Below are 72,089 nucleotides of genomic sequence, written 5' to 3'. Positions count from 1 at the left end.
CAATACAACAAAGTTTTTTTTTTTACAGTAACTCCCCCAAGACTTGAACAAACAAAAAAATCAGGTGAGTTCGCATTTTCTTCCAACATTTTCTCTCATTTTGTTTTTCCATAGCGCAGCCAGACAGGTTTGTTAGGATACTATTTTTTTTCATTTTTCAGGGGAGGACGATTTCCAGGCTGACCGAGTTGAGTTATTGTGTCTGCTCGGTGGACGCCGACTCCGACTGACCTCCTGCCCATCACGTCTCACAACAGACATCGGTGCTTCTCTCCTCTGCTCCCTTCCCTTCATTTCCACCCCGTCCGCCGTGTTTGTAGCCAGCAATAAACATGCTGCATAGTGCAACATTTTCTTTTATTATTCCAGATAGGGACGTGGGCTTGGGAGGGGGTTGGGGGCCTCGGGAAAAAAACAGGAGCATGTTTATGTTAACAGCGACACCTTATGTCATTATAAATGTGCATTTTGGGTTCATTAGGAAGGACTTGCTGGTATTCCACGGATGTGCTTGTTAAGGTTTAGAATCTCTGCAATTTGCAGTGAGAGCGGATGGACTGCTCGGTCTGTGTGTCCATTACATCCGTGCCCGTGCGAGTAAAGTCCTAGGTCTCGGCTGCTTTTCCAACCTTTAGCGCTGTGATGGCCGCAACAGGTCCAACGTTATTTAGCGGGAAAAGCATGTATCAGAAAGTGTGCAGAGTGCGTTGTTAGACTGTGCCTCTAAGCGAAAAAAAGAAAGAAACGCAGCGCGGCTCTTGGGTCAGCTTTTCTCCATTCCAAATCTTAGTCGGCATTAGAATCATTCTACGATATCCGCTATTCGGTTCCTACAGGTATATATCACCTGGGGCTCTGGTCCCCCGGGTCACAACCATCTGGTTCCTCGGGTCACAGCCATCTGGTTTCCAGGGTCACAGGCTCAGGTCCTCCGGGTCACAACCATCTGGTTCCCTGGGTCACAGGCTCTGGTCCCCCGGGTCACAACCATCTGGTTCCCTGGGTCACAGGCTCTGGTCCCCCGGGTCACAACCATCTGGTTCCCTGGGTCACAGGCTCTGGTCCCCCGGGTCACAACCATCTGGTTCCCAGGTCACAGGCTCTGGTCCTCCGGGTCACAGCCATCTGGTTCCCAGGTCACAGGCTCTGGTCCTCCGGGTCACAGCCATCTGGTTCCCAGGTCACAGGCTCTGGTCCTACTCACAGACCAAGTGAACCCTAAAGTCTGTGGCAATACTAGCATAGTCTGTGTTTATATTCAGATTTATGACTCTGAAATGGAGCTCATTCGAAGGAAAGAAAACAGGACAACCACCGGCATTTGGGCCAATTGAGATCGGCGACACAGTAAGGCCGAAATGACGGTGGACAGTGCTATGGGCAAGAACTGGAGCACACCAGACGCGGGGGGCGGGAGGGTTAGCGTCGGGTGCCCCAAAAAAACAGTTTGTCTCCCCCAACGGCCAGCCTCCGCAACTTCACAAATGAAATCACCCTGGAAACGTGGCGGATTAATATCATAATGAAGGCGAGAGTGGCCATTAGAGAGGCGTAATGTGGCTCCAGGGGTCTGTGATGGATGTCCGCGGGCGCTCAGCCCTTATCCGCACACAGTCACCTCTGTGGTGGACGGCCATTAGGCTCTGACATAGGAGGTTAGGGATGGAGCGGCCGAGCTGGACATCAGCACCGAGAATGCCAGTTATTGGCCAGATTGAACGCAGCGTGTGTGTATGTGTGCGTGTGCATGAGGGAATGGTGTTTCTGTGTGTGTGTGTGTGTACTCTCTAACAGACAGGATGTACTCTCACTGCCTGCTCTGTCTCGCTCTGTTTTGACGGGATCAGTACACTCGCATACACTGACTAAGACAAATTGGCCTTGAATGTGACGTCATGTTTTGAGCAACGTACTGTGGTATGTCGGTAAACATATCAACTCTAGGATAGAGGCATTTCCGTTATGCTTGTAACGTGTCTGTACATTTAGAATGTGAATAGAATTTTGTCACTTGAGTATTTTCTACATTCCATCTCTCGCTCTCCCTTTCCCGACTCTCTCACACACACACACACACACACACACAAACACTTCCTCTCTCTCAGCACATTTCAAAAGAATGAATAACTATCTTCTGTCACTAGGCCCAGGCCAAGAATTCGTTTTTGTGGGTCAAGTGTTTCAGAATGTCATTTTTGACAGGAACCATCGCATACAAGAAACACATGGACAGACCTTGACTTCAAGTGTTTCTTTTTCACTGTTATATGCATACTAAGATGATCCACTGCCATTGTGTGAATACAACAATCCTTCAGAAAAAAAAGGAGAGAAAATAAGGTGGGAAAATGACAGAGAGAGGGAGAAAGAAAAATCTATATCAAATTAAAACATCCACACAAAGCTACACGTGGAGACGGACGAAAAAGCCAGAGAGGGTCGAAGGACGGATGGACAGAGTGGATGGAATACCTGCATGGGTTCACTGTCCACCAGACTGGGGAACAGGCTCAGAGACAAACCGATTGTTAGCGCCAACCATTAGCCTGTCCCCCAAAATGAGCCGATAGGCTGACGGAAAACCCCTAATGTGGCCCTGTCCTCGGAGTCGTTTGCATACACCTGTGCATTGTGTTTGGCGTGTGTGTGTGTGTGTGTGTGTGCACATGTGTTCGGTGTGTTTGTTTGTGTGTGTTTGGCAACTGTTGTGGGGGCTGGAGATGGAGAGAGTGAAAGACGGAGGGGGGGGGGGGGGGGTTCTATTTACGGGGTGCTCAGGGGAGCTTCTAAACAAATGTTGAGTAATTCCAGCCAGCAGTAATTACCCTTGTCACTGACAAGGAGAGAGTGTCGGTATCTCCTTCACCCCCGGCCCCGGCCAGAAGGCACAGAGACAGAGGCAGTGTCCATGCCTCCGTATCTGGACGCCGGGCGAGTGTACGTGTGGCTGCAGTCCAGCAGTCGATACAACAGAGTAAACCCGAAAACCTCGCCCCCGCCTCTCTCTCTCTCTCTCTCTCTCTCTCTCTCTCGACGTGAACACGTTTCTCCCCGTCTTTTGCCCTTACTTCAGAAAATAAAGGGCAGCTTGGGATTCTCTAGGCTCCGCTTCAGGTTTTACTTGCCACATTGGTAGGAGAGAAAAGGTCTTCTATACATCTATCAGTATGGGCCAACATGGTGACAATGGTGCGCGTGAAGGGTGTTTTGGATGAACAGAAACAGCTTGGGTTCTTAACAGCATTGATTTATGAGTGAATTTGTGTAGTAGTAAACTTTCATTAGCATATGGATATACATTGTTTCAGAGACAAAAACAAACTAACCGAATAAGGGGAAATGTTCATCGCTTGCCCCCATGAGAGATGGACTGCAAGGTTCTGGGTGGAATCCAAGAGAAAGTGAGAAGTACTTAGTAAATACTGGACAACACAAACATCGTGTTCCGGCGTGGACACTTCCATGCTACTGAAATTCCATTGCTGATACTGTAAGTCAGTGAGGGAACAAGTATTTGGACAAATGTTGAGGAATGCTAGGTCTGCTTCTATTAACAACACTACAAAAGGAAAAAGGAAAGAAAAAATCACATTCGATTTACTTTAAATGTAAAGAAGTGATTTTGTAGAACTGTGTAAATCTCATGTGCTGTAGTTTCATGTTATCGCATGTTCCTTCATATTATCACATTCAGATCACATTTGGAGTTCTTCACATGCAGTAAAATGCATATTTTATTCCATAACAGTGCTATACTAAGTACTACTGTATATCCTTATTGATCCACAAAAACATTTATTGCTCATATAATGAAATAAAAACCAATAATCAAGTCATATCTCATTATTTTACCGTGTAAATTATTATATAAAGTGTGGCAAACAAACAAATTTATTTTCACCTCAACCTCTGAAAAGCATCCAGAGACGACTACACTTCAATCCCGGGCGATCGATCAGGATCTCTAAGCCGCCGTGGAACAGATCTCCATGCAAATGCGCCTCAATCAATCCCTCTGTTAGGTCAATCGATAGAACAGCTTTGTCCGCCCCTGCCGCTGCGATTTTATAATTACACAACGAAATAATAATTATGGCAGGAATGGGAAACAGATCACAAGGGTTACCAGGACGGGAGGGTGGAAAACAATAGAACCAAGATAGGCTGGGGGGGGGGGGGGGGGGACAACACAGCCAGCACATGGGACAGACAGGTACAGCTCTGGACATCAAGCTCTAAACCTGCTGCGTCCCCCACTTCTCCGAGACGAGCCCCCAACCCACGTTGACATTGGGCAATGAGGTGCAGAAAAATTGAGGTGGGGTGGGGGTTGGGTGGGGGGTTGACGGAGCGGTGAGTTGCCAAAGGATTTCAACATGCTGCAAATCGAAACTGGCCACAGTAGCTGGGCCAGCGCCTGATCACGGTCTCAAGCTCGACTCCGCGTCTCACCGCCGTCATCCAGCTCGTCCAGACGAGCTAGCTTGTAGCCTGTGGCGAATAGGGGTGAAGACAGTGAAGAGAGCGAGAGGGAGGCTGCGAGAAGACATGCGATTCCGAATCAAATACCACAGCTTAAATGCCACAGTGGAGGCCCTGGTCCTCCGTTTCCTCTCTGATTTCTTCATAGTGGGGTTGGGGGGGGGGGGGGTTGTGTGGCGGGGATCACTGGCGGCTCGGTGTTACCGCGGCAACAAAAATTAATCTGCAGTGTGGGAACGGGGGACGAGGGCCAGAGGAGGGGGAGGAATTTGGGAGGAGTGTTTTTTTGTTCTTGCGGCCGCACCTGTGGCCAGGAGGTGGCAAGGGTGGCACTGGGCGGGGCACGCTGTCACGGTTTACGCCTCCGTGGCCCGTAGGGCATCGGCTTGGCTGGGCGCCGGAGAGGACACAGGAGCACAGGAATGTAAAGACCCAAACACGTAACACACACACACACACACACACACACACTGATGTCTCTGTGCACCTTTCATCTGGGTTGGGATTCTGAGAGGCTTCACTCAGCCGATGCTCTTTAATTCTCCATTAATTCAGCGGCGCCGGACTGGGAATAACCTGCGAATGATAATGAAGAGAGCTGAGAGACAGAGCGAGGGGAAGAAAAAAATACAGAGGGGAGGGAAAGAGAGGCTGAGGGGAGAGAGAGGGGAGAGGGGCACAGGGTCCCCATGCCTTTGAATTTGCTCAGGATGGATTGAGGGCTTTTCGGGAAGTCTTTCAAGGGAAGATATATCTTATTAGCGCTGATTGCTAGTCATACCGTATCCTCCACTGAGAGTTCACCTGGGTTAACCCTTTCACTGGCACGTCCACACTAAACGGTTCAGTCACGGTTTGATCAGCCGATATAATGCTTACTCAGTGATAATGTGTCTACCTTGATATGCGCTGTATGCCTGTGTAAGCGTTGGAATCCAGAAAGTAGGCTGGAATGTTGTTTCCCCCACTGAATTTTGTTGTGAATCAATCCCCCATTGAGCATTGTAGGGGTTTGAAAAAAGTGACCAGCGTATTCCGTGGATAACGTACATGTAATTTACACCATACAAAGTAATGTAAAGGTTACTTCCTATAAAGTATTTAGTGTTCAAACACACCGTGTCCAGTAAAAAAGCACTGTAGCATACACTCCGTCCTAACAGAGCAATCAGCTCACCTGTACTGGAACAAAAAACGCTGAAGGGGTAACAAAAGACCCTGAAGGAGCAACCTGCGCTCCAGCCTTTAAAGCTTGAATTATAACCAGCTCAACGTACTGGAGGGCGAACATAAAATGTGGGCGAGGGATAATTTCTGCATTTCTGCATATCCATTTCAATGGACCAGGCTGGAAGCGAAAGGTCTCCGTGGCAAAACGAACGCTATAAATGTTTCAAACAAATGTTTCAGAGCTAGAGATGCCAGACTGCTAATCTGGACGGCCTCCTTTGAAATGCCTGACAAATGGCATAATGTAACAAGTGCGAAAATTCATTGTGAACGAGGAATTAGCCGCCTAGCTTTTTTCTAGGCTTGCTTGCCTCGCTACAAAGTTAAAGAAATTTGAGAATAAACAACCTAACAAAACATGTTTTATTTGGTTCTGTAAAAAAATGATATATTCTCCGTTGAATGCCACGTCTTGCAATCTCCATAAATATATGCCGTGTTCTCTCCTCCATGGGCTACAGACAGTACACTTGTCCAACCACTTGGCAAACGAGGTTGTGAGAGTAGGACGTATGTTGTATTGACACAGTTTAATGTGAATGAGGCTTTTAGGGTGCATTATTTTACTTACTGCTCAAGTTTCTTGACAGGCCCGAAAAATAAAAAGCAGTATTTCATCCTGTGGGGAAAAACTCCACGGGTGCACTCCAACAAAGAATGCGTGGAAGCGCAGAGTGGATCGATTTACGGAGCTTGACGCAACGTGATTTATTCACCGCGGCGGTACAACGTAGTAAAAAGAGCTAGCCATATCACTGCGGGCAGCTAGCGAGCATAATAAGGCCCCTCTCAATCTTTCGGGGGTGGTGTTGGATTGTCATGCTAGTGCTTGTTCCGTGGCGTCTACGTGGCTGTTCACAAGCACTATCCGATCAAGCACCCAGAGACATCGGCAACTAGACAGATGATAAGTCACTGTAAACGGTCGGGGGGAATGGAAGCCAGCGGGCGGATATTGATGATTCAATACGGTCGGGTGACAGACGATTCCGCTTGTGCGTGTAGATAAAGTGTCGGCGGCCTTGTATCAATCATAATAGGCTTCTCATTGGGCATCAGGAAACATGTTTAACGTCATTAAATCTAGATCTGCACCGTCTCATCTTCTCCCGCCCCCCTACGTCCCTCGCACATCTGGCAGTCATCCACGTGTAAGGAGGGGGGAGAGGGAGTACCGGTGTGGGGAGCCGGGGAGAAGGTATTGGAAAGAAAGAGACGGAGAGAAAGGAGTGTGTGTGTGTGTGGGGGGGGGGGGGGGGGGGGGGGGTTCCAAGGGTAATCATTCTTGGCAAAGCTGTGGCAGCTTGTGCGTTTTTGTAATTTCAGACTGTTTTCCGACGGTAGGCAAGGTGCAATAATACTTGGCGGGCTGCTGATGTCATCGCATTTTGACAAACTTCTTCAATCTGAAATGACCTTGGTCCGTTGACGCTCGTCAGCTTCTCAGCCTCTCCTCTCGACTGCCCCCCCCCCCCCCCGGCGTTGAAATAGATGGCGGTGAATGTGTTTAAACACAGGTCTCTGTTTTTCTTCATTGAATAAACCCCACGTTGAGCACTACTTAAAATCAATTTCCATCTATCTCCATTCTCTGCACTGTTTGTACATTAACAGGTTGGTAAATAGAACTGGAAACCCATCCAACTGCACAGACAGACAGACAGCATATCGGAAATCTCAATCACTGGAAAGGATAAAAGTGGGATTCACATCTCATTCCTTCCCTGCAACGTTCCCTTTAACAATCTGGCAACCGTTTCCCCACCAACTCCCGTCCCGAGACCCACGCAATTCCATGGTCTGATCCGGAATCCTCCTGGTAGTAATGAAGTCATTCCGTCCACCCCTGATGGGGTGAGATTGCCCCTACACCACCAGGGTCCACTAGCATTTCAGGGAACTCGCTGGTTGAGTGGGTGGTTGCGGTATGCACTGGAGTTGTTTTTACCGGACCTAAAAACGCCCTGAACAGATGTGGATGCACCCACTGGCAGTCATGGCCGGTTTGGTGTTGTACCAGTTTAACGTCCATTAAAATGGTCCTGTGAGAAAATGACACTCAGGAGTGTAGTTTTGGGTGAATGCGGATTCTCCCCATATTTTATTTACCAGAATGTGTTGGAAAAATGCACTGAAATTATTTTACTAATGGTCTGACTTTGTCATCTGTTTCTTAAAGAGTACACCACTGGATGTTATTTGGCTTCGATTTTATGTTTTTTTCTTTGTCTCCAAACAATATTGTACTCCAACTGTAGTCTACTTTTATGGAAAAAATATTGAAATAATTTAATTGTTAATAGATCTAAATGATTCAATCACAAAGTCAATTTCACAAATCCAAACACACAGACCCCCCCCCCCCCCCCCCACACACACACACACACACACACACACTCATACAGACACCAAAAGTAAACTCACAAATACATTTATTATACAGTCCCTTCAGAACACAGCTCCTGTATGTAGCTGATACAGGAACGTCACATTGTATTATGGCCCTCAGCAGGCCTCTGCTCACTGTCTGCCTGCCTGCCAGTCTGTCTGTCTGCCTATCAAGGCTGAGTCAAAAATGACAGCCTCTGCCTCTGTCTGAGCGAACGCCCCTCCATCTAAAAGCACAGTGGAATCTGACAATACAAAGAGCTCTAAAAGACGATGAAAGCTCCACTCTGAAGGCAAAAAAGCAAAGCTCTACTCTTCTGTGACAACTGGGCTCGGCTGAGTGTTCCTTTTTAAGCTCTGAAGGTGGGAGAAGGGAGATGAATTGAAGCCCTGTCTGTTTCTCACTAACCCGGCATTGAGGGAGACTGGATCCAGCATATCACATGTCCGTTTATTTGAGTCTTTAACAGATGTTTTAGGGCCTGCAACATCCGGCGTGCTGCCCTGGTAACAGATGCTAAACTGGCAAAATACACTATCAACACGGATCTAAAACGTATGGGCGGGAACGTCGATAGGCCACTTTCCTTATTACTTGTAATAATGGTCGAAAAAGACACACGTAGATGAAGGGCAATGCTGAAGTGGAAGCGAAAGTGCTGTCTCGACTGGATGTCAACAAGGCATTGGGAGTTGAATGCAAGGCCCGGAAGTTCATATCGCGGCCGCAGTATCTCAGTTCTGACCGGCACCACGCCTGGCGACCACTGGTGCCGTTCAACCTCCGCGTGTTCCCCGCATGCTCACACACTGACTTAAAAGATCCAGGTTCATGCTTGCGCGGGCTATCCACAACTCTGGGCCCAAGGATCGGTCTGACCTCATCCCACCCAGCCCCCACAGGTACCCTCCGCTCCTCCAGGTCCGTAATCCTCTCAGTAGCACCCAGGCAGACGAAAAACGGCGGGTGACGGGGTTTTCAGCGGTGTGAATCCTCAGCTGTGGAACACACATCCAGTCAGCTTCAAGGCTGCGGAGTCTCTAAACCTGTTTCATAGAGGCTCAGCTGTGGAGCGAGTTTTTCCCGTAAAGCTTTCAAGGACATTTGTTAACGTTATTCTACTGTCTAATGTATATGGACACTTGCATACTGTTTGGAGTGTTGCCTTCTTAAGATGTTCTGTGATCTAGGTTGTATTTGCTATTATTAAAATTATTTATTAATTAATGTATGATTATGAGCTGATTTCTTATTTTTGTCAGTGTCTTCAGTGTGAGAATGGTGTTTATTAAATGAATAAACTCAATGGAATATGTCTTCTTATTTCTTCTCATAATCAATATTATTGGCATGTGTTTCTGGGACTGAAACATAGGCCCCCATGTATGTATTGATAATCTAGAGTTAAAATCTGCTTAAAGAAATTAACACAATTTGCAAGAACAAAAACGCAACGTGTTACCAACATCGCAATGTCAATGTCATGCATTAAAGATGGTTCAAATTATCATAATCATGTATTATCACCATAATCATACATTATTAATAATCCATAATTTGCATAAGGAAATGTATATTAATCTAGAGTTGTGTATTCGCTTCCACTTCAGCATTGCCCAATTTAAAGGGATTTCTAATGACAAACTGAACTACTTCTAATCTGGTTATTTGGTTGAATTACATGATATATATATATATATATATATATATATATATATATATATATAAAATTGTTTTTGCAGGGTCACTCTGAAACTTCAAAACACCTTTCTTGAAACATCTTTTGTGAGAGAGATGTCATGTCTTCTGAGACAGGCAACAAGGCGTTCAGACTGACTACCTACCTGAAGAGTGACAGCGTTAGGAACAGACATTTAAAATACAAAGTACAGTAGGTGCACTGTTTAAGATTATTCTTAATAATTTGTTTTAATTTGGGTTCTAAAAACTTAAGCCCAAAAGAATAAGGTTAAAATCCTAATACCTGTTTGAAACAAGATGCACAGATATTCCATTTAGCAGAATGTATTTTCTTTGCAAAAGTCCTATTTTAAAACACTGAAATTTATTCAGATCGGGACTTCAAACCGGCAGGTAAGGGCTGCTTTCAACAACACTTTGATTTACACTGAATTATGAAAAAAATCATGTCGCTGATAAAACGAATGGTAATTTGGAAAAGGATATTACCTCGTGTACTTTGCTAAGAGTCCCTCTCAACATTAATATATTGTTTTTGTGCGTCTGAGAAAAAACAAGTAGGAGGTCACGAATTATAACAATTCACGTTGATTCCAATTATGGTAAAAAGAACTGAACAATATGTGCTAATGATGGCATATGAAAAAAGAAGAGGGTGTTTATGTGTGCTTCCAAGAGCCAGTGTGGAAAAGACGAACAGCTTTATTTCCATGATGCGTGTGGTGATCAGACTTCAAATGACTCACTTACACACAGTGTCTCCATCAACACAGCAAAGCATCGTGGGTATTTATCTCTCTCTCTCTCTCAGTGCGGTGAAACAATCAAGGCTGGGATTATAGCGTCTCTTCAAGACAGTGTAGATAATGAGATCGGCCCCCACTTCATCATCAAGGAGTGGCAGAAATAAAACAGATAAAATGTGCAATAAACAGCCGAGGTGTTTTATTCCCACCCGGACTACCCCCAAGAAAAGGGGGGGAAAAGCCACCATTTTCAATTAATGAAACACAATTTTTTTTGGAGTAGCGTCCCTCTGGACACTTGATTAACTATGACTAGAGGGGCTAGCCTGTGGGCTGTATTTCCCATGCATGGACGTACAACCCCCCCCCCCCTAAACCCTCCCACCGCCCCATCCGCTCACACCCTCCGCCACACTCGCTGAGGTTTGTCAGCGCAGGGTCACTATTAGTGCCGGAGAGATAAAACTGTAAGTGTTGCTCCCAATTAGCACATTACTGACCAAGCTTGGTGTTCTCTTCACCCATTACCGGCTGAGATAGGAATGGGGGAGGGGGCGAGCAGGGAGGGCGAGAGGGGCGAGAGGGAAAGGAAGCAAGCGAGGGGGGAGAAGCAGGAGCCACGGACGGTCGGAGGGAAAAGAGAGAGAGGATGGAGTGGAAAAAAGGGCGAGGGAGTGAAATGGGGCTTAAGCATTCATTTTGAGTGGCGAGACAGGTCCCATTAACATTTAACAGCGTTTTTGCAACTTGGTAGCGAAGGTTATGATGCAAATGAGGAGGAATTAAAAGTGGACAGAGGTTTGTCATTGATGGATTGCAGTCTGGCAGTCCTCACCACTTCCTACTGTCCATCAGAAGCGATTACTGTGTAATTAAACCTTATTTCTGGACTCTCCGCTGCATAATTACTTGGGGGGGATTGGAATATGAAACCATCGTCTAAACGCTATGGCGCTGGAATGCGTTAGCGTGAAGGTCTGGCCGTCATCTCTCTGCCCAATGTCAGATCCAGCCGTCTGACAGTGCAAAAGAACAGTCACTTTTAATAAGAGCTGGAAAACATATTAAAGGACACAGTATGCTGATTGTGTTAGAATTAGGCTTTCAAGTGGTCAAGTCCTTTGTGCAATTTGCATAATTTATTCTCTATGTCCAGCTCGTCTTCTGGTTGCGAGCTTTGGGCAATTTCCTCTTGCAATTTAAATAGATTGCACATTTAAGGCTATTTAAAGGGAATTATCACTTTGCATATTTTAATTGTTGTGTGGGGAGAGAATAGGTGTGTGTGAGGTGTATCCTGTTGAGTCTGGCTCTGACCAACTGATCTGAGGTGTGCAGTGCTGCAAGTTCACACACACACACACACACACACACACACACACTTGCACATTCACATTCACATTTGCAATGCAAATTAAGGGCACAGGTGAAAGTGCCCTTTTGATATCACCAAAATGGCTACAGATAATGTGACCAAAATAATGATTTGAAAGAGCTCCACTCTATGTAAATTCCTGAACACAGATTACCGGAACAATACGCAAATTAACTTTATCCAGTAGCGGTTTCAAAGAAACCGTAACCACGGACGACACATCTCCGGCCGTGTTGAACTGCATTTGGCAGACCGCTCCTGCCGGGCATCGTCGAGAGGATCTGTGTCCGCTTCCCGGGCCCTGACACCACAGCTCGGTGTCAGGCATCCTCTCATGGCATCTCCCCAGTCGTTGCTATGGCGATGACAGTCAACTTCCTATGGCCTTGACGACGCCCAGGTGTTGACAAGCGTCTCTGCTTGAACGTTATCCCACTGTCTCAAGCACTGTCTGGTCAAGAGCTGCTCTGCCTGGTGCCCACTGCAAAATGATAACTGCTCTTGGCAAAGTGCAAAAAAACCTTAGCTTGACCCAAAACGACACAGTCGACTTGCCCCTGGCAGAATACAGCTTTTTGCCTTAATTCCCCATTAGTTTATTGTACCGGGAGTTTAAAAAAATCTATTTCAAATAAAGTCTGTTTTGTTTAGGCTTACACAGTCTCAGCGTTTTCATAATAATGTAACTATCTCTGTGACAAGGTGATTATCATCAATTTCTTTGCCTATATTTAGCCACCAAATGTCTTTATAGTGACCTGTGACCTTGTCCTGACGAGATTTATGTGAGGCAGGGTAAAAATATAAAAATAACAACCAAAGAGGACAAAACCTTTCTGACAGACATCATAGAGATAAAATGTATCAAAGTACAAAAGACAGAAAGCAGAAACTCCATGCTCTGTAACCTCTGAAATCTCTTTCGCTTTGCACAGTTAATTACATTGAACACTAGCTACCTACGCCTAACATATATAATGACACTTGCAAAAATGGCGGGGGGGGAAAAGCATCTAATTTACATTAACAGTAGTCACATTATGTGGATTCTGTGGATGAAATCCATAATTAAGGCTTCAGCATGTTAACACTTGCCAGTGGCCACGTTTTCCATGAAAATCAATGAATTGCTCGATTTGACTCGCACAAAATGTGTGACTCCCACTTCTGTTTCACCGCAACGCAGGCAGACGAAGGCTAATGTTTTAATCACACATGCTGTTAGGGCCTGGTTGTTTAGGTATGTTTTAAGGGGCGGCGTGTAGAATCCTGCCTCGGACGTTTACAAGAGTATGAGGAGACAACAAGTCAAAGCGAACTGATAAGACAGTCTGGCAAGATAGTTTAAGGTGTATTTCAGGCACTGGGAAACTATTTTGTGAAAAATTCTTAAGTTGAAACATCTGCAGATGTGTTCCGGACATATATCCTTGCGTTGATGCCAGTAGGACAGCAAACATCCTCCATGTGTCCCCTTTGAAGATTTGCATTAATGCATGCATGAAAACGTCAGGCAGCTTTCTCAACTGCCCTTTGCACTGCAACACGTGACAGACAAACGTTGGGACCATAGATATAAAGCAGTCTGAGCCCCCCAAAAGTTAACTCTTGGATGAAGTTTCCTCTACGTTTGTATGACTTTAACAAAGAGTGTAGCTTTCCACTGGGAGGTTACATATCCTTTGTGTTTGATTTTAAATAATGTGAACTACAGATTGAATACTTTGTGCACTACAGACTTTGATATAGGTAAATGTAACACTGAAGTATGTTCACGAAAATTAAATTGAACAAATATTTATACTAAGCCACAACAAATTATAAATTACTAAAATCTAGCAGAACAGGCATTTATTTAATTCTAAACTCTAAAATCGGTTATGTTGGCATTAAAATGTGAGACGATGTTAAAAAAAACACGGAACGCAAAAACCCAATTAAACACATAAGAAACACTAGCAGAAAACACCTTTTCAAGAAAACACCTTTAATGAATCGGTCGTGGTTGTCTGTACCTCAGATTACATGAAAATACATTTAAGTTGACTTCAGGTATGGCAACACTTTCACAGAGAAACATGTGGTGCATTTTTTATGTATTCATGTATATAAATATGTACAACGGAAACACGTTACACTTAGTTAAAGTTTTGTGCAAGTGCGTTTTATATATACTAGTTATATATAAAATCCCACACAAACCAAATCATATTCATGTGTACCCACTCAGTTTACACTCCACAGTTCACCAAAGATTAAAGCAACGCATGTAATTATGCATCAAGAGAAACCCCAGAGTTCCCTAGCGGGTTTAGTCTGCCGGTGCGTAGCTTGTTGTCTGCAATGAGTGTGTATGAGTGTTTTGTCAGACGCACGCTAGAGTACGTCTTCCCAGTGTCTGAAGTAGACTCGAGCTCGAGGACTTGTGATTTCTCGCGAGCTCTTCCTTTCTTCCTTTTTTGTTTTGTTGGATTTTTTTCGACAAATGTATGACATTCAAAAGACATAAATGAAACACTACATGTATAATATGTAGCTGTGAGGTAGAAATGTTTCAAAGAACACTATAATAAAATGATTGAATAGAAAAGCAAACATATTCACAAACACGCACACAAAAAACAAATCATTTTGTTTGCAGTTCTTTGTAGAAATAAAAGCAATAAGAAAAAAAGTACATAGCAACAGAAACCAAGAAAAGAACATTGGTTGGATAGTACAATTCAAGTGATTTGGTTTTGTTAAAAGTACTGTAAGTAGATGGGAAGGAAAGGGTGTGCTTTTTGTGCTCCAATGTACATGGGTATGGTTTCAGCTCAGAGAGGGCTGCTCTCTCAAGGGGAGATGTTGCCTACTGGACAGAGAGAATTATGGGATAAACCAGGCTGTGGTCAGTGGCACCGCCGTCTCCATCTGCTACAGCAGAGCTGTCTGTTGTGTGTGTGTGTGTGTGTGTGCGTGTGTGTGTATCCATGCAGGCACACACACCTACACTCGCATAAGAAGTGCACACACTCGCATGCGCGCACCTCAGTGTGTGTTTTCATCTCCGCGGTATGAGTGAGGACGTGAGACACGGCGCAGCTAATCCAGAAACACACGCGTGGGCTGAGGGTCAGAGTGGAGGGAAGGAGATTCCATTTTCTATTTCCAGAAGCAGCCTTCCAGTTGTGAGCTTCCACACATAGGCGCGCGGCTGTGGGAATTAGACCCACTGACACTTCATCAAGGTTTGTGAAGAACTGTAACATTCCAATGAATAAAATGTTTGTGAAAGTGCATTCAAGTAATTCTTAAGTAACTTGAGAGGTATACGAATGTGTAGAGATCTACGTGAATATTGTGTGTTTAGCCATTTTTATTTAATTTCTTTGTGTATTGACAAAACATTGTGCATTTCAGCCACCCACCAATATTTGATAATAATGAAGAATAATGAGTTATAATAAAGATGCTAAGTAAGTGGCTGTATTATGGTCATGTGATTTTTGTGGATCTAACCTAATCTACAGTGAATGGAATTGGAGTGTTCATTTGTAACTGATTGAGATATCATTGTGGAGCAGGGTGTGTCCAGGCGAAGCAACTTCCAGCGTAACTTCTGTTGAGTGCTAAAATTCTAAAGGTTTTGCTGCATCAACGTTTTAATAATACAGACCACAGAAGGAGAAATAAACATTATACTAGCTACAAATTGACAAAACGAATAAAACAAAAAACATAAATGCCAGCAACAGTGACAGTAAAAAAATAATTCAAATTAAATATTTCTATAGACCAGGAATACAATTAATAATAATAATAAACAGACGATACTTCAATACTACATTGGTAGTGCTTAGCAAGAGAAAACAAGGGCAACTAAAATACATTCAAATGCAACACAGTGAGCTATGAATCAATGTTCTTTGGGTCAAGACTTTGGGAACTGACCGAGTCTCATACTTTCAAGCCAAACTGGATAAACTAGTAAGACCCGGCACAGCTGTCCAACTGGATTGAAATCCGCCCTGACCATGTGCTCTTGGGCTAATGTGTGTACATGCTATGTAATGCGAGTGTGATTGGCCAGATACCCTTACAGTTTCTAGGTCATATCCACAGGCCCTTGTTGAGTCTTCCCTGCAGATATGAAACTGGAAATGTGACATCCTTTGGTACAGAATCTACCAAGCATTCTAGACGTCTCTGGTGGCCCCATAAACATACATCGCTGCGGCCAGCCCAAACACGTCATATCAGGAACTGGATAAGCCAATGAGGATGTCAGCTGGGGCGCAGCTGACCTTTGACTGGCTGTTGATGAATCCTTTTCTCATTGAATGTATCTCTACGGACTGTCCTAGCTGTTGCCTAGGTGAGCTGAAACCATCCGAGGTAGAACACAAAGCAGAGGGCTTGTGATCCTAACATTTCATTTAGCCAACAATTGTCAGAGAAAGAGTCTCACATCAGGTCACAGCGCCACTGGCCATCTTTCATTTGGTGTTGTATTTCCATCGTCAAGAACAGTGAAGGACAATAAGGCTTCCTTTGATACGCAACCATTGGGCTGGGCGAACATAACAAAATAACAGACACTTCATGGTGTGACGGTATTCATGGTGTGACGGTAATGCCTCTTATATAATAAGTTCTACATATTATGATGGGTAGCTCAAGACCCCTCGGATGGCAGAACATAATTGGGTACTTTACCATTCTGATTGTTTTATGCCGTTCCGATCAAACTTTAACCCCTTTAAAGAATTACATTTTATTATCTAGATATACGTGTTCTGTTTCACTTTGTGTAACATTGTTTTGTAATTTAGGACATGCCGTAACATAAATATGCTGATCTAGTCCTACAACACCAGCACAGTTATCAGCCTGTATTAGCGAACTATGTTTGCCCTGACTGAGTGCAATTAGCTAGATAGCTAGCAAGCCGGCCAGCTATCTATTGGTTAGCAAAAGTAGCTAACCCAACATATTTTAGGCACAACTAGCTAAGAAAATACAAACTTGCTGTTTGAAAACAGTAAGATACACAAACAAAAAGGGTGATTATCGCACTTGTGGATTTATATTGAGAAGCAAAGTGGAAAGGAACACTGTTGCATTGCATCTGACCATGCAGACTGCATATTCAGTAAGCGGCAATGAATTGCAGTGAGTGAGTGCTCGTGACTCTTGTGAAAACTGAGTGACGGGGGGGGGGGGGGGGGCAGTGCTTTGTGTGGGAAGAGGCTTGCGGGAGGAGAGTGCGAGAAGTATGACTCAAGAAGCCAACAGGGTAAACTATATAAATTGACAACACTTACACACATACTGCTGCTGCAAATCACATTAAACAAACCAAACGCTGAAATGTCATTGTAAAAGGTAAAGTGAAACCCAAAACCAGTCGGTGCATCAACACCGATATATATATATATATATATATATATATATAGATATATATATATATATATTAAAATACAGTATCCCGCCCAGCCCTTGTCCACCGCGCCGATATGAGCTGTTAGTTATTGACGACATTAAACTAACATTCATATAACCATGTATATATATAGGACGCGGACCTTGCTGTTCCCTTAAAACATCAGATCAACAGACCTCTTGATTCAATCAATCCACAGCAAATTATCAGAAAAACACAGTTGGGCATCACATAAAAAAAACATGAAATGGAAATTTAAGTCATCATCAAATTCTTCCCTTAAGCACCTTCCAGAAAGAAAAAGAGAAATCTCAGTATTGACTTAGTTGTCCCGTCGTTACATTCATCGTCATCTCCTTGACCGTCTTGCCTAGCCAGTTTGAGGTAAACCTAACACTGTTTCGCTAGATAGAACACACGTTCCCAAAATGATGGTCTTGATACTCTCAGAAGATCGTAGTGCTTTTGTGTGGTAATGTCGTTGAGGTACTGTACAATTCACAAACACTTTCCTGAGTTTTTTTTTTTTTTTTGCAGACAGAGGTTCAAAAGAGATGAAGTGTATGGATCTGAGGTTCAGGTTACTGTCACCCTCAGAGGAATTCTGTTGGTACAGGAAGGTGGGGGTGGCTGGACATCCACCATGGCGTCCAACACACATACTTTAGTCTCACTGTTTAAGTTTAAAGCTCTTAACATCAGCACATGCCATGTAGATTGTGAGGCAAAAGAAACCATAATACATCAAATTAAATACAAATCAGGAAAGCACCACTGCAGGCACTTGGATAGCCAACTACATTTTAGGGAACGACAACAGAAAGTTATATACACACAGGGTCCTCGCCCATCCCTCCTGAAGTTGACCCCATCCAAATGTGTAAACAACGCCTGGCTTTAGCAGCGTCAAGCATTCTATGAAATCCCGGCTCCCCACCCACAATATCATCTGGTATCATTCAAACAACATCTCCACATGTGTCTCCGACTCTTGCGCATGTGTGCGTGTGTGTCAGGGGGTTACTTCGCTCCTCTCTCGTGCCTTCCACTTCTGGTTAGCGAGCACTTTTCCCCCCGCAACTTCACTGACCGCACCCGAACGTTTTGTTCCACTCTGCGTACGTGTCGATCTCTTTCTGCAATATACTGGGCTGAAATTTGCAAAAGACACCTTCGAAGTCCTGGTAGGTGACGGGCCGCATCTGTCCCGTGGGCATGATGCCCGCAGAGAGGTCCACGCCCTGGGCAGGGCCATGCATCACGCCCAGCAGGGCCTCCTGGCACAGTCTAGACACGTCCAGACCGGAGAAGCCCTCGGTGCGCTGGACCAGCAGCGCCAGCTCCTCCTCGCCGAGGCAGTACTTGTGCTGGGACTGGGAGAGCAGCCGGCCCAGCATGTGATGGCGGGCCGAACGGTCCGGCAGTGGCACCAGGACCCGCCGGCCAAAGTACCGACGCAGCCCCTCGTCCATGTCCTGGGGCTTGCTGGTGGAGCAGACCACAAGGACCTGGCTGTCGGAGTCATCGGCCGGCCCAAGGAGCAACGCGTCCAGCTGGGCCAGGAGCTCCATCTTAAGCCGGTGGACGGGGTTCTCTTCACCGAGCTGCGCCGACAGCAGCAGGTCCACGTCGCTGACGAACAACACGGACGGCTGGCGGCGGCGCGCCACCAGGAAGGAGGCCCGCAGGATCTTGTCACCCTCTGACAGCCACTTGGTGACCAGAGAGGTGCCGCTGAGCAGCAGGAAGGGCGCCCCCAGCTGGCTGGCCATGCAGCGGCCTAGCAGAGTTCGGCCCGTGCCTCTGGGGCCGAACAGGAGAACGCACCTGGGGGCCAGAGCCAGGCTGCTGAACATGTCCGGACGTAGCATGGGCCAAACAATCTCTTCCTTCAGAGTGGCCTTGGCTAGCTCCAGGCCTGCAATGTCACTCCAGTCCACCGGGGGGCCCTGCTGCAGGATCTCAGAGGTCACCATGTCCAGGAGGTGGGGGTCGCTGCTCTTTAGCTGCTCTTCGGTGGGCCGGGAGGATGAGGTAGCCCCCGTCAGGGAGGGGTGGGAGTGGTGCAGGCGTTGGTCCTCCCCTTGGTCGCTTAGCGACGGGGAGGTGAAGCTGCCCAGGGAGTCAGCTGAACGTGAGCCCCCCAGGGTGGAGCTGTAGGACGGAGGGGTGAGCGCCCCGCCCCCCGACTGGCCGACAAATTTCCTCGACTGCTCAGAGGCCATTGGCTGCTTTTGGGGATTAAATGGCAAAGAAGACTTGTCAGCGTTCCTGTCAAAACCGTTCCCCCCGCTCACGTTTGAGATGCTGCTGTCCGGCACCCTGTACATGGGGCTGTCTGCAGAACTGCGTGCCTGACCGTACCCAAAATTTCCATAAGCGGTGTCCATCTCCCCTTGCCCTGTCATGTAGAAGGCTTTCCTCTTCAGCGAGTTGGACGAGCTGCCGTTCAGGGGCGTGGGCGCGATGGGGCCGAGGCTGTGTGTCTGGTAGGGGTACCCTGGGAGAGCGGAGGAGGGGGGCAGCGGGGTTGGAGCTGCGATCCCTGACGGCAGGTAGGAGGAGGGTGGAGGAGCTCCCCCGGGGCTGTATCCCGGCCCCACGGCGCTCTGGGAGGGGTACCCGGCAGGGGGGTAACCGTAGCCCGAGAGGTTCGGGGACGCCCCGTTATAGGCCGGGACCAGAGAGGGGTGAGGGGGCGGGGGCTGCAAGAGGCCAGAGCTGTGCAGCGGGGAGGTGTTGGACTGGGAGCTGTAGCCCAGGTAGGAGGCGCTGTAGCCGGGGCCGTACTCCTGGGAGGAGCCCACAGAGGAGTGGGCGGCGGTGGCCGTGTGGCTCCCACAGCTGCTGCCGGAGTAGCCAGGCTCCGTCAGGACGCTGGAGGTCAGGCCCGGGGACGGCGAACTGCATATCCCAGACACCTCCGGCACGGCCACGCCTCCTTTTCTCACCGACACCCCGTCGGGGACGCAGTACACCCCATCCTGCCAGGCCTCGCCCTCCCCCTTCCTGCCGCTCATCCCGGCCTCGGCGTAAGAGGTCAGCAGGGCCCTGTCGCCGGGCATCTCCAAAATGCCGGAGTACTTCTCTGCGTACTTCTTCAGCAGGTTGGAGGCGGTGAGCGCCGAGATGTCGTCGTTGGCCCAGGCGTACTGGTAGGCGCTGCCGGCACCACGCTGCCCGTGAGCCCGGTACGCCTCGGCTTTGTGGGCCGGGGAGCGTGTGGTCGAGGTGATGTCGAAGTGCTGCTCTGCCCACTGGGCATGCTCTGGTGTCCACTGCATCTTCAGGCCTGCAACGGCAAAAGCACACAAGCGGACAGGACGGTCATTTCGGTCCGATTCATAAGCTGAGGCGCGGCGTAGGAGCCCGCCTACATTTTGGCAGCCCTTCACTCGGGCCCTCGTTCAATTGGTCTTATTTAGGCTGTCGCCAGATTGATTTTAATGACTGTCGTTATGAGAGCGTCGTTATGGAGGGGGCGATATAGACTGGCATGCTTATGCGGGCATGGGCCTTATTTTTGCTTAATCACTGTGATTCACCACTGACATTCTTTCAATATTACATTGAGAACATCAGTCATAAATATGTATACGAATCTGAGCTTGGGTATTAAACACTGGGTCAAGAATGCCAATTATTTACGACACGCTTCGCAAAACATGATCAATAATAAACATCCATAATGACTAATGTAGTACTGATCAAAATGTGTTGTAGCTCAGTCAAATAATATAAGGCGTGCATACTGAATACTGAATAACAATCACTTAGAACAATAACTTTCCATTTCACTTGTCTGACGCGTCCGCCACGTTCCTCTAGTAAACATACTAAATTAAAATATTGTACTCATCCAAAGCACTAAATACCTAAAAAGGATTTTGTTTTTGGCGGTCTGATTCATTCCTCCCTGCCCCTTTCCCGTGTCCAGGTGTTTTGGTTTGGTAAATATGACACGTGTAGTGAAGGATCACACGAAGGACATTGCCTCTACCTCAGAACCGGTCTGGCCGCTACCTGGTTAGGACAAAATAATGCACCCTGCCCGGAACAATATGACACCAACATGGCAGGTCACTCCATAATCCCTCTCTCATCTGAGGCGGCCGGAGATGGCTTCAGAGCTCGCCTCTCGGAGTGCAGCAAAGCAATCTCCCCCCGTCGGCAGTGCTCCGCTGCTTTCATCACACTCACACACACACACACACACGCACACACACACCAGGGCCACAGCTGGCTTTGAATTACACTCTGTGTCTCCGGCCGCCGCCATACACTGCAGAGAGACAGACTGCCCCCCCCCCCCCACCCCCCCCCCCCCCCCGCTTCTCTATTTGTCTCCTGCCTTTTTCTCCTGCTCCCTTTCCTGGTCTACCCTCTCTCATTACCCCCCTCCCACAGTTGTCCCCAACACTCTACCTCTCTCCCCTCCTCTGGCTGCACTGTCCGTCTCGCACACTTCACTCACCTCGCTGTCTTTGTTGCCTCTGAGGCTCAAGGGGCATTATTTTCTGTAATCCCCCAAACCCTATTTGCAAATACTAATGGTCATACACTCTGTCTCTCACACACACACACATACACACACACACACATACACACATGTGCACGCACGCACACACAAACACACACACACACACACACACACACACACACATACACACACACAGTCATCTCACTATCAAAGCATGGCACTATCAAAGGCCAGACCTACATCATTGTAGAAGCCTCCTCTCACATCGGATTCTGTTTGATTTGATTTAGTGCACGCACACACACACACACACACACACACGCAAGCACACACACACACACAGCTTCCATGTCAGTAGCATGTGTGGTAAGGTGGAGAACGCATTTGCAAACACCTCTTCAGTGAAGACTGTGTTGTCAGATACTGTAGTCTAGTGATCAGATACCGTAGTCTAGGCATCAGATAATGTAGTCTAGTGATCAGGTAATGTAGTCTAGTGGTCAGATAATGTAGTCTAGTGGTCAGGTAATGTAGTCTAGTGATCAGGTAATGTAGTCTAGTGGTCAGATAATGTAGTCTAGTGGTCAGATAATGTAGTCTAGTGGTCAGGTAATGTAGTCTAGTGATCAGGTAATGTAGTCTAGTGGTCAGGTAATGTAGTCTAGTGATCAGATACTGTAGTCAAGTGATCAGGTAATCTAGTCTCGTGGTCAGATACTGTAGTCTAGTGGTCATATACTGTAGTCTAGTGATCACGCAATGTAGTCTAGTGGTCAGGAAATGTAGTCTAGTGGTCAGGTAATGTAGTCTAGTGGTCAGGTAATGTAGTCTAGTGGTCAGATACTGTAGTCTAGTGGTCAGATATGCTCAAATCCCAAAGCCAAAACGGTAAAAGAAAACTTCTGGTGTGCCCTTTAACAAGGTACTGAACCCTAACCCCGGATAAGAGCGTCTGCTAAATGACTAAAATGTAAACGTGTCAGTGGAGCGAGGTGTTTGTTTGGTAACAGAGTGGGGGAATCCCCCAGACTCTTCTCTGATTTCCCCTCCATCTTGCCAGACGCCAGCAGCTAATTAGTAGGATGACGATGTGCTAATTGTGTTCATTTACAAGATTTTAGCCAGGGGGAGTCTTGATTGGACTGGCACATGTGGAACACTCCTCAGTGTAATGACTGTAAGAAACCTGACATGCTTGCGTGGAAAATACTATTGTCTTATCAATAAACAGTAATAAGCTAAAAAGATGGATGGATATTTAAAGATGTTTCATTGACAGTGGTTTCTAATAATAATAATGATTATAATACTCATAATTTATCCATAGCACTTAATTAAACAAAGTCTCAAGGGTGCTTGAAAAATACATTAATAAAAGAGTGATGATTTTTCATTTCCCATATAACATCTGTATTCTTTCCAAATTTTTGTAAAATAATTCTGTATTTTTTAAACTGATGGTGTGGTTGGAAAATGTATTAATGACCATTAATGCAATAGTTCTAAAATATATACCTAGATGGTATTAGCTTTTGTTTTCACATAATAATTCATGCTATTACCATTTAAATTGGAGATTTAAATATTTAAATATTCGTATTTTGGTCAGTCTATCATACTGTAGCAGTAGCTCACATGGGGAAAACACCTAACCTGGCAGCATAGTACCGTCTTAAAATTATAGTTTCTCTCTGAAATTGGAGGACAACAGTATCTCTTCTTGAATCTCTCACACAATACCCTGGTCAAAATGAATGTCTCTCTTAATAGATCTCTCTCTCTCCCTCGCTCTCTCTTTACAACAGCATGCACTTTCTCCTTGAAGCGCTGGCTAGTATCTCTCCTCAAAGTGCTATTATTAACTGGAAATGCCTCCCTTCCTCCCTGGCTGTGTAGGAGTATTCACAGTCTGACTCCTGGTGCTGTATACTGGGCCTGGCTCAGGGGACCAGGGTTCAGCTTCCAGCATGTCAATGGAGAGAAACACACTGGGAGGGAAGGAGATAAATAAATGGGGGGAGGGGGGGATGTGAGACAAAAGGAGGGAGACAAGCTTTAAGGTAACATGGGGGTTGGGGGAAACATAAGGGGAGGGTGGGAGCGAAGGAGGGGGAGAAAGGGAGAGACGGTCTGGCAAGTCGGTAATAAATAAATAAATACATAAATAAATAACACTTTCACAGAAACACACACTAACACGTCTTGTAAATCTTAAATCTTCCAAATTCCAGGCCACTAAAAAAAGCTCATACCCTGCCCGTAGTATCACGCAACATTAACATATTAAAACCTGATCGACCATCACCAACCGGAATGCACCCTATTCAAATCAATCTGCGAAACGTGGTATCTTCATAATTCCATCAGCAATAAAGCCAACACTTCAGGACGATGTGTCAGGCTCCATCAGGGCCTTCGTTTTTTCCAATAACACAGTTCGTGTAAAAGCCACAGCTCGCGTCCCAATGGTGCCCTATCCAGTACAGAGTGTGCTACTTTTGAACAAAGCCTTATGGAAATAGGGTGCCATTTGGGATGGTGCCACGGCTATGCAAATGAGGGGCAAATGATAACCTGCACTATTTAAATCAGGTAATACTGATTACTCTCACATTATTCAAATGAGGATATGGGTTTGAACTCACAGACTTACGCAAACATACGGAAGGCCCCTCGCGGTCGGAATTTAAGTTATACATTGCAATCCATGGGATGGTGAAACACAGAATACACAAATCTCTCATTCCAAATGAAGCTGCCAGTCGAATTAGGAGCACTGGAAGAACTGGCATCGGAATTCCAGACTGAACGAGTATCACCACGAATGACTGAAAGAAATGGAACAGGTACGATTTCAACTGAAACTTTCTATGAGCGAGCCAACGAGTGACTGAGTAAGTGTGTGTGTGTGTGTGTGTGTGTGTGTGTGCTGCTGTCCAACTATGAATACTCTAAGCTGCCACAACCAAAGCCATTTGGATTTGGATGCGTCCTAAAAGCTTCAGGACACGTGACTGTGTGTTCTTCGTATGAAATATAGAAAGCCCAATCATTCCCATTACTGATTTCGGCCATTGGAATCAATAATGCTGCATATCATGTGTGTATCTGTGTGTGACCGAGTGGACTGGAATAAACAGATCTTTATGGACTGACAAGCTCTTTAAAGCCCCTATGCAGGCTCTGTGAACATGTTTTTATTTAAAATCAACACAGTATTTCTAATAAATGACTGTGTGCGTGCAGATTTAAAGGCACAGATCAGCCGACAAGTAATTATCTGAAATCGTGCAATTGTGATAACGCAATATGTGCGTGTGTGTGTGTGTGTGTGCTTTAGCGCTTTATTTAAATCTGACGTTCAAGTGTTGGGTTTTGGGGCTGCATCAACTAATCGATAATGTTGATAATCATAATTCTTGACAGCAAATTTCATTATCAATTAGTTGGGTCTACACGAGACACAGCAAAAAAAAAACACAGCAAAAAAAAACTGTTTGAAGGATGATGGAGGCAACAACAGAGGGAAGTCACGAATGACCAAAAACTCCAAAAGTTCTGAATGTGGCCGCTTTACATTTAGGAATTCAAAGAAAACACTTACAGCACGACTGTAATGCCTGAGCATTGACAGGAGATGAAGTGCTCAGCACAGCAAGTTAATATAACACAATCTTGACACGGCTGAGTTAACGTTAAAGTCAAGTTCTACAAACAAACCAGTGATCTACTTGTGCATGATGAGTTTGTGTTCAGTTGAGTGACTCCGATGAATTAAACCATTAGTGTCAAATTTGGTGAGTTCTCTATTTCTCCACAACCTAAATTCTGAGGCATTGAAATGTACTACAATTTCCATTACCATTTACTGTACTGGCCCGGTGCTACGGGTTGGCCAATCAGGGGCATTGCCCCCACAGATAGAAAGTCGTACCCCTCAGTTCCCCCCCATATACACAGCTGATGGTATATGAATGCCTCCTTTTGATCTTAAAATGCTCACTTGGATCACATTGATGTTAGAAAACTTAAACATTTTACTTATTAATATTTACATACACAGCACTGATTGGTGTATATTATAATATAGCGTGCCCCATTCCTCGGTTGGAAGGTCAATAATCTATTACAATCAGAACAACTTTATGACTTTATGACAGAACAGACAAAAATTCAAGACATTTATTTTGAAAGAGCTCTCACATAAAAAGAGCATTATCATAATTTTAACTATTAAATACTTATTTTGACCACATCGTGTGGAAATATCATCAAGAAAACAGAGATACTGCGTTGACTGCAATGGACTGCTGTGACCTTCGACACAGGTTTGAGTGGGTATCCATTTCAGAGCTGCCATTACTCAGATCTGTGTGTATATAAAGACGCAAGAACACAAAACAAACCTACACCCCCCAAAAGATTCCTCTTCAACCAGTCAACTAGGACTATGCAGACAAAACAAGACGTGCTGCAAAATTCAGAATGCGTCAGAAGTGTTTTCAAATTAAACTTGTGGCAGTAACTGATTGACAAGTCCTTTAACTTCCTCAAATGACAATGAGACCAATTAAATTTCACGAGGCAATGGTAAGAGCAAAGGGCATCATTTAACCTCAAATTCAGTGAGATATTGTGTGTGTGTGTGTGCTTGCAAGCCTACTTATGCATGCGTGTTTCCGTGTGTGAGTGCAACATTGTTAATGAGGCTTTCACACTGACACAGTGACTAAGCCAGTGCTGACGGCATGTTGGCACACACTACCTGCGCTGTAAAATAATGTGATTAAGCTCTCTAAAATGCAATTAAATTAAGTAATTAGTCGCAAATGAATGTCAGACACTGGAATCAAAATTGCTTCAGTGTTTTGGTTAATTGATTGAACCTGTGCACTTGGAAATAAAGACGTCGGGTCCCTACGTTAAGAAGTTACAGTAGGTCTCCTCCTCTTGACATGTGACCAGACTATAACAAAAACACTTGCACATTTCACTGGAGGGGACGCAAAATTGATTATGAATAATTTATGTTGCCTATTTGTAGGATTTAAAGGAGATACATTTAACAATTTCGTGGTGGGCCACTATACTCATAATGCTCTATCAATAAATGGGTACCTGTATACAATAAAATGTAAGGCAAAAAAACTACTTAAAATCAAGCTGCTTATTATAAAGCTTGAAAAAGAGGAGAAGCCAGGACACGAGTCTGAGGTTCAACTTCAAAGACAACAGAACAAATGAAGTTATATTTGAAGTATTAGTTTATTTTCTGTTGGTATGCAAATGCGTATTTCAAGCAATAATTTGCATCTGAGAATTCGGAGCTGAAACACCTCACGTGAAAGTGAGAAAACTCCAGTGTCTGAGCAAGAAATCATTTAATCATTGATCTGGCACTCCTCAGACCTTTTCCAAAACAGGCCAGAGAGAAAATATGAAATTAGATTCAATTAAAATAAAGAATACTTGAACCCACGCCTGACAAACTAGTCAGGAACCCCCATGGACTGAAGCTAGTTTACGCTAATGCCCATTTCTTCAGAAACTCTGAAGATAAACAAAAATCAAGCATCACAGTCTTTGAAGCGTGCAGATTGAAGCCCAACTGCTGTTCAACTGCTTACCAAAACAACAACTACACCGAGAAAAACAACAAAAACAAAAACAGAGTGAGTTAAAAGCGCAGACGGTGAGCAGTGACTTTCGACTTTAAATACAGACACTGAAGAAGATAAGCTGTCAGAAGAAAATTGATTTCAGCTTTTAAAAAAAAGATACAACACCCTACAGGAACTGAGAAAATTCAGATTGACTGGTTATGTTCGTAAATCTGACAGATATCCTTTAAATATTCATGCTGATTTGGTGATCCCTTATCCCTCTAATAAAACAGTAGTTGGGCCAAGGTTTCTCCATCATGTAGGGATTTATTTTAGGAACCACAACCAGAAAAACCTCCCGTAATAGCTCACTATCCAGTAAAAGTTTGCCAGGCATTTTCAGATCTTAAAAGTGATCCAATATTGTGAAGTGTCCATAATCACTCAATTGAGCCCGAACAAATCTACCAACTCATGGTAAATATAGTGACACAACAGTTATTCCATCACACAGAAGGGTATTACCACTTCCCCCTGAGCTGTATAAGAAATTGACACTGAATAAATTGTCTTTACTAGACACGCTATTGGAGATCTGGGTTAAACGGAGGGCGCAGTTAAACAAATGCTCCGGATCAAGGAAATTGCATGGCTTCATGTGTCAGTCAGGGAGGAAATTGAGACATATTCTGAATGAGCTCTAAGCCAAGCCGCGGAGGCAACGACGGGACGCTAACGCGCTAGTGCTTCGCCATTCATCTTTAATGCAGTCAGCCTGTCATTCAGCCAGTCCATTTCCTGTGACTGTTACACCGTGCCTAATCACCCAGATGCACACACACACACACACACACACACACACAGACACACACTGGGCCCGTAGCCGGCTGAGACAAGAAACCAGATTGTAACTGGCCTGTGTTTCCAGATTGTAGTGAAATATGACCTATAATTACCATCCAAAAAATTGCAATTAAGCAGCTTATATTTTGGACTGGTGTATGCGTACACCAGTAACAGAATGTGTGTGTGTGTGTGTATACCGTGATCACAATCGATTTCCAAGGTGGGCGCCTGATGAAATCAGCCGTTGTTTGTCCTATTTACAAATTACGTGGCTAAAGTCGACTAAAACCAAAGTGATGTCATAAGAGAATTTGTAGTTCTGGGTGACAACGTTTTCATGTGAAAAAAATAAAATAGAAAATACACGTAGTTTGTTAAAGAAGTACGCTGTCCGTTGATTGGCTGGCCCGTCCCCTCACACCGCCCGAGACTGGCGTTTACAGGCTTCCCTTGTTTGAGTTAGTTTCTGTTTGCTGCCAGACCATCGACTTTGGTCAGGATGCGTTGCACCCGTCCATGTCATCAATTAGTGCCGGGTCAGTATTTTTGCCTTGATTACTACATGTTTAGATCACTAGCTAGGCTAACCGCCGATACGAAAATGTAAAAGTGTCCCTGTGTCTCTGGGGTAGCCATTCCAGTATAGGAGGAGTCAAGAGCATTATTCCGGTTAACAGAAAAAAACATCAGAAAGATTTTCATTGGGGAGTTCCTTTAATCCACAGCAGTATAAATACCAGCAACAACGCCTTTTACAATTTCTTGTGCTCCTTAGCCAACAAAAGCCCCCTCCCCACCCCTTCCTAATCAAACAAACACACACACACAGACACACACACACAGACACACACACGGCAATCCTGCAGGTTTACCTCGACAGGCATCGACTTGTCCTAATAGATCCCCAGTATGTGCTGACATTCTCAGGTGGGTAGAAAAGGACATGGCTCATTTAAACCTGTGAACCACTGCTGAGGGACCTCATCTGAATTCCTTCTAAAAACCACAAGAGGTTTCGATGAGATCCTCCTGGTGGCCCGACTGCTCCATGGCCGCGTCCAAAATTGAACACTATTCCCTACACGGAGCATGGGCCCAGGTCACCAGTAGTGCACTACATGGTGTAAAGGAGCCCAGTATGTCCCCTATCAGGGGCCCCGCGGGGTTAAAACAGGGCTAGGTAGTATTGATATATCCTATGTGCATGGATCCATACCGGTGACTTTGTTTACCTGTTTGTTCTGTAATTAAAATAGATTTCAGAGTGGAGGCCATAATCCTTTCAGAAACCACATTGATTGGACCGCTGGCAGAGGAGAGTCGCAGTGTCATTTAGTTCAACATTGGGGTTTTGACACAGATTAAGTGTGTGCGTGTGTGTGTCCATGTGTGTGTGTGTGTGTGTGCGTTCCTCGTGAGACCTAAACTTGGAGAAGTCCTCGACATGGAGGACGTCATTGGGGGGCCATGGAGTCTGAGGGGGGGCCACAGTCTAAAAGAGTGAGAGCCCACCCACGGATAATGGAAAGGAAGCCTCTCACCTTGTCTAAAGCCGCCGGTCCGCGTAAATAAAATGAGATAATTATTGAGTGAACAGGCAACGAGACACTAAACGTCGCAGAGCGCTCAGTTATTTTTTACCGTTGTGGTCGGTAAATCAGCGCAAACAGGGGGCTGTCGGACATTAAGTGCTCGCTAAGCACAGTAGATGCATCATATTTCAAGAGCACGATACGTTTGTGTGGGTGAGAAGGCAGGAAAATGAACTCTAATGGTTATCCATTATCTTATACGGCGTTAGACGATGATCATTTTCAAGTGACTCATATCCGGAAATACCATCAATTGGGTGCTTAGGGAGCGAAGAATTTGATAGGTAATCCAAAATGGCTATTCAAGGGTTCGTTACTGTGACAGCACAAAGAGACACTCCAGAAGAGAACTCTCTTTCCCCCCTCATTATTCTAATGTTGTACTCAGAGAATATCCTGCACTGCCGCAAAATCACAGTGTAGAACATTACAGACAAAACGACACACAACATCAACAAACACATACCGTTCCCCTTACAGTGAAATCTAAAAAAAGATAAGCCGCAGATACAATATTCACCATGGAAACCAAATGTCGTTCAAACGCGATAGATTTCCAACAAAACTAAATAATAAATAGTGTGTTGCTGATCCAAATCCGGAGTTTTCTTTCTCTGCCTTTACTTTCAAATGGTGAAATTACGATTTGAGGCTACAGATGTCTGTAGCTGCGGCAGATGTGGTCTATTCTGAGACTGGGAGATGTTGCTCCACTGCAGGGGAGTTTTAGGACGGTTTCCGCTCGAATGGTAATTGAACACCAGACGCTGATTTCCTCTTGAACGGTTAGAAAACTGCCCAAATGCCCAACGATGCGTCACTGGCCTGTCTGTTGTGGCCAGGGCCTGATAACCCAACAGTTATACAGGGCACATGACCGGGGCCCCCGAACACAAGGGGGCACCCAACACCCCTATGAAGAAATGTATCTTTAAAAACTGTGGGCGCCCCAAGAAAGCCTACAACAGAACATTTAGAACTGGGAACTGCATGTCTCCACTATTGAACAGCAGCACTCTGATATAACATCAACATCTATGCCAAATTCTATATGCATAACACCAGTTTAGGAGTTAAAGTCAAGGATTTACGTCATTTCACACACTATTTATATACTTACAGTGGGGAGAACAAGTATTTGATACACTCCTGATTTTGCAGGTTTTCCTACTTACAAAGCATGTAGAGGTCTGTAATTTTTTATCATAGGTACATTTCAACTGTGAGAGACGGAATCTAAAATAAAAAACCAGAAAATCATATTGTATGATTTTTAAATAATTAATTTGTATTTTATTGCAAGACATAAGTATTTGATCAACTACCAACCACTAAGAATTCCAGCTCTCACAGACCTGTTAGTTTTTCTTTTAGAAGCCTTCCTGTTTTCCACTCATTACCTGTATTAACTGCACCTGTTTGAACTCGTTACCTGTATAAAAGAAACCTCAATCAAACAGACTCCAACCTCTCCACAATGGCTAAGACCAGAGAGCTGTGTAAAGACATTGGGGATACAATTGTAGACCTGCACAAGGCTGGGATGGGCTACAGGACAATAAGCAAGCAGCTTGGTGAGAAGGCAACAACCGTTGGCGCAATTATTAGAAAGAAGAAGTTCAAGATGATGGTCAATCTCCCTCGGTCTGGGGCTCCATGCAAGATCTCACCTCGTGGGGCATCAATGATCCTGAGGCAGGTGAGAGATCAGCCCAGAACTACACAGCAGGACCTGGTCAATGACCTGAAGAGAACTGGGACCACAGTCTCAAAGAAAACCATTAGTAACACACAACGCCGTCATGGATTAAAATCCTGCAGCGCACGCAAGGTCCCCCTGCTCAAGCCAGCACATGTCCAGGCCCATCTGAAGTTTGCCAATGATCATCTGGATGATCCAGAGGAGCAATGGGAGAAGGTCATGTGGTCTGATGAGACAAAAATAGAGCTTTTTGGTCTGAACTCCACTTGCCGTGTTTGGAGGAAGAAGAAGGATGAGTACAACCCCAAGAACACCATCCCAACCGTGAAGCATGGAGGTGGAAACATCATTCTTTGGGGATGCTTTTCTGCAAAGGGGACAGGACGACTGCACCATATTGAGGGGAGGATGGATGGGGCCATGTATGGCGAGATCTTGGCCAACAACCTTCCCTCAGAAAGAGCATTGAAGATGGGTCATGGCTGGGTCTTCCAGCATGACAACGACCCGAAACACACAGCCACGGCAACTAAGGATTGGCTCCGTAAGAAGCATTTCAAGGTCCTGGAGTGGCCTAGCCAGTCTCCAGACCTGAACCCAATAGAAAATCTTTGGAGGGAGCTGAAAGTCCGTATTGCCCAGCGACAAACCTGAAGGATCTGGAGAAGGTCTGTATGGAGGAGTGGGCCAAAATCCCTTCTGCAGTGTGATCTCTGTAATTGCAAACAAAGGTTTCTGTACCAAATATTAAGTTCTGCTTTTTTGATGTAATAAATACTTATGACATGCAATAAAATGCTAATTAATTACTTAAAAATCATACAATTTGATTTTCTGGATTTTTGTTTTACATTCCGTCACTCACCGTTGAAGAGTACCTATGACAAACCTGCAAAATCCGCAGTGTATCAAATACTTGTTCTTGCCACTGTATATAAAGGATTCAGACTGCTTCACTTTTTACACATTTTGTTTTGTTATGGACTTAATTAGTCATAGATTTCTTTTTTTTTATTGCTACCAATCAGTCAATCAAATGTATTTTATAAAGCCCTTTTTACATCAGCATATGTCACAAAGTGCTTTTACAACACAGTACCCCATTAACGGTAGATTGGCTGGATGGAAGCCACTCCTGAGTAAAAGGCACGACATGACACCTGAAGGACTGAGAGCATAAGGGAGAGAAATTCTCTGGAAAGAAACCTGATCCAGAGCTCACAGGACTTCAGGCTGGGATGAAGAATCATCTTTCAGGACGACAATAACCGAAGCATACAGCCCAGACAACGCTGGAGTGGCTTTGTCTGTGAATGTCCAGCCAAAGCCTGGACTTGAACCCAATTGAACATCTGTGGGGGGGCCTGAAGATCGCAGTTCACTGACGCTCCCCATCCAATCAGACAGAGCTTGAGAGGATCTACAAGGAAGAATGGGAGAAACTGCCCAAATCCAGCTACGCAAAGCTGGTAGATGGATACCCAAGAAAACGCAAACACACACACAAAGGCACGAGAAATACTTAAAAATATTTCAGGTTATTATTAATAAATTGGCACGCGTTTCTAAGAATGTGTTTTTGCTTTTTCATTATGGGGTATGGCAACAATTATGTTTAGTTAGTGGAATTAAGTAAATTAAGTCTATAACACAAAAAAGATTGGAGAAGGGGTGTGAACGCCTTCCAAAGGAACCATTGCCTCATCCAAAACAGACATCCCAAATGAAAGAACACTGCTGACATTTGCTTCAGATATAAATAAAAAAACGGTTCAGAAGTAAAATACAATAAGCCAACACATTGTCCAACTATTCAAACAATGACACCAGTACCATATCTTACATGCCATGTACCACTGACGAAGCACGATATACTCCTTGTAAATATTATCTGTAATATAAATGAAATATTATGGAAAATATTTACAACTTGGTATAACAGGACGCAGCCCACAGCTTTCTCCAGAACGGAGTCTCACATGCCTCTGCTTTGAATTCAGTGTGGATTTCTTTCTGGTGGAATTCACACAGGTTGTCTAAACACTCAAACAGCGGATCAATATGGCCATCGATCAGTGGCATTGAGACTGAGCCTGACGTGTCGAGGGGGCAAGAGATTCTCACTACTACTCCCCTCCAACACACACACACACACACCAGGATGAAACCACATACATGCCCCATCCCCACCACACACACTCTTGAAATAGAAATAACAGCAACCCAACTACAGTGCACATCCTCGATTCCAGTCTCTTTTTACCAGAGGCATTTTTGCAATTGCAAGTTACGCTGAGGTGTTAGCTTGTCTCTTTGAGTACATCCATTTAGAGTTCTCTGAGTAAGTACCAAGTCAGGCGGTCAGCTAGGCGGTCGACATGGCACCATCACAGGTTCTCAGACTGAAATGACACAGTCGATTCTGTTGAATAATTCATCTGGACTGGGGTGATGAGATGGCCTCGGATGATGCTCCAAGACTGAAGAGTAGATTTAGAAAAGTCCAAACTTTACTAGAACGGGACTGACTGATCAATATCCCAGACAACTCACTCAAGGTATCACAGCGCGTTAGGAAGACAGAAATAGCTGATACTGCACATATTAAAAGTAATAACGAAATGTTGCTTGGTAAACAATTTAGGTTGTTGTTACACCAGCTTAGCGAATAGACAGGGAGGAAATAGAAAATATCCATTGTATTTGCTGTGAAATGTATAGAATTAGAAGTAATACACACAATGATATTTTATCAATCGTGAATTATTTCCATTTCCCAGATAGAACAGGGTGGCGGGTCCTTCAGACGATTTCCAGACAGGCATTAGAAAGTATAAAACTCGACGGTCAAAATGGTGGCGACAGCAAAATGATTCAACCTCCTCCTTAACATGTCACCTCGGAGGGCTGTAACGTGATGGGAGGTAGCGATGAGCCAGACGGTGTCTCGGAGGAATAAGAGAGAGCAGATTTAATGCGATATAAGGGAAGCTCATCTTTCAGAGACCAGCAATAATGAGCAATCAATAAGGGCCCTAACAGAGTTAGAGAGAACGCCTGACAGCAGCTAGAGGCCTGTTAACAGGCAGCGGTCTGCTCTCACGTTACTGTGGTGGTTTCACCATGACGCACACACACACCGGAACACACATAAACACACACACCCACCCCGTGATACACACACCACACACACATACACAAAGACATTCAAACACATGCACCAAATACACATGCACAAAACACACATACATGCAGAAAACCCACAAAGACAGGGGTATTCACTCACACACCCAAATATACATGTGCAGTAGGCTAAACGCACGCACACACACCTCTAGCAACACCCACCAAAAGTGTGTCCCTCTTTATCGATCCCTGGCTTTAATCACATTCACTGGTAACGTACCAGATCTCTGTTTGAGTGGGCCCTGGCAGAATAACAGACATGCCAGTATGAATCAGATATTCAATATTTTTGGCGAGAGCAATCAGTTTACTGGTAAAACATATATATATCTTTTTTTTTTACAAAAAGGTTTTAGACAATGCATAATCACACATTTAAAATTGCTTTGTGCTGGTGAAGTGAAAATGTGTAATGAACCTAAGAGGTTCTGAGAGAGAATGACATCATTAGCGTACATTAGGTTTGTATGACATACGACCTGTCTTTACGTCAATGCTATCTTACTGCATTTTTTAATTTGCCAAGCTCAACTGTGAACTGCTCACATAATCAATTGAACTCCCAAATCAAAAAATGATCTTGTATTTGCCCGTGAGCCGGGACACAGTTATTAAATGTTTGTTAAATGTTTAGAGAAATATAAAATAGGTAATGGTAAATGGAGGATTATGAGGTCTAAATAAAAACAGTAAGGGACAAAAAAATTAAAGTTTAAGCATTAAAGTAAAAATGTCTCCTGGATTTCTTACACCTTCATTTTCTTTTTTTTACCTTTTCATTTCCATCTTCATTCTCCTTTTATATGTGTATGCTATGTAAATTGCCTGTTAGAAGCATGGACCCATGGAGTCACACAACAAGCCCAGAACAATAGGAAATTTACATCACACAGCCTCCTTGGCCAGCTTGAATCTCTCACACACTCTCTTGACATTGAATCTGAAGAACAATAATAAATTATTACTCAGCTCACCAGCAGGTAAGCTAACGATATTTCATGTAGGAAAAAATGTAAATCAATGAAATAATATTTTGCCCTGATATGAATCTTATTTCATTCTTTGGAGTGGTCTCTGGAATGTTCTTGTTGATCCCACTATGTGCAATCAGACTGCAGAGGGAGGTAGGGGAATATCACAGGTCAGGTCAGGAGGACGAAGCAGCGGTCCTTGACAGCCTGGATGAAGAGTTGCAAGCATACTTTATAGAAAGGGGATAGACACAGACACCCACCCAAAGTGTAACACTTGAACACAACTGGAGACACGTTGCCAGCTTTGGGCAAGATAATGGCATTGACAGTGTGCCTGCTAGCAAAGTCAGTAAACAATTGACTGAGGAACCTCCTAAAAAAAACCAAGCCATCCATCCAAACTAACTGGCCTCTTTAATTAGAGCTCTCGTCAGGGTTAAAGATGATTACACTGCTTACTTTTGCAACGCAAGACATCATTAGGCAACCTGCTGTTTAGAAGTGTAACCGAGTCTAATTGTTGTTCCGATTCGATGGCAGCTTCGTCTGATGTTAATTTCAATTTCCTTGGGGCGTGTTGCACAGTCCTGCTTGTCCACGCCTTTAAGGAACAGTTTACAATAGGGTTTAAATTAAAAGGAGAATGAAAATGTGAGTGTAAGGAAATGAAAATGATTTCAGCATTTACATTTTATGTTTTAATTATTTTCCAGTATTAAGGAGCTACTTTTATTTATACTTTACAATAACCCATTTCCACTTTTCACTCAGTAATATCTTTAAAAGCCATCAAAGGTTTGTGTGGTATAATTATTATAAAATACAAATATTAAAGCAAATTCACCATAAAAACACAAACCCAAAAGGAAAGCTGGAGATAGAAGGAAAAGGTAAAAACAAAACATGAAATGAGACATACAACGCTGATAACTTCTTTCAAAGTCTATGTCAAACTACTGACTGTAATTAATGCCAATTTTATATGTTTTCACATGCAGCTAACCAGCCCTTGACCTGGAGCTAACCAGCACTTGACCTGGAGCTAACCAGCCCTTGACCAGGAGCTAACCAGTGCTTGACTTGGAACTTGCTTACCAGACCAGCATCTCTACATTACTGAAGAAATGTGTAGACTACTCATGAAATGAAAAGCCTAGCCTATTACTGGCCCTGGTTCACACAGCGGTAAAAAAAAGATCCATCATTGCCAAATGTAGATGAACTACAGCAATGAAGAGTGGGCATTTATGTTTTGACTCCATTTTGTTCAAGCCTGCCCTCCACTAGTACTGAAACCCAGTTTACACCTGCCACTATATTTTCTAATACCAAACAGTGGGAATATCTCGTTACCTGTCGCCCTACCAAAACCCACTGATGCAAAACAAGAGAACTAAATGCCCCTTTCCTCTCACCCTCTTGTCCAACAGTTAGCGAAAAGGAGACCATGTTTGGGGCGAGACAAGTGCTCAGTCGCGACGCTGTGCGAGCCAGACATTCTGAGGTGTCTGGTACTGGAGGAGAGAGTGCGAGACGTGATTTCAGCAGCTGGATAGGCTATTAAAATACCGTAACTTCAGAGAAATAACACAGTTGGAAGAACGATGATGCAACTATTAAACAGTTGCCATGTAATTGTGATGTTAAACACAGTCCAAGAGTATCTGCGCTGATAAATTAGTATTGTGCTGTTGATACAGATCTCCCCCGATTAAACGTTTACAGATAAACATCTCTGAACAGCTCTGCCTTCAAGTAGCTTATGTTGGCCCATCGATCGTTCATTCAGTGAATTAGAGAATGCTTTTATGAAGATGTGTCTGACTGTGAGGTCGCAGTATTTTCATTCAAGGGTGGCCGACTTTGAACCAGCAGAAACGCTGGGGGGCGGAGATCCCATGGCCAATCAGGGCCTTACTCTAACCAAATTGTAGCCTCAACATTAGCTACAGGATTGAAAAAAGGTGAGATACAGGGCAGGATCAAATGCTGGCACACCAAGCAGAGCACTATGGAGGGGGTGAGGGTTTTTATACAGTGGCCTAACAGTACAGATGTTCAACAGCATTAAGAGACTTGATGAAATGCACAATGGCAAGAGATTGTCAGCCTATGGGACCAGAGAACAGCCATCTACTTACTTCTTCACCATTTATTAGGTCATGGGAATGTGTTTTAAAGTCACAGGGAACTCATGAAACGTAGTCCTTCAAAATGCATCTCAACCCTTAACACTTAGTTATTAGTCCAACATGTCATTTGTGAATTCACCTCAGCGTTACGGGCCAACTTGGAAGGACAAAGCTCCTGCGTGTCTTTCATTGAAAGTCAAAGACTTTTGCTAACATCAATGGATGTTACAGGAGCGGGGAAAAGTTTCAAGTGTCTATTAAATTATGTATTCGAACATATTCCTGATTTGACTTCAGGCAAGTTTAACAAGGCTATGAAGACTGTCCTACATGGAAATCTGGACCGGAATTATTTTAGTTAAGTTAGTTTGTTTTTTTACCCACAGCATCACACATTACTGAGCCAGCTATGTGTGTGTGTGTGTGTGTGTGTGTGTGAGAATCCCGGGTAAACTGCATCTCTCTCCCTGGGGATCACTTACTCTAAGAAAGCAGAGCTGGAGGATACAGCTAAACAAGGGTTCATTGGCCAAAGTCTCACACACACACACAAACACAGAACACGCTAAGAGAGAAACGCAAACCCCACCAAAACATTTTCCCATAAGCAACATCCCCTGAAGCAGCAGTCCGCTGAGAGAATAACCAAACAGTGGAGGGAAGAAACGGTATCAAGAAGAGGAGATAAGCATGTCTGTAGCTGGACTAGGTCCAGAGAAGCAGGACAACTCACCAGGTCTGAAACTGGACATGGTCCAGAAAAGCAGGACAACTCACCAGGTCTGAAACTGGACAAGGTCCAGGGAACCAGGACAACTCACCAGGTCTGAAACTGGACAAGGTCCAGGGAACCAGGACAACTCACCTGGTCTGTAGCTGGACAAGGTCCAGGGAACCAGGACAACACACCAGGTCTGTAGCTGGACTAGGTCCAGGGAACCAGGACAACTCACCAGGTCTGTAGCTGGACAAAGTCCAGGGAACCAGGACAACACACCAGGTCTGTAGCTGGACTAGGTCCAGGGAACCAGGACAACTCACCAGGTCAGAAACTGGACAAGGTCCAGGGAACCAGGACAACTCACCAGATCTGAAACTGGACAAGGTCCAGGGAACCAGGACAACTCACCAGGTCTGAAACTGGACACTTCACCGGCGTCTGCCCACCGCAGTAACATGTCAACATAATGAACATACAGACAATTGATTTGTAAACCAATAGGCTTGTCCCCCATGCACATTCAGATTACTCAGGTCTCTGGTTCAGCACTGAATGAACAGTATTGACTGCAGAGATGGTGCAGGCAGGGGCGTGAGGCGAAGGTCTGTCTGTCACGTAGCTCACATTTATCAGAAAGGAACTAATTTAAGCGCACAGTCGTACGCAGGCAATTCATTTTGCGTCAGATGCACCTAATCCAAGTATTTTTTTTATTTCTACCCGCATGATAATACCAATCGGAGTAACAACGTCCGCCAAGCCAGGAATGTTCGACAGTCTGACGACCGCGCCGAGGCATTCCACGCGCAAACGACGGGAAACCGGCCAATCCCGTCGCGTGACTGTCACATTAAGGTCAACCAAAGCGTTGCCGGAGGGGCTTGCGACGAGGCCACCCACATGTTCTCTCCCCTTAGGTGGAACAGCAGAACGTCTCTCTCCAGACCGGCCGGAGCACAAGCCTTCAACAAGCATTGTGAGCGGCGACAATAGGTTCGTCTCGTCCACGGTCCGTGGGGATGTCTCTCAGCCCTGTGTCCAAACGAATCGCCGTGACAATCCCTTCATCTACAAAGGCATCTGTAGCCCACGTTGGACAATGGCACTATTATGGCCTGGGACTTATCCCTTGAGTTAACCATTCCCTTTCTCCACTAATATCCCCACAGCGAGTCCTCTGGGTAGGGAGACACTTGCTGACGGCGAACAAGGCCTCTTTTGGGAGCGACAACGCTAAGGCGTTTTTTCCAACTACCTGCACAGAAAATGGCCCACCTGAATGCAGGTCAGCCCACAATGTTGTCAGTCTGACAGGGAGCGCGCAAGCCGACGCGCACAACTTGGATAAAAGCGGCAAACAATGAGCCTCCTCCAGACCCCCCGTCTCACCAATCTAACGTCTAAACCGCCCCAGAATGTAATGTGCCACTAATGAATGAGCAGCCCCATTGGCAGGCAGGCAAGCAGCTCTAATTCTCCTTCACAGACGATCATGTTGCAGCCGAGAGCCAGATCAATACCATTTGCTCGACACACGGGAGGACTGAAATCCATAAAAGCGCTTTTATTGAGTAATTAAACACCCATTACTGTCCCGGGCAGCCAAACAATAAATTTGATAAGCCTCTCGGACGCAGATCCACACGGGTGATTAATGCCCTGGTGCATGCAAGGCTGGGACGGCATGGAGACGACGCTAGGCTATGGCCTGTAGCCTAGCGGGGTAGAGCCGCCTTCCAGGGGAGCCAGGATTATGGCGCTTCTCGCGCTCACAGGACACACTGGAGGGTTGCCAGCCAGGGGTACTTTGGCTCTCGGGGTACTTGGCTCTCGGGGTTACAGGGGGCGTGGTGGGGCAACAGCGTTGTTCCTCAGCAGCTAATGACACGGGGTTACGTCGTAACATTTGTGTAGGACGAGGGACTTTGGAACACAAACGGGAAAAAAACAGGTCCTACTGAAATGTTGCTGTAGCACAGGTTAAAAGAGAAGGTTAGGGACACGTCTTCAAAGCCATTTTTATGTATCTGTGTCCAGTATGGACATGTTGGATGTGCTGTTTAGCACTGGGTCAATGACTGGAAGTCTATGAAAACCATTTTACAATTGCACTATTGGTGGTTTTATTATATTTTTTACTGTTATTTCGCTCAGGGACAGAACTACAAGGTTTTTTACCTTTTCAGATCTGAGATTAGAAACAGTGACCTTTCATTTACAGGCCCAACGCCCTTGACCACTAGCCTACCCTGCTGTCCCAACATGGGGTCCCTGTTCGGCCTTCACGGGGAAAAATGGTACCAACAATATCTGAATATGAATCTGGGGAAGTAGACAAATAATTTCCCAAATCTCTAACTTTTCCTTTAAATAAAATAAAAACGTGGGCACAGCAAACAGCAAGTAAACTTTTTTCGACAATACATTGTGAGTTATGTACAAACTGTGTAACCACATAAAAAGGTCACTCTCTACATTTACCACTTCGACACAATTTCTCACAAAACGTTTCTGAATGTCGCAAGGAACAAGGTCCCGCTAATGTAGCCCACTGCCATTCTTTAACTTTTTTAAGGTCTGTTGCTTTCTACGTATTCACGAGCCGCCAAATTACCCACAATCCCGCCCTTGTTGTAAAGCATTTAGCCTTGTTGCTCCAACAATATGGCATCTGAGTAATTCTTCTTAAATATGAATAGTCCATTCAGTCGGCCCATTGGAGTCTGCAGGCAATGCCCCCCTTTTCCATCCTGACAACAATATTCAGCGCAGCGCTCTTGGCAGTTTCCCGGAGAAACTAACAAAAGAAGAACTTGAATCTGTCACTGACGGCTTCAAAAGCATTCAGCCTCCACTGAAACCCCTAGTTCTTGGCGAAAGCAAAGTGATTTGACAACAATGGACAAATCATACAGCGGTTTATGAGCTTTACGGCGCACAATGGCACTCCTTTTTCCAAAGCACACATAAGTAATCATGTCAATGAGAACCCCCCCGGACTCTCATTGGCCCAGAGGAGTGTGGAGAAGAGGATGAATCTGTCAACTGGGTGGAGGAGGGCCAACTTGGCTAAGTCTCTCAATTCACCACTACCTCAGAGTGTTGTGAGGTTCTTTTGCATAACAACATTAAACGACACAGCATACGGACACGCAAACACACACACACACATTTTGTTCTATCCAATAAGTCTTAAACGAGTACAAGTGGAGAAATGTTCTACTTAAGAAAATCCAATGATAAAAACACAATATATATATATATATTTTTTTTTTATAATGCATTTGTTTGCATTTATTTTTTTATTTTGATGTGCCACTTTGACCCAGAACAACACCCACAAGGACAGACACCCACTCAAAAGTCAATACCACGCGTGGATCTGCCTACATGCGTAATGTATGAAACCAGGTTGAAGAGTCCAGAGTTGAATCTCATTACCCGGTGTATACCATCATTAGCCGGGTCTGGATTATCCAGCCAGCCAAACCCTACCATACACACACACACACACACACACACACACACACACACACACCTGTTGCCACACCCAGACAAACACACCATTCTCCACAGGTCCCCAGCAGCTCAGCCTGATTATACTTCTTCTGGACCTTTACAAAACACTCCTCTGGTCCGTCCTCGCTGTCTGTTCCTCTCCCCTCCCTCCTGGAGACAGGCCACTGGCTGCCGTTTTGGCCTTACCCCACACACACACACACACACACACACACACACACACCCCAGCCACTCAAGGTCCTTTGTGTCCATCCGCTGGCAGCCTGCCAAGCTGTCAAACACGCACGCACACACACACACACACACACACAGCTCTGCAGAGAAAGTAGCTGGGTGAATTAAAATGCTCGGTAGGGACTTACTTGACCACAGCTGACGAGAGAGAGTGAGTGATCCTTCTCCAATGATCGTCGGCCTAATCATGCTGTTCACCAGACAAGACGCATGGCGCAAGATAGCGCTTTAGATCATAGGCAGGAGGGAGAGGAGTTGAATCAATTCTCTTTCTCTCTGCTGCCACGTTCCCCATCATTCACCTGGTTCCCTCATCAGGCAAATTAATGTGAGGCCGCTTCGCATATCAATGTTTAGCTCTGATGTTCATATCAATAACTTCACAGAAATGGCAGAAGGTCTCATCTGAAAACACAATGTGCCCGATAGGCTGGGTTCAATGGCAGATCTAAAGAAGCCGAATATCCACCAGGACGAAGTTAGCTTTTAATAAATGTTTAGCATATTTAACTTTTCCCGTCGTGTCTGTAGAGTGTCCGTGCTAATATCTGAAAATGAATCACAGCCAGTGGGGAGGCTGAGCACGTTTGAAGCCAAGCAAGGTGAGGAGATACTGATTACAATTCAGAATGGGCAGCAGAAAAGGAGGAGAAAGAAAATCCAGTGCTTTGATTTGATTAAACCTATGAAAAGGGTGCATTACGTACCAGAGGGAACCTCAAACACCTTGAGTACTCGCCGTCCGCAGAAGAGAAAATATTGAACTGCTGTTTTAACGTCAAGGTGAATTTAGCCGAACGCGTACTCTGGATGAACAAATAGCGGGACGGTGGCGAGGTGTGCACTGTCTGTTTAAGAGACCACAGCGGAGTGTAGTAGAGGCTATGGCGGTTTTAAACATTCGTCAGAAGATTTACGCGACTGTTTTACAATAACGGGGCCTAGTCAGAATAGCACGATCAAAACCCACAAAAGGCTGATGAATACAACGTGTTTACATTCCTGTTAACGGGCGGTCATTCCTGCGCTGCTCAAGCTCAAGTTTGTTCTATTTTCATCGTGGTGAAGACATAAAGTGTCCCTTACGTGATCATACCCGAAGCGTATCAGCTTCCGGGCCGGACAATGTGTATAACTGCATTTAAACAGAATACATCTGGACACCTCCCCTCTCTCTGCAGAACACCCCACAATACATGGGGCTGACAGCACTCAGAATAATAACAGGATATGTACACAGTCTGAGGGAGGGGAAGAATGAACAGATCACTGGAGGAAGGATTTAGGCTTTGTCTCAGGGCCTATCATACTGTCAAAAAGAATGTCTTTGCCCGTACGCTGTCATTCAGAAAAACAACAAACACACAGGGAAAAAAAACTGTGTGAAACAGACAGCAAGAGTTGCCAGACTGACTTGAGAGAAGTGAAGGAGGAGGAACAGGAGGAGAAGAGGGGGGGGGGGGGTGTAGGGGGAGGCTGGATGTCAAGGATTTACGGATTGGCGTCCGTTCATCTTTCCGGCAGCAAAGCGAACGCTTCTCGTTTTTTGTGAACGGTGTACCCACAGTCAGCTGCCTCCCGTCGCCACCGCCGTGCGCATCACCAAGATCACTGAAAGAGTTGTCAACGTGCACAGCGAGAGACGCACAAAGACAACATTGCCAGCTGCCACAAGTCCAGGGACTAGTCTTAGAGGACAGACAGATGAGGAGCGAGGGAGGGAAAGATAGAGAGAGAGAGAGAGAGAGAGAGAGGGAGGGAGGGAGAGAGACACTCTGTGAGGGATTTGCATGAGCCAGGCTCCCTTGGGGTTGATCCACGCTCGGCGAAACGGGAAGAACACAAAAGACAACACTTAACATATTTGCGAAAAGATGACAACCCTGCCTAGATCTCATCTGAAGCCGGCCTTTGTCAGGAGCAGCCAACAAGAGAAGTCCACGGATATCTGCGAGCGACCGTCTGACAAATGTCTCTTTCTTTCACATTACAAGGAAACCATCTACTTACATCTTCCTCGGCAGCAATTCCCGCAGGTTCACTGTATGCGAGGGAGTAATTTCGGGAGGTATTGTGAGAGGGCTTCTTTAATGGTAAACATTACAGACGGATGGAAACTGTCAGGCTCATTCCTTTCTATGGTCCCACAGGGAATAGTCCAGCTAGCCTTAACGCCAAACTGCTCTCTCTATTCATTTAGGAGTCAGAGAGAAAATCACTAGCTTGATAAACACAGTCATTGTGAGGACACTATTACACATTAGTGTCTCTGTTTGTTAAGACAGTTTTCTTTGCCATCTCTAATATCTCTACTTTCCTCTTCATTTATCTCCTTAAGCAGCTACTACAGTGCTTCTGACAGACATAAATGAACACATTAGGAATATGATGAGGCGATTGGTGCTGCTGATAATTTCTAATGTCATAGAGGGACACGTAGCGTAGAGAGATAAGGTCTTCAATAGCACATTACAATCTAATGTGAGAATGTATGCACACACACACACACACACACACATACACACTTCAACTAACAAAACACACACACGTACATGCACATCGACCTCACACAGTCTCACACACACACACACACACGTCCCACACGTCCCCCACTCAAACACATAATAGCAGCAGCAGCCAGTGTAAATAATGTGAGGTATAAGTCACTTTCTGTGCCTGTAGTCTCCACAACTTCCCTCACTCTGTCAATTCAGCAGGACAACGGCCAGTTGGAAACACACAGTCAGGAGACTGATCTGTGCCGCCTACAAGCAATACATCACTAGACTACACAACTTTGAATGTCAATTTCCTTGTTTAGGGAAAATAACAACGCAAAATTGCGTAAATATCGGTACAGGATGTTGGCCCCCAGAGGAAATGTGCAGTGTTGAAGAATAGTTTTCATTGTTCGCACAGGCTTTTGGCTTATGTGACAAGAGATTGTTTATTTGTAGGGGGTCCGAAGTAAGATATTTTAATTTAGATACAAGGGTCATGATGGTGCGTAATGGAATTTAAAAACTGAATACAGATGTATAAATCAGAATTCAGATGTATAAATCAGCCGACAGATGTATAAATCAGAATTCAGATGTATAAATCAGCAGACAGATGTATAAATCAAAATACTGATGTATAAATCAAAATACAGATGTATAAATCTGTGCAAAAAATATCTGAGAATAACTGAACTAGAGCATTACAGTAAGTGCCAATTTTTAATTGCAACGGCATTTGTTAACATAAATCTGAAAGAAATTCACAATTACATTATAATAAGCCACAACAAGCGAATTTACGTGCACTAATAATGACAGAGAGTAGGCAGACAATTTTCTTCAAACAGACAAATACCAATAATATGGTCTGTTCTATCATTCAGTATAACAAAGTGGATTTTCCAAATGAATTACCACGTAAAATACGGGTACATAATTTGTTTATATTCAACCGACGTATGTGACTAAACCACATTAAGAACTGTGATGCATTTCTGACAGAGACTGGGGGTAGGGGTAGTGACAGCTGCTGACCCCCTCTGACTGGACTCTGACTACTTTATGACTAATAGCTGAGAAGGCTAATATTAACATTAGTCTATCCTGAAGAATAACAGCTGCAGAGTTCAAACAGAGTAAAATGTCACATTAACAAAATGCTGAGGTTTAAATGCTTTTGGTGATGAAAGTAGAATCCTAACTCCTATTTGTAACTTACACTGACCACATGAACATACAGTGAAACAGGAAATAGACAAATATACTTGGGATTAACACACTATCTGTCCTGCACCATATGCTAATATTTAAGACAACAATTCCGGCACAACAAAACATTTCTTATGTTTTTGCAAAAGGTTGCTCTTCATTTTGAACAGCACAATTGTTTTTATGAGGCTTATACATCGGTGTTACAAAACCAGTCCAGAAACGGGACAGATCACAATGATGATCTTCTATGATGAAATACTGAAAATTAATTGGTGTTTTTTGCATTCACATTAAAGACATTCTGTTTTGAAGCACAACGTCTTATTAACGTTATACCAATTTAAGACATAGACCTAATTTTCTATCTTCAAAGCTGATAAAGGCCTAATCATGATAAACGACCTCCCGTGTTATTCACAATTGCTTAACAGGGTTTGTCATTTCTGATTAGGTTAACAGTCAATTACTATCTAGGACTCACATTGTTTGGGGTAAGCATCGACCAAGTAGGATACACATTTTACTAACGAAAATTGAATGGTATATTTTACATGATATTTCATATATTACTGTAACAAAAGCTAACAGCGCAATCTCCTGCAAACTTTGCTCGTCTCGTTTACTAGGCTACATTACAAACAGCGTTTGTCGGTTTGAGCTATGTATTTAAAACGTGTTCCGGTATATAAGTCGTCAGTCATCAACGCGTGAAAGGGGTTTTATGGCTGCAGCGATTCCGAAAACATCAGCTTCATAATGAGGTGCATCCAAAACTAGCAAACATCAAGGTTCCGTTTCCATTCACGGCGACCTTCTGATGCGAGGAATATTCCATTAGATACTGGACTGCTAATCATTTGTTTTCCCGAAAGTTGCAACAATTCGGCCTATAATGCAGTATGTTGCCAAATGATTTGTATTTTTTAATCGTCTTAACTTGGATGCAAGCCTGAGGATGAAAGGCCTAATAGTAAAAATCTACATAGGCCTAACGTTGCAATGAATAATGCATAATATAGACAAAGAATGCCTATACAAACCCACATATAACTATCAAAACAATGCACGCACATGCAAAACAGCTCATTAAGCACCAACATTTTTCCCCCCTATGTCATTATTTTACAGAAACTGACACAAAACGCATGCTTGGTGGGGGGAAAAAAATAGCCAAAACCAACACAACAACAAAACAAAAAACAGTTAATCAAATGAAAGACTGGAAAATAACCTACCATAGACGCTGCTGTTACTGATCATTTCTCGCTGCGAATAATGGGGGAGAAGAGGGGACAGCATTGGAATTTGAACGAAGAATTCTGAAGGTTGTTCTTGTTTTTTTTTGTTTGTTTTTTTACCTAAGAAGCACTTCTCTTCAATCTCACATTTCAGTTCAACGTGGGCCCTGGTCAGGTAGCGCTCACCCAATACTCTAACCTAGATGCATACTAGCACAAGCAAAGAGCACCCAGGCAGCAACAAGCCGTTGGATAGCACCGTGGAGGCGGGAGCAAATAATACGGTGCACCCAACTAGTTCCACGTAAATCATTTACGCACCGATTGCTGTTAATTATGCTGTAGTATACAAAAAGTTGCACGCGGCGACATCGCTGCAGCCCGGCACAAAATACTCACGCACTATTCTAGCCCAGTCTGGTGCTTTAAAAATAGATTGTGTGTCACAAGGACTGTGACATTGTATCCGCTCGGCCGAAGGACAGGATGGACACTAGGGCTACTTGTTGTAATCATCATATGCACGTATACAAGTTGACTAGTTTGAAACAATTCAAATATCCGCCCAGCATCCGCCCCACATGCACTGTCATTCAAACCGAGCGTAGACATGAGGTTTTAATTCGAGCAAACACCGTACTTTACAACCATCAAACAAACTCATTAATGAATGCATCGCATAACATAACCAAACAAAACTAGTTTTTGAATGTGAATGGTTAAATCCCGTTTGAATTATTGCGTCTCGGAGGGTGGTGGTCTATCTACGAATAAAGCGCTCGGGTTCCGCGATAACACAAGGCTCAGCTCTATCATCTACTTTAATTGCGGATATCTCGAATCCGATTCTGGAAAGGCTTACCTGTATGTGCGACAGGTCAACCTCTGGGGTTAGGGTAACATCGATCCACGGTAGAGTTTGCTGATGAATGAGTGTGCGGTAGGTTAAGCGAGGCTGCGTGCGATTTGAAACCATTCCAAGTTAGCGCAGACAACACTGACCACAGCCACTGCCATGTTGGAATTTCAAACCCTAAAACAGCTGCTTCAGAGACTGACCAGTATGCATCGCATTGCGCATGTCTGTAGCCGAAAGACACGAAATTCAAAGTCCCGCGTAAAGTAGTTATGCAAGGTTATTATCTTGTTATAGGAAACATATATCTAGGCAATGTTGTTGTCTTTCGGGAAAAAAGCATACGCTCGTGATTGTGTCTCCATTTAAAAATACAGTATTGTAGGTTATGTATAGATCGTTCAGATCTATATAATTGATAAAAGCTGACTTATAATTCTTTATTTAAATTTTATTAATATACATTTTCCCAGGTTTCGAGAAATCTGTGAATGCATTACATGTGTGTGTGTGTGTGTGTGTAAAATACAACCGCAGACAACCACACACACACACACACACACACACACACACACACACACAATCTTTCTACTCGCCATAGTGCTGCATATCATAACGATAATTATAGCACCAATGTCGAATTAGCAATCTGAGTCCTAATTAGAGCTGAAATGTCCCAGTTAGCACATTATCAAAGAATCAGCGGAGAGAGCACATTTAAACATGATAGAAATACTGTTAGATGAAGTTCATGGTCTCAGAGAGAGAGGCTGAATTGCAATAGATCCCAATCATCGTAGCTGATACCTTATATTTATTTACACAATCAAAGTCCTGGTAATGAGCGCCCTCAGTAGTATCAGAAACAGTGTTAAAATAGAAGAAACACATTAATTAATAAAAACACTTTCTCACAATAGGCCTTTGAAGAAATACCAAGTAGTGCACGCAAAAGCGCACGCGCACAATCCTCCACACATCGCGCCCAAACTTTCACAGCCACACGTTAGGGTGTGCGAGAGGGCATACACCCACCTACACACAGAGGTTAAATTGGTAATTATTTTTTAAAGTGCTATAGAACTGCCCCCAAAAGGGTTTGCTATTTCGATGACCATTTTTTTTAACAGAAAATCTCTTCAATTCCCACTGTATGCTCCCATCTGTTCCACTCTGTTCCCCTTCAATTTAACCCCTGAACACACATGGCCCGGCTGGCTGGCTGACTGGCTGGGTGGCTGTTGACTAGTGCCTGGTTCTGTATATGTATGGTTTTTACTGCATTCATGGGCTTTTCACAGGGATCTCAGATTTGTGTATTGTCAGTTCAGCTCTTGGAGCTATTCCCAAATTCCAGAGCTCTAGTTTCCTCCTCCCAAAACAGCATCCAATGTGGGTCTATCAATCTGTGGTCCAGTCGCCTGAAATCTAAGACATGAATCATTCACTGCACTATGGTAAGCTACAGATTTCAGGCTGATAATATTTCCTTTGCAATTGTTAAGGCCGATGGCGCTCAAATATTTCTGTTATAGCCATTTCATCAAGCACCTCGTCATAATCAGAACCCAAATTGAGCGATGACAAAAATGTTATGCAAGAAGTTGTACTGTGACTTTGGCAGAGCCCACTCCTTGGCAGTGGAGAGAACATTTTCCAGATCAGTGTTCATGTAGTTATATACTTTTTTTAACAATACAACAATACAACATTGACATTTTAAATGTTAAATTAAAATCAATTTACAGTATTATTACACAGAAAAACATTACCAGTTTAGGTTTTGTGTGGCAAGTACATATTTCTTGATTAATAATATTACATTGTATTTTATTAAACCCTAAAAATGAACTCCAAGGTTCCTGTGGCCAAAACCATTTAATCTCTTGTTGTTAAATAATATTAAAAAAAGAGTTTAGGTGAAGTCAAAATTAGGTGTATTGTACAAAATAATCGGATCCCCTATGACAATTTTTTTAAGAAATTCACTCTATCAAACTGTATCAAAACTGTCTGGTTTCTGGGACCAATCAGATGCAAGTAATTTTCTAGGAAAAACCGACAAAACTCATCAGTTTCTGGATTATATCTCAAATGGCTTGGTCTTTGAGGAGAACTATGGGGTGGCATATAGCCTTTGGCTGCAGGAAGGAATTTGATTAACCAGGCAAGTGGATACCAGAAATACTATCCAGACAGACAGACAGAGAGACTCACAGACAGAGAAACAGACGGTCACACTGACTGCATCCGACCGAAAAGCAGACACGTGCAATGTTTGCACCTTTGGTTTGAGTGGTTCAAACGAGATTCGGGGCCCTCGCTCATTTTCGAAAGACAGAGAATTTCCATCTCAGATATTTTTGAAAGCTGCACTGAATTCTGGTCCGAGGCGGACAGAGTTGGTCGGGGAATGCTGCCGCTGTCGCGGTACAGAGACAGTCAGTGGGTTGGGGGGGGGGGGGGGGCTCGCCCTGTGAAGGCCTGGCGGTCACAGCCCTGGTATATCCATGTGACTGAGGCTCACACAGTGGCTGACTGGCTTAGAGGTCATTCTAGAATACAGCCATGCCGTGTGCAGTGTGGCCATGGAAACACACGCTGACGCACACGCACGCACACACACACGCACACACAAGCTGACGGACACTAACACACACAGACACACACACACACACACAAGCTGACGGACACTAACACACATAGGCGCACACACCCAGACACACAAACACATGCTTGCACACCCTGCAATTGCACTCGTCACATCTTTCCAATTGAATTTCTTTCTCTCTGTTTCATGCTATATTTTTCCTTTCCTGTTTGGCTGAATGAACCAGAAGTGTGATAGGTGTGTATGTCAGACCTTATCCAGGAAGTGCTACTATAGCTATGCTCCAAAAATAAACTACCCTTATGGACAGACAGGCCCACTATTTGCATCTAATATTCAAATTGCGGTGAAGACAGCAGCTCAGGTGATACTGAATATTCAGCGGGGAAACACGAAACATTTGACACTAATGTTCAAAACACAACCTAGCGTAGCACCCCCCTGCCCCCCAAAGTCACTGACCATTTTAATTCAGTTTCCAAAAGAACCGCTGGCCCAAATTAATAACAAATTTGCAAGAGCGCTCAATCCACCACAACCAACATGTTTCCTAAGAGTTATGGATAGGCAGTGGTGTGTGTGTGTGTGTGGGTGTGTGTGTGTGTGGCAGAATGGAAATGATGAGGCGGTTCTGAATGTCTGCTGTGGGCTTAGCATCCCTGTAAACCCCCTCCTATTCAATTAAGAGCTAAAGCTCATTAGCAGCAGGACCACATCATTACCTCTGAAATGGTTAATGACTTAGATTAATGTAGCACTTAAATCACAACTAGGCCTGCTTAAATTCCACAAGGCCAATCCCACACATGCAACAAAAACACAGACGTGAAAACACACACACACACACAAACAAACACCCCTCACTCACACTCACACACACACACAGTACAAACACATGCCTGTGAGATGCAGTGATGCAGAAACACACACACTCACATGCACAGACAAACACACACACACGCGCACGCGCACAGACTCACTGTGGGGTCGGAGCGAGGTCCCTAGTCATGTGACTGAGTGGATTTCAGCCCAAGGACTTTGATGCCACCCTGGATCATTACACCAAAAGCTGTACTTTTGTTTTACAGCAATTACAGGAAAAAATATCTTTGTTTCTTTTCGGCCATCCTGAAATGGAGAATAAAACATTGTCTGGTGTCACATTATTAGACGATTATGCATTATTTATTAGACCAGTCATTCCAAAGAAAATATCCTAAACGTATTTACGGGCTTGATGGGTTTCCTTCCTTAAAAATAAAACAACATTAACTAGCAGATTTAAATAAAGAGTAAGCAGCCTCATCAACTGTCAAAAAGATGAAAGGTCCAAATTGAGAGGATATGTTTTACATACAATACCCTAGAAATCAATCTCCTTTCCTTCATGTCTATAGTCCTCAAATCACAGATATAACTTTTCTCTTCATTACAAATCATTATACAAACATTTAACCTGCAATATTTATTACCAGATAAAGATGTCAAATACAATTTCAGCTAAGCTGAAACCTCAGATGGAAATCTATCCTTTCTACATTTTCTTAGGCATGTTCAACACAATCTGCTCCCTTGGTAATATATACCTATGTGAAATGATAATAAATAGTGTGTTAGTGTCTCCTATCAAGTACTGTTACATTGCATACAAAGCCCCAGTGAATAGAGAACACTGATGAAAAAAGAAAATAAAACCCTCAGAAGCAATGAAAGCCTGAGGGAGGAAAATGAGTCTTCACAATGAAACCCAGTCACTGGTTTGTAGTGTTAAGAGAATCAGAAAGGAGCACGACGAAACGGAGAGAATGGTCAGACTGAAGAGTTTGTGTGCGCCTCTGCTGGTGTGATCCCCTTCATGACGGACTGAGACGAAGACCCTGTTGGGCTCGGGCTCAGATTGAATAGAGCCTATTGAGCATAAGCTACTAAATCTGGCAATAAAGGCAATGTGATTTACTGTAAACGCCACTGGGCCCGCTGAGACACATTCGTAGACACATCCGCGCACGCACGCGCACACACAAACAGGCCTGTGTATGTGCATGTGCTTCTGCCTACCTGCTCGTGAGCAGGCAGGCAGAAACACACGCACATACACACACACACACACACAAATTTAGGTACACTCACACACTCCCGTCTGGCCGACTCGCCTCTGCTGCGTGAGCCGCCACACACACACACTCACACACACACACACACACTCACACAGGCCGGCTCTGTTCACCCACTCATGCGTCTCGGCGGCGGTGACTTTGACAAATAACCAGGAAGTCCCACTGCTGGTTTAAAACTCCAAGTTGTTCAGTTGCAATTCTGCATTTGTCCCGCCTTAATGGCCGTGGAAGTGGCTTTGGTGGTAATCTGTCATTGATTGATTAGGCGCCGGCCAAATCCCCACGCCGAGTCCATTGGTAGGCTAGCCGGCTGCGGCCGTTTGAACGTGCAGGGGAATGCCTGCTGTATCAAGGGACGACGCGCGCGTGTGTCACCAAGGCTACTATAACAACGCGTCCTCTCATCCACTCAGGTGGGAAGGCTCGTTAGGATCCCAATGCAGCGGCCGATTGGACACCGGACGTGCAGCTACTTGGTTCTCCCCCTGCAAACAAACATGAGTCGGCAGCGCGTCACGCTCCGCCGGATGTCCTTAAGACGTCTCCTGTTGGCTGGGCAGTTGCTGACTAAAAACTTCCGACTAAAAACGGTCTATCTGATTTCTGACAGTAGCCAATAGCAACACGTTTCAAGGTATGTAAATGATGACCTGGTGATTGCATTAGAGAGCATCCATGCTTTCGTTACTTCTAGATTAGATTACTGCAATGCTCTTATCTCTGGTTATCCAGACAAATTAATTAATAAATAAACTTCAATTAGTGCTGCACACAGCTGCTAGAATCCTAACTAGAACAAAAAAATTTGAACACATTACTCCTGTCCTGGCATGCTTACATTGGCTGCCTGTTAGGGTTAGGGCTGATTTTAAGGTTTACTCTTAACCTATAAATCAATACATGGACTTGCTCCTACTTACCTTGCTGAAATGATCCAGCCATATATACCTACACGTAACCTTAGATCGCAAGATGCAGGCCTTTTAATTGTACCTAGAATTTCTAAACAAACAATTGGCGGCAGGGCCTTTTCTCATAGAACTCCACTCCTGTGGAATGATCTGCCAATTAAGGTTAGAAATGCAAACTCAGTGCAAACTTTCAAGTGTCTACTAAAAACTCATCTCTACAGCACGGTTTATAATTAGGTGTAGCCTGGCCCGGGGGCGTGAAGGTGACCAGTAGGCTTGATACTGTCCACCCTTGCTGTCTTGCCAGGTGGGCTCTCGTCGCCACTGGGATGCCCTCCCTCCAATGCCCTTCGGGGGAAGAGTCACTGGCTTGTTGTTGATTCTCTATTGCGCACTTGTGCAGTTGGGCTGTACGCTACTAGCAATACTCGGCCCTCATTCAGGGGGGTTGCGGTTGGTGGGTGTCCCTTTGGTTGATGCCTGGCAATGTGGTTGGATTGATTTCCTGCCTGTTGGGCCCTGTCCGGGGCCTCCCCCGGGTAGGGCCACAGTGTCACCGGACCCCCCCGTCTCAGTTTCCAAGGTGTTACGCTGCTATATTATTGTGCTGGGGGACATGAGGGATGTACTACTAACTTTTCTCAGTTTCCTCCAATTTTAAATTTTAGAAGGAGATGAGGTCCTGGTCCACACCTGCGGATTACCTGGTTTGGGGGGACCGTTGCTGTTCCTGTCCTTGTCCACCTGGTCATACTTCTGACCTAGTCTAAAATCAAATATACTCTGGATTTAGCCAAGAGAAATTTATTTATTATTCCAATTGGACTCTTAATATCTCACCCGGCGCAGCCAGAAGAGGACTGGTCACCCCTCTGAGCCTGGGTCCTCTCTAGGTTTCTTCCTAAAATTCGACCTTCTTAGGGAGTTTTTCCTAGCCACTGCAATTCAACACTACTGTTGTTTGCTCCTTGGGGTTTAAGGCCGGGTGTCTCTGTAAAGCACTTTGTGACAACTGCTGTTGTAAAAAGCGCTTTATAAATAAATTTTGATTGATTGATTGATTGATTGATACGCGCGAGATAACCACATTCAGAAGTTTAGGCCGATTAGTTTGTGGTGAGATTCGCTAGCTATGCATGTCTAGCACATGGAGGAGATGAGCCATATAAGAGTCCACAGAAACCTGCTTTCGAATGGCCGCAATGGGGGGGGGGGGGGGGGGTGCAGTCACATGTCGATAAAGCAGAGCGGCTTGTTTAGCCATAGCGTCGTCAATACACTTTGTAGACCTTTAAATTGTTGTGTAGGCTGGTTTCCACAGTGGGTAAGCTTTAATTATTAATTTTTATTTGATTCAACACAATGAGATAACCTAAATATATTCTAATTAAATTCTGATACAATTACCCGTCATTTTCGCACACCGTCTTCATTCCATATTGGAACCAAAGCTTAAAAACATAATCTTCACAGTCTCTCAATCAAAGAATAACACGGTATTCTCAAAAAAAGCAAGAGACGTCTGGGCCATGAGAAATTGTACATGAATTTTAATGGAGACACTTAAATGGTAATTATTCCTGCTCGGCTAAAATGTGGAGCTAACAAATGGAATTCAATCAGTGCAGGCGCATAATGACGGTCATTAGGCAGAAAAATAATAATGACATCCTATCTGCATTTCAACCTAACTACTCTTTTACGTCGGGTTCTCTAAGCTAACTCGCATCTCCATGGTGATATGCCCTATTTTTCTTTCACGGCACTCATGACTGTTAACCACCTCATTGTTTGTGGCTTAGAATAAATGCCAGACTTCATCTAATTAAGTACTTGAGAGGTGTGCACTTGTATTCGCTCTTAATTGAGAGTAGGAGAGTGCCGGCGTCATCGAATGCTTCAGCTCTCTGTCGTCTTGGCTGGGCCTTTCACGTATAGTTTATGGTACACCGTCCTGGCCTTTTCATGTGGGGTAGTCCTTGGTAGGCATCTTGCGTAGATTTTCTGGCTGGTATGTGCAACGCCTGATGAAACATTTTCCGAGGTATTGAGAAATGTCTGTACATCACAAATGCTTCAGTCTGTGTTATATTTTGTATATTCTGTTCTTTATCTTTGACTGGATTCAGAGAATGTGGGTTTATGGATCTGCCTTTGAAGGGATCGAGTCTTACTGTCGCATCATGGGCCTTCCTTGCACAGCATCGTAAAGTGTACCTTAAGTTGCTACGGTATGGGTTCAAAGGTCGTACTCTTACTCTGTTTGGGAAACACTAACAGCAGTCTTCCAGAACATCTTTTAGTCTCCAATTGTTTACACAACCATGCTGAACATAGAATAGGCTGGTGTGTTTCTTTTTTCTCTCTCTGTGGGTGTGTGTGCGTGCGTGGATGTGCGTGTAGCTGGGTGTCCTAGACTATACCTTTGTGGTTTCCTCTGCTGATTCAATGGTGCTCCACTTGGATGGACTCAATCAGATATCTAAAGCCCAGTGAAGGGTGCTGTTCAACAGGGCTTGCGGTACAACGCTGTCGCATGTCCACAAAGGGAAGGTAGCTGTTTGTCAGACGACCATGGACACTGTAGACAGAACAAACCAAAAAACAGCACTGGTGTTGGAACAAGAGGAACACCCAAGGCAATCAATGGATCTAACAAAATGTGATTGAATAAAGTGAAACGGTACTGCTAAATGTCAACGATATTCTACTGTTAATCAAGAAGGGTTTTGTTGTAATTTTATGATTATCTGTGGTGATTTGGGACGTTTTTTTTTTTTTGTACATTTGCTTGATGATTACATTGTACAGCCGTAAAGAAACACAGCAAACTGCCTTTAAAAACCACACTGTATTTTACTCTCCAATCTCTCTGCAAAATGACTTGAGAATTTCCCTCTGTGCTCGCCAAAAACATTCCTCTCAGTGCCTGAACATTAATAATAGAACCTTGGAGAGATAACAAAGAACTCACCAAAACAGTTTAAAGGACCAAAAGATTCAGGCCTCAGAAGCGATTTTTTTCTTGAATACCTTGAAGATAATTGTATCTTGTCCTGGGGTGCGGGCCCTTCAGAGAGGCAAAGCCAGGATGGGGTGCACTGAGGCATTTCCAATTTCAGCGTGAACCCACATAACTTTGGGCAGCGTCCTCAGACAAATGACCACTAATGTGAGACCACAGGTGACCTGTGGCAGATTATTGTGGGTTAAGGTGAGGTGGTCCACCGATTCCCCTCCAGACAATGTATTTGAGGATTGCACGGCCTGGAATGGAATGTGCGTTACAGTTAGAGAATGAGCTGATTCACTTTCAAAGCAGTTACTGCCGTTTACTTTTTGTGTCACACAAAAATATTTTTTGTCACACAGATTTTGTCACACTTTCCTTCTAACCTTAGTGAACACATTGATAATAAACCAATAACTCATTTTCAAACTGTCTTACAATACTTGGCACTAAGGCACTAAAGTCATCTGTGATTGGTGGATTTAAGGGGGTGTGGTTTGTGTGTGCAGTTCTGCCAGAACTCAGTTGAGCTTCTTTACACGTTGTTCTTTATATGAAACACCCATACATGTACTGTAAACACACACACCATATATATACCGTGGATATAAAAAGTCGACACACCCCTGTTAAAATACCAGGTTCTTGTGATGTAAAACAATGAGACAAAGATAAATCATGTCAGAACTTTTTCCACCTTTAATGTGACCTATAAAGTGAACAATTCAATTGAAAAACAAACTGAAATCTTTGGGGGAGAAATAAAAAACTTGCAATAACCTGGTTGCATAAGTGTGCACACCCTTAAACTAATACTTTATTGAAGCACCTTTTGATTTTATTACAGCACTCAGTCTTTTTGGGTAGGAGTCTATTAGCATGGCACATCTTGACGTGGCAATATTTGCCCACTCTTCTTTGCAAAACTGCTCCAAATCTGTTCAGATTGTGATGACATCTCCCTTGCACAGCCCTCTTCAGATCACCCCACAGATGTTCAATTGGATTCAGGTCTGGGCTCTGGCTGGGCCAGCTGAAGAAAAACAGCCCCAAAGCACGATGCTGCCACCACCATGCTTCACTGTGGGTATGGTGTTTCTTTGGGTGATGTGCAGTGTTGTTTTTGTGCCAAACATACCTTTTGGAATTATGGCCAAAAAGTTCAACCTTGGTTTCATCAGACCATAACACATTTTCCCACATGCTTTTGCGGGACTTGATGTTTGTTTTTGCAAAATTCAGCCGGGCTTGGATGTTTTTCTTTGTAAGAGAAGGCTTCTGTCTTGCCACCGTACCCCATAGGCCATTCATATGAAGAATACAGGAGATTGTTGTCACGTTTAGCCAACAGCCAATACTTGCCAGACATTCCTGCAGTTCCTTTAATGTTGCTGTAGGCCTCTTGGCAGCCTCCCTGACCAGTTTTCTTCTCGTCTTTTCATACATTTTTGAGGGACGTCCAGTTCTTGGTAATTTCTCTGTTGTGCCATATTTTCTCCACTTGATGATGACTGTCTTCATTGTGTTCCATGGTATATCTAATATTTTGGAAATTATTTTGTACCCTTCTCCTGACTGATTTCTTTCAACAATGAGATCCCTCTGATGCTTTGGAAGCTCTCTGCGGACCATGTCTTTTTCCCTGAGATGCAACTAAGAAAATGTCAGGAAAATCCTACTAGAACAGCTGAACTTTATTTGTGATTAATCAGTCACTTTAAATGATGGCAGGTGTGTAGTGACTTCTATTTCTATTTATGAGTTTGAATGTGATTGGTTAATTCTGAAAACAGCCACATCCCCATGTATAAGAGGGTGTTCACACTTATGCAACCAGGTTATTGTAAGGTTTTATTTTTCATTTTTCCCCCTCGAAGATTTCAGTTTGTTTTTCAATTGAATTGTTCACATTATAGGTCACATTAAAAGTGGAAAAGCTTTATCTTTGTCTCATACTTTTACATTACAAAAACCTGGCATTTTAACAGGGGTGTGTAGACTTTTCATATCCACTGTTTATGGACACAGAGCAGGTATTTAGGGCTCTGCAGGATGTTTTATTAACAAAACCAGAAATGTTAGTGAAGGGGGTGTGGGAGTAATCCAACTTAACAGATCAACCACTGTGAAGCTGCAGTCGCCATTTCGGGAATTGCTGTAACGCTGATACAACTGTTGGGGGGTGCGTTCACACCACATTATATACATGTTAATATATATATATGATAAACCGTACCCAAATTATTCTAGCCTTAATCCTAATCCACAAATATAAACCTGACCCGTTAGCCTGCAAAAATAGTTTCTGTCAGGATTTTTTCATCCTGAAAAGGTCGGGAGACCTGTAAACACATCCAGGTACACCAGACCCAAATAACGACTCCCGAGTGTGTGTGTGTGTGTGTGTGTGTGTGTGCGGACGGCGTAGACCTCGCTCTCTGAACAGCTGGGCCGACCACAACAGCTGAGACGCAGGTGGATGACAGCTCTGGCCGCCGTCGCACTGCAAGCTTGTGTACGTGCTCAGATACCTGTCTGTCTGAGCCCGCTGTGAGAGGCGGCTAGTTAAATCATGTAGCGATTGGAGGAGCAGACAACCCCCCTCTGGCTTGCCTGACGACGACAATACCTCACTTATTAGGCATACTAGAACACATGTTAGCGTCAGCGACGCACACACAAATGCACACACAAGCTACAAGCTAGTTTCATTACAATGATGAGGACGTTTTCTGGGTTCAGAATGTATTTGCATTTACCCTAACCTCAACCCCTAAGCCTAAAACAACATTTTCTACCAGCGAGGACAGACAAAATGTCTTGCCGTGATTTACCATGAGAAACTATGACGGTGAGGAGTTCTGGTTATCACACACACACACAGCCATCCTATCAAGATGGAGAGTGTGTGGTGCGATGCCTGCAGGAGGTATCGGCAAACAATGCAATGTGATTCCAGGGGCTGTACACTCATGCAAAATTCAGTGCCTTGCCACAGAGCAAGCAACACCAGCAGACCCGGAAAAAAGCCTGTCTCAACTTGGATAGCTGCATTATCTAATCCGCACGCGCTAACCACTGTCTATAATGTCGTGTAGGGATTTGACCTTTACGACTGAAACAGATGCAAATAAATGCATCACTGTCACGGACTAAGGGGAAATTCAGAGCCTAACAATACGGCTTGCCTCTCGCCGGTTGGGTCCCCTTTCTCCCCCTTCGTATAACTTGTGACTCATTTAACGGAGGAAAATGTAATCGGCCCTCAACTCCACACTGCCTTGAGTTGAACATCTATCTCCCGGCAGCTTATGGTTTAAATTAACTACCTAACATAAGTGTTTCGAATTTCATGAATCGTAATAATACTTACATCACAAAATACATGAAGTCATGTCTCGGGCCAAGATGATATGATACATTTCGAGCCATGTGCAAAGTGCTCCCCAGATAGAGGTAGGCCTAGATATATTCTAATAGAGTTTACTGGCCCACCCCTGACTGAGGATATTCATGTTTCATACTTGAAGGCTTTTTTGCTGCCCTCTACGAAGGAGCGTTTTAATGTGAGCATTAAGGGGGAAAGGAGATTAAAGGATTGTTGGTTTTTCTTAATAACTGGTGCATTTGCTCATGGGGTGAGACACATTTTCAGTCTGCCGACTTCATTCCAGCACGGCTTTAACAAATGAAATTAATAAGAAGGCCTTAAAGCCATTGCAATCTAGAGTGACAACGGCAACAAGATTAAGTACTTTCATGTGAGTATGGCACATTGAAGATCTATTTAAAACGCAATTGATATAGAAATTAAAGGTGTGCGAGTTTCCTTATTTGTGTATTTGTCATTCTATTCATTTCTATCTGTCATTCTGTCAGTCTATTTGTCTGTCTGTTTGTCGGTCTGTCTGTCTGTATGTATGTCGTCTGTCTGTCTTTCTTTATGTCTGACTGTTTATGTGTCTCTTTGTATGTCTGAATTTCTGTCTGTCTGTCTGTATTTGTGGTGGGAGAGGACTGACCCAGGTCATGGTATCTCATCTCCTTCCTTGTGACTGTGGAGTCAGTGAGCCGCGGCAGGGCTGCCATAACTACCAGTTGAGCACTGTCAGCCATGTGACCTCCTCCTCTGTACCAGGAGATATGCTACCCTGACAGCCATGTGACCTCCTCCTCTGTACCAGGAGATATGCTACCCTGACAGACAGGGCCTCCGAAACAACGGACACGGCCCCTTCAGTGTTCCCCAGACATGGCAGCTCGTCTCAGCTGAGTGTTCAACCTCCTGTCATGCGGAAATGATCGTGGAGCGCATGGGTCACATATAAAATAGCTCTTTCACGCCACAAAACGGCGACTCCACCTTTAGCCGTAACACAAATGTCCCAACTTGGCGTTCACCATCGATGCCCTGGCAGCGTTTCCAAAAGGCTTCCACAACACTCTCGGAGGCTGATATTCCCTATACTGGCAGATGTGTTGAGTCTTGTTCTGAACCGCCATGCACCTGTCCTGTGCACAGCCCCTCTGAAGACCAGCGGTCCATTCACAATCAATAGAACCGCGGCCCAAGTGGAGCAGCTCTTAATAACGTAACACTTCCGTATAGACAAACAGCTCAGTGGCGCTCTCCTGCCGCCCGGCCTCCTGTGCCGTCTCCTCAGCATTGGCGCTCCGCCGTCTCTGTTTGTGTCTGTTAATTGGGGAGCACACTGCGGAGCGGCACATTGATATGTACCTGAGTCGATTTTTCCATGTGTCAGGTTCCACGGCGAGCTCCGGGGTCACGACCTGCAGCCAGGGTCCGTTCCCCCGGGAAACCGCCCGCGGTGCGGAGCCTGCAGTGCCAGGCTAACTAACGCCACAATTAAATCTGGTACACTCTCTCTGAGAAGCTCTCTATATTTATCTGTCTCGCTCCCTGTCTATCCGGGGCTTTCTTCTCTCTCTCTCTCTGACTTCCACCCATCCATTGCTGTCCTGAAGGAGCGTGTATGAGGGTTCGTCTGTGGGCTAGACAGCCGTTCCCCTGGCCTATATAACGACACTGGGGAAAGAGTGGGGCAGAGGAAATCGATACGAGCACCACAGATGTGGAGGCGGAGGGTTGGGTGGGGTTAGTAGTGGTCGGGGGTGTTTTGAGGATCCCTTTCCAGTCGCTTTTTATCAATTAGTGTACGTGGAACATAATAACCGAATGCCAAATGTATTCCATTTGTTTAAAAAAATAAATAACCACTGGTTACCATATTTTTCAAACCAACAAAACCGTCTTGTAAAACATCATCACACGGCACTACTGGGAATTCACTTTGAGTTTGATCAACAGTTAAATTAAATTTAGATGTTAATATTTGGCAATATGAGTCTGGGTTTGAATGCGGAGTCTGTTCTATGCATTCTATTTCTATGGCGGGGCTTGTATTTGAACCGCCGTACAAGCTAATTAAACCTACAGCGCCACTCAAGGCGTACATGCGTCATCTGAGAATGCTTGCAACAAAAGGTAACGATGTTCTGCTACCATTTCCTTGAAACCGTTCACATGTACAATTTGATGCATACATTACAATACAGCTAACACGTGCATTGCCCAGAATGCACTGCAACATCCTCTGCCGAGCATTGCTGCAAGGCAAATGCAGTGTTCCATCTCAAATTCAAGTACATCTGGTTGCCCAAAACCCTAAAACACACACACACAAACATGTAATTGCCACAAAATAATGGTGCCTAACACCAATTATCCCAAATCTGTCTGTGAGGTACAAACATGCCAGTCAGCTGCTCTTTGGGCTTACGGCTCTGATTTTCCCCCAAAGTGGGCTATGGCTTGTATTCAAGTACTGGCTTGAGTGCATCTGCCATCATCTATGAGGAGCTCAGTGGTGGGATGCAGAACAATAATACTTGGTTTACCGTCTTTGTGGTGTCTGTGGAAAGTATCCTGAAGCCTTCACTTTCTCCTTGTTTTGTTGAATTATTGACTTAATTCACAATTTATAGCATAATTTTTTTTAAAGAATTGGGACCGGATTGATGGCGGGCTCCAGAGATGGTTTGTTCATCCACCGCTGCAGAGAAAACCCTGGAGCTCTGTTAGAGTGACCATTGGGGCGATGGAGTCCGCTGTGCTCATGGGAACATTGAATGCTACCGGGAATATTCGCGCACAGGGAATATTTACACCCAGCACCCACAGACCGTGTGCAGACTATCCTCCCTCACTCATTGTCTATGTAGTTTATTTGCGTGTACACCTGTTGGTGGAATCGGATCCCCCTCTGTGGACAGCCAGTCGCCGCCTGCTCCGCTCCACTACCCCTCTCCAATGCAGTCACAGTGGACAGCCAGTCTGTGCTCCGTACCGGGGTGTAAATATGCAGCGTCCACGGCTCGGCAGGCTCTCTGTCAAAGCCAGCGTGAATTCTAATGATCACAGAACAGGCCCGCGCGCACTACCCCTCTCCTCCTCGGGTGCAGGGGCCAGGGCTAAGCTAGGACAGCAGGGACTTCTCAGAAGACAGACGACAGCTACCAGTGCAACACTTTACCTGATCACTGATTCTTACTGCCTGGAGGAGCCCGAAGGCGTTGCCATCAAAACCCCCGGACGTCTCCACCTCTCCTCCTCTTCCTTCTCCCCTCGCAGCTGTTCCTTCGGTCTCACTCACACTCACCTCCCACAACTCCTCCTCTTTATTTTCTCATCCTCTAACTCACTCTCCTTCCGTCACCCCATTACACCCCCGCCGTCCCCCGCCGTCCTTCTCCCCACCGAAACAGAATATATGGAACCGTGTTCTGGTCTGTCAGAGGACATCAGTGCGGGGGAAAGTTGAGGGGACGTGACAGTGTGCTGAAGGAAAACAGCGAGACAGGAACATGAGACCTGCCTCCTCCTCAGGTATTCTGAAACACTGTAAGGCTCCGCATTCAGTTTTACCGTCCCGTGTCACGGATGTGCCAGCTTTCTGGGCAACCACACAGCTGAGCCACAGGTTGTGACTCTGTATCAGATACATTTCCCAGAACACATTGCAAATCAATAAAACATTTTTTTTTTGTTGAAAATGTGTGGCACTGGTTAAAAACCTATATGTTGTACCTGTTTTATCACACATCATTGCCCCGTCTATTTACATGTAGCCGTTGAATTGATATAAAAAGACAGACAGACGAGGAAGGGGTCTGGGGGGGGGGGGGGGGTGGCTGGTGGGGTTGGGGGGGGGGAGGGAGATAAAGGGAAGGAGAGGGAGGGGGAGATGAATCATGGATAAGTAGAGACACTGCCTCAAAAGAGCTAGCCTAAAGGCCTTTTCACTATCCATCAGATGGAACAGTGGGTCTCCCAGCCTCCTGCGCCGTATGTGATGTGCCATTTAAGCAATGCTGCCGACAAGTCTGTTCTCTTCTCATCTAAACTGAACTGCTCAGGAGTTAATGGCTACTGCTTTGCCTTGTATTGCATACTGTGTACTATGTGCACGTACGCGCTGCCACACAATCAGGAATGCATACACACACACACACACACACACATTCAGACATGAATACCTACAGGACGACCTGTGTAGTCTGTCAGTATTTGGGCTGTAACGCAGGTGTTGCGGTTTTTGGCTCTATACTCCAAACACATTGGATTTGACATTAAACAGAGACTCTGAGGTAAAATTGCACACTGTTAGCTTTAATTTGAGGTAGTAACATTCATAAACTGTGAACTGAGTAGGAATTGCAGCATTTTTTAAATCTATCTAAGTTCCAAAGTCGAGAGAATACAATTTCTGATTATTTCCCCTTCGTTTTAAAGCTTAATTAAAACAGTTAAATAGACAACAATGGAATGTAGAAAATTAACTAGATTTATACTACATGATAAATAAACACATAGATCCCAATTAAAAATATGTGATACAGAGAATGAAAAATAACACACAGGTCCAGAACATGGGACTGAGCAGTAACAGTGTGAAATTACTAAACGTTCCAATACTTTTATCCCTGTGTTGTTCAAACAAGATATGAAATCGTTCAAACACGATACTAAGTCATTCAAACTATTCAAAACTTTTTTTTTGTTTTTTAGGGCTTCTGGACCAAAGCACATTGTGCCCTCTACAACACTTCACAGTACTGAATTAATCTATTCATGTATTCACTCCTTCATCTTATTTGATTATGCACTTGCAAAGACCTTCGCCTTCAGCCATCCAAAACCAAATCAAAACCACTTATAGCATCACACCTTTGAAGCGTAATAGAAAGTACGTAGGATGGCTCTGACGTGAACTACACATCTCTAGTGCAGCTGGTACGTTTTTGTTTTCTGAAAGAGGAAGTTGAAGAGCTGCTTTCACCAAAGATAAGAATGCCTCCATCAGTAAGAAGTGGAACTTGTAAAAGCAGTGATTACTTTCCTCTATGTTTTTTTCTGCACTCCTCACAGGATAATGAAGCAGGGCCCTCCTCTGAGAGGATTACCACTCAATTACCCCTCTCCAAAGTTACGTAACCGCATTGTATCAACGGTGGCCATGTTTTTTGCGGGCTTGTAGAGGTTGGCAGTGGCTCGTAGCCCATTTCGGGGCTGTATTGAGTGTGTGTGTGTGTGTGTGTGTGTGTGTGTAGGTTAGAGGGTGGTCTAGAGAAGTGGACCCTCTTGTAGTGGTTGTTGATATTGGAATTCCTAATAGGAGGTAATTGAAAATGGGCACTTTTAGGCTGTCGACTAGTGTCCTCCTCACTGATGAAGGGCCCTGGTATAATCATGTACTAGGCTTCCTATCATGCTGAGCCAGAGAACGCTCTTGCAGTCAGTTAAAACAATTCCTCTTATTTCACCTCAGTATCTAAATGCAAATTGAAAAATAATATCACAGAAAGCTGGGAAATTGTTCAGTCCTGTTTGGAAAATGGCAGGCAAAACAAAGACAATGTATGCAAGTACAATATTGAGTATCAAATCAATAATAATCACTGTAAAATATTTGTCTATTGATATGTACTCTTAAAGGTTATTGTATAATTGTAATCATTTTAAACAACCTAGTGAATATAAGTAACCTTTTTATTACACTGATTATCGTTTCCTCAACGCTTGCTGGAGAACAGCCCACACCAGAATCCTTTGGGGAGTGCCATATTTAACATGTTTGGATTGTATACATTGTGCAAGAATTCAGCACTGGGCCTTAATTTTATATGAAATAAAGTCAAACATATTCTAGATCTAACTTATCTTTTACAACTCTCATGTGACTGTACACGTCTTCACACTTGCCACACACAGCAATTTGTGACCTGAGAATTGGACCTCAAATTCTTCCTGAATGACTGACCAGACCAGGTAAAACTCTGGACTCTGTGAAACCAAGACGGACTGAACGGTGTGCTTTGCAACATACGCCACTGTGAAACACTGTGACCCAACCAATCAGTTAATTAACTCAACCTGCGCTCCTGTCCTGTCCCCAAGTCCCTCAGCAGTGGGCTGCCTTTAAATCTTTCCATTCAGTAGACTCAGAAAAGAGAGGAATTAAGATGCCGGGAGATCTCACAGGTCCTGTAGCAGCTACGCTAAGCCTCTCTTTCTTTTTATCTCCTCTGAAGACTTCAGAGGACGCCTGGTAAGAGGGTGCACCGAGAATGGGAATTTGGCGTACCTGAGTAAGGTGGGCGATACGAGGTACAACCTTGAGTTTTCACCCAAAGTGAGACGAAGTTCCAGTTCTGTCGGTGAAGAGCGAACACAGTAAGTGAATAAAGGGACGAATTGGCCGGGCTGATGCTAAATGAGAAATGTCTCTTGTAGAGTCAGAAGAGAACATTTGCTACAATATATATTGATCAGTACGGCTGTCAATTATTTTAATGGTTTTCAAGGGTATGCATAGATTGGAACAAAATGTAGATCATATTGCTCTGAAAAATTGTAGGCTAGCCAAATGTACATTGAGAGATCTTCAGACGGTCAATAAATGTTGTACAGAGATTAAAAAAAATAAAGTGCAGTGTTATATTCTCAAAATGAGTGTAAATCGGGAAATAAATGACTGAAAGTGAAAAGAAGATTTACACAAGGATTCACACGGTGAGCGGACTCCTGTTTCGAATGTGCGTACACACAACTGATTTAAATGCCCATGTGTAGTTCTCATGCAAGAACCAACACCACATGGGAAATCCCTTAACAATACAATCACAAGCCCACTCCTTCTGTATCTCTCAATCAGTTTCAACACCTATTGGCTTCTGCAAACATAAGCTCTTGCACTGCTGAGAAACAGCAGGATATTAGTCTGAAGGACAGCTTCGACTGAGTTCTGAAAATGTCCTCTGGCTGCTGCTAGAGTCGTGTCCTGTTGGCCTAAATGTTTGCTACGGCACAGAATCAACCGTGTCCAACTTCACGTGCACACAGACATGTCTTGAATGTCCTAAAGACACTTTGTGGCGTGTTTAATTCCATTCGTCCGGTCTGGCGAGATGTGGGAAGAAGCAACGACTTACATCCGAAAAGGACAGGGCTCTTGCTGACATTGTTCTCAAACCCACAGTCCCTCGGCCATTGTTGAACCGGTCATTCTGTAGGGCAGCATTTAGGTAAACTGAACATTCCAGAAGGTAAAAGATTACAGCTCTGTTGATTGTGTGCCACCCAATCAGGTGTGACAGAAGTAAGGGTTAGTTTGTGATTGGCTATTGGCAGACAACTAGGCGGGATTATTCTGGAGGAGCCCCTTAACTGGAATCCCTACAATACATTTTTCCTTCACACGCACACACACACACACACCGAAACACACTAACAAAAGCGTACATAGCAGGCAAGAAGAGGACTGGGCGGGTGGGGGCTAATCATTGATCGAATGATTAAGGTGGATGAGGAGAGCTTTTTCCGCCAGTGAAGGATCTGATTGTCAGTCTCGTCCTCAGCAGCGTCCGGAGAGCAGCGTGGCTGGCGGTGGAAATCGATCCACTCAATCACAACGCAGAGAGGCTCGGTCGGTCACGCATGAGCCAGGACGGTCAGAGTGGAGCTGGGAGCCACACCAGGACTCTGTGCGAAGGGCGTCAGGAGATCTGGAGATCTGGTTCCGCTCCTCGGGGCACCGGTGAACTCGGGGGTGGAGGCTAGCTGGAGGTTGGATGGGAGGGTGGGGGGGGTGGGGGGGTGCACCTGCAGGGGTTGAATACACAGCCAAAAACACAGATGTGGACGTACACACACACACACACACAGTGAACTCAAGGGAACAAACTTCAACACAGGGCAAAGGCACAGGTGTGCAGAACCACACATGAACCAAACAAACACCAGGATGCAACGAAATCATGTCAGGTTTACTGGAGAATGTCTTCGCGACCGTTCCCAATATCAGCCCCATAATAGGTTTCTGCTGAACAATGTGAAAGTTCTCCTCCAAGGGCCAAGTGCGGGGGCCCCGTTCAGATTTAGATTTGTCACCAATGTGGGATTATTATATTTTTTTTTTAAACAACAAAACGTGTGAAGCAGCTGTCGGCTACATAGAGGATTCCGGTAACAAAACATCCCCAATGCTCTGACAAACTGCACACTGCCTTATCTGGCTCAGGAAACCTTGAGACTGAGCTCGCAAGCCTCCGCCCCCCCCCCCCCCCCCCCCTCCTCCGCCCCAGCCCTCCTCCGCCCCAGCCCTTACATTCTACACCATGTCTCCCTGCCACCGTCCTACGGAGCGGTGAAAGACTTGTTAGTGCCCAGCCAAAGGGAGGGGGTTCGGGGAGGAGCAGAGCAGCTGTGTCCCTGACGGAGGATAGATGGTCAGGGTCCATCTGGCCCCCGCAGCCCTGGACAGACATGATGTATACATCTCCGGCAGCCAATGGGTGCCATCAATCCCTCGCCATGGCGACCGGCCGTGACAGCTACGTCCTAGCGACTCCATAGGAGCCCCAGGTGTGCGTCCGGGAGAGATGCGGTTGCTATCACAACGCATGGGGGCCCGCCAGAGATGTGTGCGGACGCACGCACGCACACGCGCACGCACACGGGTGAAGTGTCGCAATGTAGAAATCTGCCTGTCCGTTTGTCTGTCTGTCGGTGTCTTTCTCTCCGTTTCAGAACGCGTCAATCTGTTTAACCCTTTTCTTTGTCTGTTATTCACCGATGGTTTCCCGGAGGAAAAGTGAGTCCAGATTAATGTTACAGTGAGGTGCCTCCTCTGCCATCCCTGAATCAAATAGAAACCAACCTTGTCAGCCTTGGCTGTGTGGATGCTAAGACGTATAGCACTCCTGGCCTTGCCACTGACCATTCAGAATATGTTAACAGCTCCACTTCCCTTGAGCCGTCACAATTTGAAAACCCAGTCTGCTTTTTTTCCCCCCAGGCATTCATCCACATCTGCGTCTGTCCATTGACTTGTACAGGGCTTTTAAATAGCACTCGCTGTAAAACTGGACCTTTTTAAAAAGCAACGAGGCAGAAATGTGTTAAGGTCTTCTCAGCCCAGCCGGGTTTAATGTGATGGAGATGTTATTATAGAGGGACGCTGGAATGAATGGCCAGGATAAGCAAGAGAGGAGGGCACGCAGTGACCCTGGTGTCCCAAGGACAAGGACACTTAAGCTCGTAAAAAAGGTGGTTCAATCACACACACACACACACACACACTAATTTACAAAACGTAGCTGTTGCACTCATGTTGGTCTTATACACACAGACATACATACACATTCTTATATATCGTGAGCTGATGAGTTATCGTATATATGCATTGCTTTACGGAAAAGAGCTAAAGTACATGTTATGTATATTAACTGCTTAAGTAGTTAATTGACGCTCTTTCAGTGTCTGCATGGCTCATGCCTATCCATCTCCAGCCTAAATATTATGTTGTGGTTGATAGTGAGTTTGACAGCCAGCATACGTTCTAACAAACAGAAAACAGGATGTGAATGTATGTTGGCACTGGGGCTTTTCTGAGTCTTCCCCTATGAAGCCATGTAATGTAGGATTCACACTCTTGCTGAGATACGTCATGTAAGCTTTCAAAGAGGTCAATCATGGAAAATAACATGAATTAATACATATGCTAAACACTCCGCAGCATAGTTCAAATATTGCAATTAACAAATGTTAGCAAATGTATTGAAGAACACACTCCCAAAACCAGTCATATTCTACATGTTCTGAACATGGCGTGTAAAGTCTTTGTGTTTTCCACTTAATACAATCTATTTGTCCAAATGTCCTCCTTCCTGTTTTGTCGTGCCAAGCAGTTTTCTCTCTCTCCACACGACACGAACAGCCCCTCGCATCTCCTTCCGTCTCATGGCTGCAGCCTTTGTCCTTTGGAGTATAATTATTTCACCGTAATTGGAAGTGAATCTGGCTCGGCGAAAACAAACAGGACAGAGTCTCCTAAATTAATATGCCCTGGTAATGCGCATGGAGAGTACCTTTCAGTGGGCTTTGGCCTAGATCCAAGCCGTCGGAGTACGAGTCTCATTATAAGAGTACGACACCGAGGGAGATAAGAGCAGACACTAATGCTATTGTTTGCAACCCCATACAGTGACAATAGCAGAACAGCACTATCCTGTGTCAGACACAGTTTGGCTTTTGTTTACACGCGGAACATGGTGCTGTTTGTTGTCACATATTAATTATGCATTGGACAAAATCTGCAAGTCAAAGCTACGGTACCTGAAGCTGTTTTTATCCAGCTCTGAAATTATTTGAAACAGTTGCACCATGGCTGAGGCATCCCAGCATTTCCATACTGTACACAGAATATATAATATAGTGTATCATTCGCTTTTTTGCTGAATTCCAGCAGACTCTCTGTACCACAGAGGGGTTAAACGGTCAGACTCCAAATATATTTTACAAACATCCAATACCTAACCAGGTACAGCGAGAAGTAACTATTAAAGTAACATACCTACATATTGACTTAAGAAAATATTGAAATGCAATATGCCTGTAAAGGGAAAACATACTTTTACATTATTTTAGGTAATGTGCAGCTCTTTCAAATATTTTACCCTTTTATACCATAGTAAAACCACCTGCTACTGAAAGGTAAAGTACACCAAGATGTTACTTAAACTGTGTTTAACTACCAAAAGGTGATTAATCTATTGATCCATGGAAATAAATTACCAAAATACACCTTGGTATTCTTTGTTTAGCATTGCTGCTAGGAAAACAATTGGAGAATGCTAGATTCTTCAATATGCATGCCCAAGTCCTCACCTCAAACCACAATGGTACAGCAACCAACATACATTGATATTTGAAAGGTTTTAAAGGAATTCTAGTATCTGCTAATGTTTTGTTGAGGACACACAGTTATTAACGTAGGCGAGGAAGGGATGTGTAACCTTATCTACTCAGGCCATCTGCATGTCAAGTCACGATCACTCTGGCAGGTTTGCAGTGGTCAGACCATTGCCATATTGTCTATTCTTATGTGAATACAAATAGGCTAATGTGTTATTATAGAAAACATCTGAACAGAGAAGTTGTTTTCCACGCCCCTGCCCCTGGTTGTATTGATAACATGTTCTTACCTCTCCTTACGAACCTTCCTACAAAAATATGTCCCAGCTGTCAAAAGACTGCAGGCGGAGTTATGAGTTTCAGACCATGGTAGAAAATGACCCCTAAGGGATTTTGAATTTGAACATTAAATAATTGGGTTTGATTTATTGAGAACAATTCGATCAGCAAATTCATTCAGAAGAAAAATCCAGTAAAATGCATTTGGAACATGATTTTTTGCTTTTCTCACAAAGACCAGTTGACGTTTCAAGGGTTAATCAGGTAAAAGTTAAACCATTTCACCATATCCTCTCGCTTTAGTGCAATACCAAGCCCAAGATCAAACCATAACTTTCCTAAACACATTCAATTAGACTATCAAAAGCAAACAGAGAATGGGAAAATATTCTCCGCTCTTTTGTTCTCTTTTTTTTTTTAGACCTGGGTGAAGATTTCCGTCCAACTAATTACTTAAGCAGTTGTCAAAGGTTTGAGATCAGCTCTTGAATTCAAATGAACACTGTCCATGGGTAGCGGCGTACGGTTTTGCATATATTATGAATATTTCAGCTTTTGCCGGTAACCTTGGTGTCGTTTGGCAGATAGAGACTGGCAGCAAGCCATTTAAAATCTTCTTTGCCGCGGCGAGGAGGAGCCAGCGTATTAAGCTTTATCTATACTTGACATTTAGAATCATTTGTAATTAATTCATTCAGAATGTCTTTTTTCCTCTGTAAATGGCCCCCGAGCAGCGGAAAGG

At 44.4% G+C, this 72,089-nt stretch overlaps 1 protein-coding gene and 1 long non-coding RNA gene across 5 annotated transcripts; both read right to left on the bottom strand.

Annotated features, from left to right (window-relative positions):
• Positions 1-3,231: 3,231 nt before the first annotated feature.
• On the bottom strand, positions 3,232-6,865 carry LOC109614894. 2 transcript variants are annotated; one of them, XR_002195881.3, is made up of 4 exons: positions 6,284-6,865; positions 4,970-5,058; positions 3,902-4,057; positions 3,232-3,559 (listed from the first exon to the last, which is right to left on the bottom strand). It is a non-coding gene; the product is annotated as an uncharacterized LOC109614894 (long non-coding RNA). The 2 variants fall into 2 exon arrangements; XR_002195882.3 differs by having other exon boundaries at positions 3,232-3,380.
• Positions 6,866-17,129: 10,264 nt separating this feature from the next.
• Positions 17,130-48,308, bottom strand: LOC105020003 (fidgetin). 3 transcript variants are annotated; one of them, XM_010886620.4, is made up of 3 exons: positions 48,151-48,308; positions 47,286-47,316; positions 17,130-20,640 (listed from the first exon to the last, which is right to left on the bottom strand). In XM_010886620.4, the coding sequence occupies exons 1-3, from the start codon at positions 48,262-48,264 to the stop codon at positions 18,431-18,433; spliced, it is 2,355 nt and encodes a 784-aa protein (XP_010884922.2). In that variant the 5' UTR covers positions 48,265-48,308; the 3' UTR covers positions 17,130-18,430. The 3 variants fall into 3 exon arrangements, with proteins under 3 accessions (XP_010884922.2, XP_010884923.2, XP_010884924.2); XM_010886621.4 differs by lacking the exon at positions 48,151-48,308 and adding an exon at positions 47,409-47,733; XM_010886622.4 differs by lacking the exon at positions 47,286-47,316 and having other exon boundaries at positions 48,151-48,231.
• Positions 48,309-72,089: the final 23,781 nt, after the last annotated feature.

The sequence above is a fragment of the Esox lucius genome, chromosome 22 (assembly GCF_011004845.1).
Source record: "Esox lucius isolate fEsoLuc1 chromosome 22, fEsoLuc1.pri, whole genome shotgun sequence".
In the NCBI taxonomy this organism is placed as follows: Eukaryota; Metazoa; Chordata; class Actinopteri; order Esociformes; family Esocidae; genus Esox; species Esox lucius.
The sequence above is the reverse complement of the archived record's forward strand: the minus strand, read 5'-3'. Positions and strand labels throughout refer to the sequence as shown.

Coding starts and splice junctions, on each gene's coding strand:
- LOC105020003 (XM_010886620.4), bottom strand. CDS start 48,264: ATGGTTTCAAATCGCACGCAGCCTCGCTTAACCTACCGCACACTCATT. Junction 47,317..48,150: donor TTGACCTGTCGCACATACAG/GTAAGCCTTTCC, acceptor CATTATTCGCAG/CGAGAAATGATCAGTAACAG. Junction 20,641..47,285: donor CAGTAACAGCAGCGTCTATG/GTAGGTTATTTT, acceptor TTGCCGTTGCAG/GCCTGAAGATGCAGTGGACA.